Here is a 72,089-nt window from a genome sequence, read left to right as displayed (position 1 = left end):
TGGCTAAATGGAAAAATAGTAGATTCGTTTGCGACCTAAAACAAAAACAAAAAAAAAAAAAAACAAGTAAGAAAATTAATTTCAGTCGGAACCGAATCTTTTATACCCATCATCGTTTATCCTCAAAAAAAACAAAAAAGTAATAGAATAAAATTCTCATGCTCTACAATATGGAGCGGGCGCAGTTGATTTTTCTTATTCTCAAAATAAAATTTTTGCCGTAGAGGCATGTGAGCTTTTGTAGGCATGTGCTTTGAAAAGTTTAGATCAATTCCAAATTCTTTTGCAAATTTTGGATGGACAGACGAACAGGCGGACATGTTTAGGCGCATTCAAGAGTTATAACTGGCCAAAGAATTTGTATAATTTTTGGGGTTTTTTGAAGCTTATATCTTCTTGTTATAAAGGTATTGAAAAAATAATTAAATATTAATACACTATAATATTGGCTAGGTGTGGTCAATTCTTTCCATTTCTCTGCATAGATGCTACCGCATCGCCCATACAATATGGTTTCAAATTTTATATTTATTTGCTGTAGTTTATAAGTAAAGAGCAAAAAACCAAGTTTTTCATTCCTTTTGAAAAACGGAGGTATTCTCAGTTTACGTGGGCGTGTCCTTTGACCGATCTACGCCATTTGCAATACCACCCTGTGTGCGTGAACTTTCACTACTGCTAGCAAATTTGAAGTCGATAGTTAATTTTTGCGGCCAGGAGAATGTTTACAATAGACATTACGTATACCGACAGACTGACATGCTTGAATCGATTCAAAATTTGGTGCTCATTAATAATATATATATTTTGTGGGTTCCTTGGGGGTGAGCTTCTTCCGGGCGTAGCATACGTTTTGACACCTTATCCGTCCGTGATGAATATAAAAATAAATTGTGTTTTGAAAAATCAAACTAAATTACACCAAAACTACACCAAATCTTGCCCCTATGGCTAATTGGGGAAGTGCCACTCATATACGTATACAATCGACATAACATAACTAAATTGTGACAAATATAACGCAAAGTTACAATGCGTACGTGTGAGGAGTGGGATTGAAAAAATTCATAAAACGTTCAAAGAAACAAAAATGCATAGAATATTGAAAATTGTGTTAAAGCAAAATAATTCGTGTTAAAAGAGAATTTTCCCGGTATAAATCGTGTTAAACAAATTCGTTTAAAAAGAGAATTTTCCCGGTATAATTCGTGTTAAAAATATTCGTGTAAAACGAGAATTAGGTGTATATAGATATATTTAATTAAAAAGGAAATGCATACGCGAAAAAGCAATTATGCCTGGAGATCATTAAATGTCAGAATGTTATGTTCTATTCCCACGGTTTTGCATTTCGGCAAGAAGTTTCAAATTATTAAATATTTTTTATTGCTTTAATTAATAGTAGATGTGTAGATGTGTTCGTGGAACACCTTTCTTCGTTGTGTAGAACTGGGTTTCTTACCATTACCTTTGATAGCGCAATGCAATCACATATTCTTTAAATACCTTTGGCTTTCTCTTTCAAAATTCAAATTTAAACTATAGGGTGATATAAGGTGATATTATAAAAATTAAAGAATACTTGAAATGATCTTAATTGCATCGTATAATTAGGAAAAATCACAATGACATTGCCTGCTTGTGCTTGTATATGTATGGGAATGTTTTCAGTGTGTTAGTTTGCACGCCTTCCGACAATCTTAGGCCATGCTATTTTATAGACATATTTGAAATTGTTGTTCTTTTTTTTTTCTTTTTCTTTTTCTGTTGGTCGTTGAAATGTGAAATGTAGAAGTATTTGGCTATGGTACTTACTGCGCTTTAATTTATACCAATTTGAACGGGCCCATGTTTTCGCAGGACAAATTTAAGCTATTACTTTGTAGGCTTAATGGTAAACGGAAAAATTGTTATTGCTTTCGGTATCTCATTGCGGAAAATACCGTCTTTTCGAATACAACTTTAATTAGTTATTAGGGCTCATGGTTTTATTTATTTCTTCAAACGTCCTTCATAACTTTGTGCCGTTCAAGTTATTCGAACCGTTTCGCGATTAAGCCGATACAAGTTGCCGTTACAACTTAACGGCTGTGGTAAGTAATAAATTAGTTCGTTGGTGTAATGAGCATATACTAAAGGTTTTTTAGCGCGAAAACGAGGTACATCTCACTTGGCCGTGAACTGAAGTTGTCTCACGGCTGATCATGGTCAAGTGAGTAGTCGTCTTCATGGACTTGCTAAGAAACTGCTCTAACTATCTTACAGTGAGCTGGTTCTCTGGCAAGCATCTGTCTTAGTAAAGTCTTTTTTTTCAATGAAGCGCTAGTTTGGCTTAGTTTCCTTGTTATCTTTACCATTCTGAGCGTTCTGATTCGCCTATCATCCGTTTTGCTTTCAAATTTTCATCGTAAAAATTTTATAGTAAAAATCTTAATATAAAATGTAAAATGAAAACAAAAACAAATTCCTATCATATAGCAGATAGATCTAATTAATATATACTTGTGCTGTCTTGTGAGGATGTCGATAGTTGGTTTTTATCTCAGCCTTTATCTGAGTTAGTCTAGATTTGCTGGTGCACACGAATCGTTGTGGCAGCAGCTATTACTTAAGTCTCATTGCGTAAGCATTTTACGATTACGAGTAACGTTTGATGTGTTAGGTCAAGTTTGTGTGGATTTGTGTGTGCGTGCGTCTATGATTATGGTTTGGGTATGCTTCATTTATTGCTGGGGCACATTTAAATGCCAGCAGTAATTGCTGCACCTATCATGTTACAGTCGCAGAATCATTCATAGAATTCGTTTCCATTGCATGATGCGTCTACAGTACTTGGTGTTTAGAATCCACAAATCAAGTAATAAAAAATCGTCTCGAATTTTTCGAACAGAATAAATTTAACTTTATTTGAACAAGAGTACGTACGAACTAAAAATGCAAATTATATGAAGAACAAGTTCACAAAATCATTAGTAATTTGACTTTTGCTAGAGCTGAACGGCATAAGCTTTCATCGATCCGCACTGACGTTTCTCAAGAGTAAAAAATAAGAGCTACTTGTCTGATATAACTGCAAAAGGTTTACAATAAGGTAAATATAAGACGTTAGAATGAGAAGTATTCGTAATATTTTTGTATATAAAAAGAAAGAGAGAACTTCGAACATCATATCACAAGACACATATACACTTCGGGTTTGTGATGACGAAGAGACGGACGGGTGGACTAAATTGCCTAAACCCTCACAATGATTAAATATTCTATAAGTCTATACTTTTTTAGAGGTCTCTTCTCTATATGTGCCGCAATGCGGGCTTTTCTCGGTAATAGATAAAAGAAGAAGAAGATCATCTCTATATAGATAATGTCGATTTTTCTTTTTTTTTTGGCAAAGCACTTTAATGCACTTTAGATGAAGATAAATATCCACAGTGGTGATTAGATTTTGAAGTGACTGTATACTGACTTATTATTCATTCAATTTGTAGCGTACACTACACACTCTTGGCGGTTTTGTTTTCAATAAAAGCTTGATCTTAAAGCATTCATATCTTTCATTTATATGTTCGTTCTATCAAGAGAAATTGGCAGTGCGCCGTTGCCGTTGTTTTTATATCCTAGCCGATGACCGCGTAAAAGACTCTTTCCGTGCATTTCTCTGCTTTACCGAATGAACATTATTCAGTCTTAGTGTCATGCGGATATAAGAAAAGCAAGGCGAGGATAATTTTGAAACTGCTTAGAAATTTTGAATACACTTCTATGCATTTACCTTCCTTTGTAACGGAAGCTAGTATTAAATTATCAAAAAAAATTTTTTTTCAGACTTACTGCGCTATGCCTGCTCTAACCTATTGTTTGTGTCAAATACTCTATGTTTAAGGGACAAATTCTTTTCTTTGTGTAAAATTATTTCAAAGTTGTCCTCCATCCTCATCTTCAATAGCACAAAATATGCAAAACTCTAATATATATAAAAATATTGTTAAACCTGATATAAGGAAAATCTTTTCGTTAATATAAAGTTATATAAGTGTTTTTAATAAGGTGAATAAGGTTATACTGTATTTCATGGAAATGTATCCGCTCCACGTCAAAGTGGTAGCTTTACACTTTGTGTCACAGGCTGTATGATCAGGTGTATACAAAATTGGTTTTTTAAGCTTCGAGTACGACGAGTTTTATGCCAAAAATTATGGAAAAAAAAACTCGATCAAAAAATCAGTAGTGATTCTTTTATTAAATCGAAGAGAATTGCGGCTGAGCCTTGAAGAGTAAAAAAAATTAAAATACAAACCAGAGCAACTATTACCATTGACCCATTCTATCCATCCTACCCATCCATCCAACCCATATTATATTTGAGAGGATCGTCCCGGCGTTGACACAAGCCGTAAAAGGTGATAAATCACCAGTGCAATTAGTGTTGTTAGCTGTTGTAATAGAAAGATCCCACGGTCGTCGGACGCGGTGGTCATTTAGCCAGCGTTTCCGAAATAAAAGTTCATTTTTCTCTTGGTGCTAACAAGAATCATTCATACGGACTTCCAACTCAACGAAAATATTAATGAGTAACATTATCATCACCAACTGAGCCCGTAATTAACGGCAAAATGTCTACAATATGTCAAAAGTTATGACAAAACTTGTTCCTTACCACGATCAAACACGATATGATATCGTAAGACTCGGTATACGCTACTCTTTCCGATCGTAGTCACCAGGCATTTCCCCTTTTGATTGAATGTTTTAACGATAGACTCTCTAAGCAGGTCGTCCACTCTTACGAATATCTTGTGGAAAAATGGATCTTTGTAATGAAAAAAACGGCTTCAAAGGACAGAATTCTAATGCAATTAAAAAATATGTTAAAATTTTGACTAACGATCGATATTACTTTGAATAAGATAGATATTGCCATTTTGTTATAATTAAATTTCGATTTTACCAAAAACGCTTTACTTAATCACTGGTTACTCAGTGCTTAGTGGGTAATAATTTAAAATACTTCACACACTGTTCACTGATTCAGCATTCTCTTTTAAACTAATACTTGTTCTATCCCATTAAAAGAGAGACGATGTTATACACAACAAGTAACGGTTCTTTAACTCTCAGTTTAAGACTTTGTTGTAAGTTAATATAAAAATGATAACTGAGTATTGAATAAATTGCGAAGCGTAAAAACCGACGACCGAAGTTAAACGAGTTAATTAAAGAATATCAAATATATGTTCTAACATAAAGGGCTTAGAGTTTGGCTCTTATCATTGAAATTCAAATACATCTCGCTATCTGTACTTCTCTGCCCTATAAAAACTAAGAGATCTAATGGATTCTTATACGATATCGACACTTTAGTCGGAAATAAATATTTTTTGTGTGCAGAGGACGTATCGCATTCATAATTTTGTGGAGCTAGTTTGTAGTGTATAAGGCCGTAACTAAAAAAATAAATTACGTTTGCTTTTCTCAAATGCGGGTTAGGAGACTTGATGTAATACCTTTGTTTACTTACCGTTAACATGGTCATCAGAGACATTGTACTAAAGCCCGACATTTTCATGTAAAGAGCTCGATTAGTTCTTAAGATCATCATTCGTATCAAAAATTTTAATTCCGCCGATTCATTATACCAACAGCAACTATACCAAGCTGTAGGTAATAAATTGCTTTGCGTAATCAATTTTTCCCCATTATAACAATACATAATATTTTGGAAACTAATAGCCATTAAATATAAAAACATTTTTACAACCAGACTTGCTTCAGCTTCCAAACCTATACTAGCCTGAAATATGATCATGCATAATATAATTGCATTTATACAATATTGGGTTAAGTTCACGGTGCGAAACAAGCCGTCGATCGACGAATAGAATCTAAAAGTAGAAAGTACAATCATATAAATGCATCCTACAAATGATCGATCAGGTCCGATCGTTTATTACCCTACACCACTGAAAAATTATGAATTTTGCAAAGTACTTAAACGGACAAGTTGCCGGAAATTTTTGAGAAAATCATCTTTTAGTTTTTTGATGGCTTAATAGATCTTTTGAATCTTCTCGAATATGTGGAAGAAAATTGCTTGCTTGAAAGAAAGGTTTTTCTCTTGAAATTTCGATTTTTTGCACGCAACGCTTCAAGAAAAGACAAGAAGGACAAAGCTCCAAAAGCAACTCGGTTACAATGACTTGTCTTCTTAAGTAAATCGTCATATGAGTCAGCATTTATCGCATTAAATATAAATCGAAAGTTATTGACTCCGAAATTGATATAATCACTGCTTTCACGGATATTTCTTTAATTGAAGACATATTTGAAAGAGAAGACAAGTGGAGGATGGAGGTTTTCCTCACGGACATAAAACGTATCCGAGAGTAGCCGCATTGTATAACAAAATCCTTCATCCAATTATTGAGTATATAAAATGTATATAGATAGCCCTTTCTGAGGGTAAAAATACCCCTAACAAGTGGCTGCTCTGCTGCGGCTCTATCTCATTTCAATAGTTTTGAACGCTTTAAAACATACAAAATTCGTTCATATTTGATTATCAAGTTCTTGATGTGGCGTAGTATACATGATAAATAAGCTATATATATATATACATATACATATACATATATATTTACTCAAATATTTTTTGATAGAATTTGATGCAACCCAATATATATTGAACTCTTCTCGCTTGTGGAACTTCATTTGTGGTAGAATGTTCAACCAATGCTCTTAAAAGGTGTACCAAGGCTGCACAATGTACCACCAGAACTACGTATATACCATCATAGCAAACGGCCCCTAACAAACGGGTAGAGGAAAAGTTTTATTGTAACATTATTTCAATTCAATCAATTGTTATAAAATCAAATCTTACCGAAACCTGATATGTGATTGCATGCCGCACTATTTATGTATTGCACGGGATGAATAATGAACATAGGACCTTTACTAATCCAATGTGGATATTTTACAGGAAATGCTTCAAAATGAATTTAATGTATTTGTTATATAATGTGTTTTATAAAATGTTCTCTTATCATTATACCCATTATCCAATAGGTAGTAGAATGAAGTTACTCTACTTATTATATCTACTATCAAGCGTATTAATTTCGTTAATCTGTTTGGAACACTTCGAACTTAATATTAGCCATCCTGTAAAGTTTATATATTCGACTGCAGAGCGAGATCCCCTTTCGTGTCACTTTGTAATCACCCATCAGATTTGTATTTGCTGGTCTTTGGAAGCCACTATATAAAAGTTTCTTATTATTCCCACACCTATAAGATGGGATTACACTCATTTTGTTTCTTTTCGTAATGCATATCTATCCATCTGTCCGTCTATGTGTTTGTGTGGTGTTTGTTGTTGTTACTCTTCTTGTCGCATACATGAAAATATCGACTTCAAATTTGATAAAAAATATTGGAAGCTTTTGCACGTAGGATGATATTGGAATTGGTTAGAGCAGAAGGCCGCAGGGCAGAATAAGCTGAACACATCTCCATTTTTCTTAACAAAAATTTGTGGGTTTTTCGCTCGTTATTCAGAGATTATAAAAGTTAAAAGGCTGACATTGTCCACGTTAACTTTGCGAAATACTCTACTCTTTACAAAAGTGTAAAAGTGGAAAAAAACCGGCCATGCCTACACAAAGTTATAAGCGATTGAAGTACTTTTTTTCACATTTTTTAAGGTTTTATGCTTATACGCAAGCAAGACAATATGTTTAAAATTATTTTGTACATTCTTCAAAAATGGAGATATACTATCTGCCTGAAAATGGGTCCATTTTTTTTTTTATCAGCGACATCGAATAAAAGAACTTAGAGAGTAGAATGCGAAGAACATAGTGGTTGGTATACGAGATTCGGTCACCGCCGAATCCAACTATCGTATTTGTTTTTTGTAAACTTACTTGTAGTTACAGTAAAATATTCTGGACGTTTATAAAGATCATGGATGTTTTGAGCCAAAGCAACCAACCAATACCAGCCAACGATAGCACAGCAACTGTAAATAAAAAACCTTAATTGTCGGTGAATATCTTGCCATGAATCCTTAAGGATGTCCTTGATATTTTGCATTAACTTTTTCTGCCCATTTGTAGCTAAAGAAATAAGGAGAAGAGAAAAATATTATACAAGTCTTTAGCCGTATTGTTTCTAACCGATTATGGATGTGTATTGAAATATTTATGTATGTGATTGAAATGCCACTGTGTACCGATTTGCGGCTAACAGTTCTTAGGAGAAAATTAAAATTTTTCTTGAAAAATATCGGATGTTTCTAAACATAGATAATGAGCCCAAGGCAATACCCGGATGATCGGATCGTTCACGGCGTGGGATCATCCTAATCAAGATCGGATTGCACGACTAAATGCTTTGCCTCTGCTCCATTTTATCTACCACGATTTTTAATTGCATTGGTTTTTTAAACTATTTTTTCCCAGTGACATAAAGAAGATCAGCAAATTCTTTAAGAAATTTAGGTGAATTAAAATATATCGACGCAGCACAATGTTCTCATTGTCGGGCTTCAATTACTCCAACGCTTGAGTAAAATCGTTTTGCGAACGGTTTGTTGCAGTAAGCCTGATTGCCCACTCTCTTAGGGTTCCATCTAAATGAGCGGAAGCCAATCGATATATGTGTAATATTATGTATACAGGCAAACCTGTTTTTGTGCGGTTGATAGGGACCGCAGGAAAAAAACCGCACAAAAAAAAAATATTCAAAAACTTCATAAATAGCTATAAGAAATAATTTTTCACAGCATATTAAAGAAAATATTTTTTATGCGGTAGAGAGGGACCGCATAAAAAAAGTCTCACTTAGAAAATATGTCAAAGGCTTACGAAATAGCAAGAAAGTGCTTTCCAAAAAAAATAAATAATTAAATTACACATTGAAACATTTAAAAAAATTTTAATTTCTAATTTTAAACAAGGAGAAATTTTCAAAATGTACATAATTCAATATGTACTACTCGTCGTAGTTCAAAACGCGCATATTTTTGCGATGAACTGGTTCGTAATCGCTTTCGTCACTTGAAAATACTACAGTTGATTTATTTTTTGTTAACATGTAGTATGTATTGAAATTGGCTGCTGCAATATATGCATAAGAACATTGAGCATGCCTCATGAAATAGGCTGATGCAATAGGTATGAAAATGGCTGTTGCAATGTGTACATACACACTGATAGCAAAAAAAGTGATGCCAACACAGTTCAGATAGACCTAACCTCTCGGCGAAATTCAATGTGTCGATATTCATATACCGCACAAAAAAAAAAATCGCACAAAAAGAATCGCACAAAAAAAGATTCGCACAAAAAGAATCGCACAAAAAAAAGCGCATAAAAAAAACCGCACAAAAACAGGTTTGACTGTATTTTTTCTCTCCTTCTGCAATATATCTATGAATACCCTTATCTATCAAAATGTCAGAAGCTACGTCATTTAGGATAACATCATCAATTATACATATATAAAGTAGTAGAAGAAGAAGAATTTATTTTGAATACGGGCATTTGCAGTTTTAGGCGATTATGTAGGTTATGTTGCCGAGTAATGGGACTTTTCATAACTCGAGTTTTATCACAAAAAAGGCTAAGCGCGAGAAATGCTACCTTTTCATTTGCATTTATAGAAGAGCACGATAACGGTTCCAGGCAGACGATGGAAACTAGATATAATTTATTTTATAATATTGACGAAAACGAAACCGCTACAGATAAGAGAGTTCGTTGGTGGTATCGCTGGTCATGCCGAATATTCTCCGCATTCTCATTGAACGCGATTATCTGGTGTGTTCGTAAATAACGAACTCTCCCTCATTGGCGAGAGTTACCAACTGCAAATGATGAAACTGAATCGATTATTAAGCGGAAAACGATCGCAATGTATGGGGAGATATTAAGCTTTGGCTTTTTCGCATGACAATGTTCACCTTTCCCGCGAGAACACTGGCAGCAATGAATTGAAATGCCCTATCACCTTTGATACCTTTTCCAGTCGATAGCTTTTGGTTTGTCTGCGTATCCGTACGACCGAACTCGAAAGATTGGTACCTACGTAGACGGTCTCAAAAAGTCATTGGGTCTTTCGGCACGAAATTAGTATTTTGTCAGAAATACGGAACAATTGAGTAGCTAGCGATGGATAATGCTTTGAATAACTATTTTCGGTCACAGGAGAATGCAATTTCTGGTCTCAAATCCTTCGTAACAGATCAACGATTTATAATGATCGATGATATTCGCTCGGATAAAAACTTATTTCAAATAACTGGTAGCTTAAGATCACATTTCCTTTGGAATTCGGGGATGGAGAAAGAGGCAAATGTAGCGAAGTTGTAAAACATTATTTAATTATATCGTTCCGACTACATTTAATTCATTCTTTGATAATTGCTACTTAAATGTCTCTACACACGTATGTGTGTTAAAGAACGCTTGACATAAACTAACACTTACCTATTCCGAACTCATTTAGATTTAATATGATGTCAGAATTTTCAGCCTGCTTGATAACTTTGTAAAACTCATGCTGCATAAAGATTAAATGTATTAATTTTATATTCGATATAATGATCTGCATCGATATAAGAAGGGACTGAAAACAGAACAGAAAAACAGTCGAGTTAAGATAAATTAATTTTGAAAAATGTACTTACATCCGCATAAACGTTAATCGATTCATTTAAATTATTACGAATAAAATTGTAAACGGCTATGAGGCCTACAAAACCGCTCACAATCAAAGCTGTAGTCACTCTAAAATATAAATTTTAATAAATTGATATGGAAATTTTTCATAATGCGGGATAATTGAAAACTAAATCAGTGACACATTATTAATCCGCTTGAGTTACGAGCACTTGGCTTGGTGTATCATGTGTCTAGCACTCATAATGCCGGAGCATATTAATAGGCTTTATAAGCGCCTCTGATTACTTAGTTGTTTTTTTTCTTTTTTCCTTTAGCCCATATTGGTTTCAGTTCCTTGTGGCGCTTGAATTTCAAAGGTATCTACTCCCTAATCGTCGACAAAACATATCAGATGCTTCCATATATTTTGATACGCGACATGCATTGCTGAAAATGATGAAGTAATGCAAAATTTCAACGTAAATTCGATGATTTGGTCCATTTTTCCATTCAATATTGTTGTGTTGTTCAGCGTACACAGACGCTAATCATGGAACACTCAAAACTGATTTGTCGATATTCTTTGCTTGTTGTGGTTTGATTTGACCGGACCTTCCGTTGAAGCCTATCGACCACTTTTAATAAGTTATGGCGATGCTGCTCCATCTTATCTCAATTGTCAGTTTTCGTTTAACCAATTTTAAAGAGGTGCTTTCGATGTCAGTAAGAAAGAGCGGTCTGGGGAACCAAAAATCTTTGAAAACAATGAATTGCAAGACTTGTTGAATGAAAACCTAGCCAGAACTCTCAAAGAACTTTGAAGCAGCTTTTAGCAGTTGATGAAACACCTGTTTCTAAATGTTTACATGTGATTGGCAAGATCTAAAAGATGGGAAAGTGACGACTATACAAATTTATTGAAAACGCCATTTAGAATCGTTATGGCAGTTTCATTGCTTGCCAGGCAAAAAAAGGACAGTTTTGTGCAACTTTTGAACTGCAAGTTTTTGAACTCATGGGCGATTCCCGTTAGTTTTTGATCATGTAAGATTTCCGATAGTTTCCGATCATGCAAGATTTCCGCCGAAAAATGAACCTATTGACCTCTCACGACAACGCTCAGCACCACGTTGTAAGAGTTGCCGAGGGTACACTGTTGCAGGTCAAATAGGAAGTTTCGCCGTACCCAGTGCACTCATTACTCATAGCAGAACCAATATCGCTCATTTGATACAGTGTCGCCATGTTGTCAGAACGATGGTAAAAAGTTGTAGAAAATGATGCGAGATATTTTGATTAGTATATCAATTTTTCTCAACAAATGCCTTTTTCAAGTGAACAAATGATCAGAATACATGAAAGCACCTATTATTCCGCTTCAAAAGATTTAAATCACGCTTGATGTCAGAAACGAATGTCCTGGTCAAAAATTATACTCAAGTGGTCACCGAATTCGCGTAGCTCGGTCAATATACGAATTTATTACGAATGTTGTGTAAATTTCAGAATCAAGTTGATATACACTTTCGGTTGTCACTCTCTTTGAAGTAATAATAAGAACTTTTCTAGGAGTTAAGAACTTAATTTTCACTAGGGATTATTTTAGTTCGATTTTTTTTGTTGGTGACGACGTCAAACTTACATTTTGAGTGGATTCCAGAATCTGGTTGGTTGACGGATGTCCACACCCACGGTTAAAGAAATTATTCTTAAATGTTTTAAAATTTTTTGATGGGACAAGCTGGATTTATCCAATTCTTCTTTTAAGTTGTCCGTCATCGCACGAGACCTGATTGTACTGAAGTTTTAAAAACGGTTTAAAATCTATCTGCAAAAGACCAGTGATTTTATTTAGAATATTTTCAATGAAAAATTATTGCTGTTGCTGTTGTTGTCACCGTTGTTATTGTTATTGGTGTCGCTTATTTGATTATGAAAACCCTATAATTTTGTGGTTTCTCCGTAATCGTTTACTAATATGATAATTGATAGTATTTTCGTTAAAATAAATTTTTCGAATTTATTTATCATAAATATTTATGCCTCAATCCGCGATTTATATGTTTTTTTAAGGAGGTTCGTTGAAATACTTTGAACGCAAAGTAACCTTAACGTAAAATTATTAACGTTGGAATTGAAAATAAATATATTGCATTAACGTTCAACTAAATTGATTCGTATTTCTATGACTTTTTTTTTCAGATTTTTGTTTATTTTTTTCAACGTTAAGCTAAACAAGTAAGAAAATTAAATGCAGTTAGGACCGAATCTTTTATACCCATCACTGTTTACCGCAAAAACATGTAAAAGAACGAAATTTTCGTATTTTATACTGTGGAGCGGGCGCAGATGATTTTTTCCATTTTCAAAATAAAGTTTTTTGTCAAAGTGGCATGTGGGTGTTATGGGCGTGTCCTTTGAAAAGTTTACGTTAATTCCAAACGCCTTCGAAAATTTGTAGGCGATATCTTCATTCTCGCCGACGGAAGAGTGTTTATCACAAATATTACATAGTTTGTGGAAGCAATTGGATGGACAGACACACAGGCGGATATGTTTAGGTGTATTCCAAATCTGAAATTTGCATACTTTATGGAGTTTTTGAAGCTGGTTTTTACGAGTTATAAAGGTATTGAAAAAACAATTAAATTTTGATATACTATAATATTGGGTAGGCGTGGTCAATGAGTAATGAGCAAAAAAACAATTTCTTTTTATTTCTTTTGAAAAACAAAGGTGCTCTCAGTTGACTTGGTCTGGTGGGTTTTGACCCATTTTCAGCAAAAATCGACGTGCCAGAATTTCCAATGTTTCCGCCAAAGTTGAAGTCGATAGGTTAATTTTTGCGGCCAGGAGAATGTTTGTTTACAAGAGATATTACATAGACCGACAGACGGACAGACAGACATTGATTTAGGATTTGATGCTGATCAAGACTATATGTATTGTTTGTGGGTTGTCTGATGCTTGCTTCTGGGCGTCGCAAATATTTTGACAAAATGAATATACGCGTTATCCTTCGCATATTAAATATATAGGTTATCATGATTCGGTTTATTTGTTAACCACGATAATAAATAGTTTTGAAAACATAATTACACATTTATTTAAATATTGGCACATTGATGTACATTGCAATTATATATTTAATAAAAAATATTTGCTTAAGCTTATATTTGATCAAAGAAAAGAAGTCATAAAATTAAAACAAAAACACTAAAACTTAAAATTACGGAAAAGAAGAGAAATTTGCATTTATTCGATATATTGCAATTCATTAATACCTCGAGTTTTGTAATAATGCGAATGAAATTAAGATTAGGGAAGCTATAAAAACACTAAAACTTCTTGCTTTAAATAATAGGCACTTATACTCGAATTTACTAAGAATGAATAAAAAATAATTGTAGAATTTATTCGTGTGTTTCAAAGAGTAGGGAAATTATGTAGAGATTGCTTGAGTTGCTTGCATTAATAGGGTTCTAATCGATTTCGTTGAAAACAACCCATGGGCAGTGCTTCTGATATGAGACGTACATTAAGAACTTCCGCTTCAAGTTCCTGAACTTCTTTTTCATATTTATCGATCCATTTCTTTTGAGTATTACGCATCTCACGGAATTTATCTATGCGTTCATTTAAATTAGCCCGACTTAACTCAGCTTCCGCTATATTTAAACGATTTTCTATAAAGGGAAGAATAAATTTTTTTTTTTTTTGTAAATTCAAAAAAAACAAACTTTTTTTGAAAATAATTTTACCTAATTTATTCAAATCTTCGGTATTGATATCTTTTAGATTGGTAAGTTCTTCTTTAATGGCGTCTAATTCATTGACAGCCTTATCAATTTGTTTTTTAACTTCTTGGGAATCGGCCTTAGCTTGGCCGACCTAAAAAAAATCATCCATTAATTTATTTTATGAAAGATGAGAAGAGGAAAAGGAATCACCTTTCGTTTTGCGTCATCCACAAGATTATCGTCTTTACTAGACGAGTCCTCCAATTTACTTATATCGATTTCGGTTACCTTTACGCGATGATTCAATTGGTCTGCTTCATCCCTTAATTTACGAGCATTAACTTTAGTTTCATTCGCTCGTCTCCGTATATGTTCTGCATCCTAGAAAAAGCGAGAAGAAAAAAAGCAACATTTTAAATATCCTTTGCTGGCTTAAGACATGCTTACGGCAATAGCATGTGCGATTAACAGGAAGAAAAGATAGAAAGTTTGAAATTAAATTTACTTTAATGGATAAGATTTTTTGCAAATCATCGTTCTACGTTCTGTGCGCTTCCCATATTGTAATTGCGTCCTGCCTAACTGAACTGAGCTTGAAGTATTAGTGTATTACGGTATTAAATTATTTAAAATCAATAGGAAAATAACTGAGTTGAATGCTTCGAAAAGTGTTTTACAAAATGAACAGATGTAAGAGATAAAGGTGTGATGAGTTAAGAGAAAATAAATCAAATGGATCGACGAAATATCGAATCGGATACGAAGTCCATTGGTTAGTGTTACTAACGCAGATTGCCTTCGTTTGGATGAAAGTGACTTACAATTTGCGACAGATAATGGCTTAAGGAATCTCTTGTCTTGAGAGAAGCGGAAATTTTTGCTTACAAAAAGGATTCCCCAATTCTGGCATTTGTAACGCTCGATCATTCTCTTCTCCTAGTGCGAGTTAATATTTACCTTCGAGGCTTGTTCGGCATATTTTTGTTGAGCTTCTTGAGCATTTTGTTTAGCTTCATTGGCATTCTTATTGGCGCCCGCCAACGCTGTTTCCGCTTGTCTTATTAAAGTTTCAGCCTTTTCAATTTCTTCCTCGATGATTGGCACAGTTTTCAAAGCAAATTGCGCCCTTTCTGATGAAAGCTGAACGTCAGATTGAAAGCCTTTTCCGATGAAATTGGATTTTAAATGTTTTGCTTTGGTTTAACTTATTAATATGTTTAAAAGAAGAAAAGGCTTACCCGCTAAAGTATGATAAGTGTTGTTGGCTTCCTTCAGGGTATTATCACCTTGTTCTACGGCTTTGGTGGCTTTGTCGTAAGCGTCCTTGGCTCGCTCTAAAAGTTTTATATCATCCAGTTTTTGTTGATCGGCTCTTTAAATAAATATTTCTTTAAATTGTCGTTTGTGATTATCTTTGTGCTCACCTTTCTAAGATAACTTCGGCTAAACTATACTCATCTTCAAAATCGGCAAATAATTCACCATTATTATTTGAGATAGCATTGACTCGTTTCAGTAGTTCGTCGGCTTGTTCATTTGCTTCCAGTGCATCTTGTTTCAATTTCTTGATGTCAATATCCGGTGCAGTCAGACCATTCACATCAGCCAACAGCGTTAGGGCAGTATCGTAAACTTCATTCGCTTTACGTAAAGCTTCTTTAGTAGTTTGGGCGGTAGTCCCCAAAGACAACTTAACAGTATCCAATTCTAAGCGCACTTCAGTCCTCAGTTCATCGCTAACTTTTTGTTGTAGATTAATTGCACTTTTAGCTAATTCATAGGCTTTTTCGACGGCATCGTTCGCATCTTTCGCATTTTTCAAATCAAACTGTGCTTCCGATTCTAAACGGTCGGCCAATGCTCGAGCCTCTCGAGAGATTTCAGAGATTTGATTGGATTGTACACCAAATTCAACAGATTTGTTTCGAGCCTTTGCTAAGGCCAAGGCGCCTTCATCGTTAAGCATATTCATTGCGTTCTTAATTTCATTATTGGCAGCATCAATAATGTCCTGAGCCTTCGTATGATTCTGGCGCCCTTTTTCGATTTCCTCATTGGCGGTATCCTGCAATGAGTCAGCACTGTCCAAATGCGAACTTATACCTTCCAACCGCTTATGTAAATCATTTAAAACTTCTACATATGTTTGACCACCGTCGCCAGCTCCATACTTCGCATCGCTTAGCAAAATATCAACTTTTTCTTGCACTGACTTTAGCTTGGCTTCAAATTCTTCATCATTGGTTACTGGTGTCCGAGCAATTTCATCTAAAGTAGAGCTGAGACTTTTCAGTTTAGTCCTATGCTCATTAGCGGCATCTTGCACCAAGTTATAGCAGTCTGGGCAATCAATACATCCCATATGTCGATCGTATTTATTTTCTTTGCAACGGTCGCACCGTCGACCCTCTACGTTGTCATTACAGGGGCATTGGCCATTTTGATCGCATTGAAAGCCTTTAGAGCCGCTGTCGTCACATTCGCATGGTTTGCAACCTTCGGAAGAAAACCCGTAATGATAAACGGCACACTGATCGCAATGTTGGCCCACTACACCCGGTTTGCAGAAACATTGCCCAGTAAAACGGTCACAGGTAGAATTATAACTGCCTACGGGATCACACATACAGTTCTCACAGCCATTGCCAGACATAATGTTAAAATAGCCCGGCTGGCATTCACCGCAGTCACGGCCTATAACGTTGGGTTTGCAATGACATTGTCCCGTAATCTGATCGCACTGAGATACACCTTCTTCATTCTGTTCGGTACCGGGTGGGTAGCAACTGCACCGTTCGCAGTGGCCATGTGGAAGGGCTAAAGGATCACCAAAGTGACCGGGAAGGCATTCGTCACAATATTTGCCTGCACTATTGTGTATGCATTTCAAACATTCGCCGCTGGTACGATTGCAGTTCCCTACGGCGTTAGGATCGACGTTACCATTACAGTCGCATGATTTGCAAGTTTGAACTTCTCCATAAAGACCGGTCGGATCACCATAAAAGCCATCGGAGCATTGTTCACATCTGGCACCAAAGTACCCGACAGGACATTCCGTACAAATGACAGTGTCGCCATTAATTTGCATGCAGGCGCCATCGTTAGGACAAGGGCAGCGTTTGCAATCATAGGGTGTACCACCTAGGGCATTGCCGTAGTAACCTCTGGCACACTGATCACAATTATCTCCTGTAGTGTTATGTTGGCAAATGCAACGCCCAGTCTCAGAATCACAAATATCGGAATGCCCATTACAATCGCAAGGTATGCAAGGCATGAAAGGTCCACCTCTTGCCGGACTGTGCCGATAGCCTGGTGCACAGGACTCGCAAAACTGCCCCAAATAGCCTTCGGGGCAGGTGCACTGTTCTATCCAGGTTGCTGGATGACCAGCAGCACCCCGATGAGCTGTTTGCAATTCCACATCATCCAAAATAGCTTCACCTTGCACCGAATAAGTGGCTCTTATTTTTATGGCCGTTAGGTTGGAGAGAATGGAAAGAAAGCCTCTACCTGATTGACTTGGTTGCCACTGATAGTCTCGATGTTCGTGCAAACGAAAAGAATATTCTTTAAGATTTTGATCGGGCATTCCATTATTCTGGGCGAAGATAGGCAAAGAGATCTTTGTACCAGCACCTACCAAAATGACATCGTTAGCGCTCGTGCTAGGTCCCACTTGGCCCACTAACTGTAGCTTGAATTTCAAATCCCGATTGTAAGAAGCTCGTTGATCACCTAAGAAACGTTCTGGGGCTTGGAAGAATACGTACTCATTGCCTTGAGCGGTGGTGCCTATGCTTCGACTATACTGATTATATTTAATATCCATGTCGCGATTATATAAGTCCACGGCCCCCCAACGTTCTTTGTGCTTATTGAAATTGGAAGCAATTGAAACCACCGAATAACCAGGAGCTGTTTGGCATTCCGACGTATGACCATAACAAAAACACGGGGTGCAACCGAAGCGATTAGTTAAATCAAGATTAAAGAAACCCGGTTTACATCTGAAAACGCGCAAGGGTTAATTAATTTAATACTAAAGAACGATGGCAAACACTTACTCGTTACAACGTTTGCCTTCCACATTATCCTTACAACGGCAAATGCCAGTTTCGGTATCACAGGAGGGCACATTTTCAAATGAGCCTCTTGAATCACAACCGCAAGGTTGGCAGCCGTGTGGGCCAAACTGGTAGTAATTCATTTCACAACGATCACATTTGTCACCAGTGACACCTGGCTTACATTGACATTTGCCCTGACTGTTGCACTGGAGAGAACGTGAACCAACTGGGTCACAGCCACAGTGTATGCAATAATTATCCTCGCGCATGTAAAAATTTTCTTTGCATCGTTCACAATTTGGACCATCACGATTTTCGCGACAGTCTAAACAGTGACCACCGTGGCCCGTTAAATTGAAGAGATGAGCATCGAAAAAACACTTATCAGCGAAACCATTACAATTACACCCTGAAAGAGAAAGATTTCAAAGACAAATATAATAAAGTTGAGGAAATAATAGGACGGACTCTATACCGGATTTTTATCTATTTATCTTTAAAGCACTTACAATTCACTAAATACCATTGTGCGGGATATAGATCAATTTTATTTGTCTTTAGTTCATAGTCCCATTGACCTGAACTATAACAAACTCTTAGGAACATTAAAAATAGATTGACTTTCATCCTATCATTTATCACTACGACTACTTCTTACTGGTTTGTTGGTGTTTACCTAACTAGCTCATTTCGTTCTCCTAACGGTAGTTTAATCATCTTAAATAGTGGTAGCAGCAGCGCATCTCAGTCAAAAGTCATAGACACACTTGTTTTTGCCATTTAAGGCTTTTTATTTCATATGCTCACTTACGTTTGCATTCGTTGACTTCTGTTGAGGTGGCCCTTTTCCATTTGACGTCATTGTATAGTGGCAGACATTTCTCACAATCGGGGCCATCAGTATTGTGACGACACTCGCATACCAGTTTACGTTCACCATTCATGCCGGTGCTGGCCACACATTTACTAGCATGACCGTTACACTTGCAACGTGCTCCCACCGCAATATCGGAGATGGCATAAAAATATGATTTGAGTACTTGAGCGTCGCCAAAGAGCTCGTCACCGAACGTGTTCAAACGGTCGAGTGTAATTCGTATGTCAGTCGCAGTAACCCATTCCTTAAAAGAGTGTATACATGAATAAATGAAACATATTTTGTACTCAAGAGTGTAGTAGTGCATATTCTCTCATATTTACCTGTAACTCTGCACTTCGCTCAAAATGTATACCACTGGGACGTCCCTCCAAAGTTGAAAAAGCTATTTCACCATCTCTTAATGGTGAAATATCGCTATATTCACTGGTACATAAAGCATGAGCCTCTCCCTCGCCTTTGCGTATAGCTCTGGAATCTGGCAAAGCGTAAGTGTCTCTGCAAGTAGCACTGTAGTATTGGTACGGTATCCATAGATCAGTTTCGCTAGTGCGTTTGTAAATGGCAAACGATTCAGGTCTTGGTGAACGAAATAGAATGCGAACGTATGTGATATCAAATGACTTCCCTACAATTCGTAGTAAACGAATATAAATGAAAAATGAATAAAGCGAATTGCTTTTCATTGTTTGCTGCTTTCTTATATCTTACCCAAATGTAACGTTAGATTAACATGGTTCGGATGTTGTATGCCTTCGTACATCGTTTCTGATTGCCATGATGTTGGATTTTGCGGATCGTGTAAATCCGTTAGAAATGCTGGATTATGATCATCCCATCTATGTTTTTTATGTAGAAACAAAGACACAAACATCGTTTCAACTATTTATTCATTTGAATAAAATCTTAATTTAATATACCGGCAAAATTCACAATTCTTATGATTCGAATTCATTGTCTGCACACAGAAATGGTTATCGCCCTGTTCGCCGCATGTGTTCGTCGCTTCAATCTGTAGTTGATAGGCAGCATTTACGAATTCTGGCATACATTTCTGCAAATTAAAAACTCACGATTAAGGGATCGATGATTTGAGCAGAAACATCTTAAATCATTGTACGCTTCACTTTGTATAATTTTGCTTTCATTCAGAATACTTCAAAATAAAATTTAAACCATGCTCTGAACGTTATTTGCTAATTTCTGCCTCACATACTATCCTAGATCTTCAAATTTCAACGAAGGAAGAGTTATTTCGTCTTCGATATTCTCAATGCAATTTCTACTTTTGATCATTTTCTTATTAGACGAATAGACGGACATGTTTAGGTGCATTCCATATTTGAAAGTGGCCAAGAATTTATATACTTTATAGGGTTTTTAAAGCTTGTTTCTACGCGTTATAAAGGTAATGAAAAAACAACTAAATGTTGATGAGCTATAATATTCGGTAGGCGTAGTCAATTTTTTCCATTTTTGTGCTGCGAATATGCGTTCAAGTTTTTGTACATTTATTTGCTATAGTTTATGAGTAATAAACAATAAACCAATTTTTCATTCCCTTTGAAAAACAGAGTTATTCTTAGTTTGCATGATGCTGTTTGCGTGTCGCCCATTTTCAATACGAACCGGCGTGCAAGAATTTTCACTGTTTCTGCCAAATTTGAAGACGATAGCTTCATTTTTACGGCCACGACAGACATTACACAGACGGGCAGACTGTCAGATGACCAGACGGAAATGATTAAATCGATTTCGAATTTCATGCTGATCGAAAATACATATACTTTGTGGGGTCTTTGATGCTTCCTTCTGGGCGTTGCACATGTTTTGGCAAAATGAATACGCCCCTCAACCTTCGGTAATGGGTATAAAAAGAAAAGCTGTTCTTTCGCTTCAAAGATGACACAGGCGACGCGGCAGTTAAGCTTCGCCATTGCTAATACAGGCAATTAAGATCAAGGCCCGATATGCTCACAATTTATTTTGTTATTGGGTCGGAAAGAAGGAGATTTTAGTTTTTAATTTTTTTTTTCGAAAATCTTTTCACATCAATCTATTAAAATGATCTCGCTGCGATGGAAGATGAAAAATTGCTACAGTACGATAAAACTTTACTAAAATCCATTTCCATAAGCTCCTGAACATGTTAAAAATCCCGCGAAACTTGTAGAAGTTATCTCTGATATCGTAATGACTATCAAGTATTCGGTACTGCTTCGGTTTCTGCTTCACCTACCTCCCTTCATCTTTTCTTTTCACTTTATGTCACTGCCTCTCTTTTCTACTTTATTTTTCCACCGCTCTTTTTATCTCTCTCTCTCTCTCTCTCTCTCTCTTTGTTATTCTTTCTCTCCCTCTCTCTGTCTTTCTTTCTCTCCCTCTTTCAGTCGCCATACCGCTTACATTGCGCCAACTTTGGCAAAAAATTGTAGGGTATGGAAGGAGGGAGCTTAAAATACATCTACGAAATAGGTCGCTCCTGCTCGCACTTGACGATAGTATTTCTTCCTTCTTTCTTCAATGAAAATGTTTTATATATATATATATATGTATATGTATATATATGTAAATATATACGCTTTGTGCAAATTGTCCCAGCATTAGCAGTTTTATTAATGAAATGTGCATTCATCTTTTTTTTGTTTATGATAAATTCATTGGTATCTCATTTCAATTGAATTCAATTCATTACCACAATAGCATGTCCATAAGCTTATACGTGAATATAAAAGTAAACAATACATTGTATTTGTATGAGAATTGTCTCAGACATGAAATTATAATGTCAAGTAATTGATATTGGAAAACAAGCTTGTATATGAGGATATTAACTTGTTAACATATTTTCATTTGAATATATAAAAGATTTAAATATATATCTATATAATTATATTGAAAAGAAACCAGAATTTTTCAATTAAAGTTGGTTAAGTGAATCCAGTCTTAGTTATCATTTATATTTGGGTTGCTAGTGGAAAATTATTTCAGTGCAGTAACAGGACAATTTGAAATCGGAAATAGTACGTGAATGTAATGATTCATGTCAGATTTGAGGTAAATTTTCATAAAAAACACTTGGTCCATTTATTAATAAATGATTGATCCTCATTGCCTATAACTGTCTGCTAAAGTTTCCAAGAATTTTGAATTTATTTTTGTGGAAAAACGTGGCCAAGATAACTTTCCACTTCTCTCATTCATGTGTTCAGAATTATATTCCGTAAATATACTTCCGCTGCAGCACTTTAGCCATAAGAATAGAATTTTTGTGGGGAAAAAGTCCCGAAAAACAAAGTATGTCTGAAATGCAGCTATTTATTGTTTAAATGCATCGCGAATTGAATCTAGCAAACAAAGTTGGCACAAACATTAAAAAACAAAACCCTAAAATATCAAGCCTACGGAGATGTTTCAAAAGCTTGGAAGTATTCATGAAATTCTTTCGCGAAAAATAGATTTGTTTTGATATAATGGAATCATATAAATATTCCCGATACTTTCTGGACAATATTATATATAGATATATATATATATATATATATATATAAATAGCATTTACCTGTGGTTTGCTGTAACGATCATAACATTCTAAGGCTGGCATAAATGTGGCACCGCTATGACTGCTACCGATGGTGGTACCAAATCTCATAAATAATAACAAAGAGATCAGTAACCATGACAATAAATATGACGGTGGCTTGTGTGACGAACTGTTGTTTATGTGTTTCATTTTATTGCTTTTTTCTTAATGATTACGGGAATCTTAACAATTAGTTCTTAAAGAAAGATTTATTTAAAATATTCTTTAATTTAATTTTTTTTTCTTTTTTTTCTTTTTTTTTACTTTTAATTTTATTTATTTATTCAGTAAAATCATGCTGCAATAAGAACTTATTTTAATGTGTTCCATTTATTCGTCCAGATGAACGTCACATATAATAATTAACAGAGCGGAACTCTTTGTACTTTTTATATACTAATCCTTAACGGGTCAATGGCGTTATATAAAGTTTATGCCGTTTTTATTTACTTACTTGCATCCACCGATGCATATACGACGGCAAAAATCTTCGCATAAAAGACGTCTTGTATGCTCGTATGTGAAAACTTGAAAAATTTTCATTCCGTTAAGTATCAAGAATTTTGTAGGTTTTTCTATTTAATTCTAATTATGGAATGGACTTGTATTTATCGCCGATTTTCATTACGTTTCTTATCTGGCGCATAGTCAATGAAATTGGATTAATTTGCGAATTTTTTTGAATTTATTTATTCGACTTGTTTGAAAAAAATTTAATATGTTATAGTTAGCGACTGCTGGTAGGTAAATGCCGTATCCAACCATGTTCATTGCAAAATAGACCACATTACCCTATAAGAACTTACTATTTATTAGAACGTTTATATGAACGTTTCAAAAAATAGATCAATGCGGTCGAAATTTCACAGAGTAAACTCATTGTCAAGTCGCTATTCTGGAGCAATTTTCTAACTTTTCATTTCTAGAGTAGAAGTTAAACGTTGCTGCCATAAAAATATACATTTTGTGAAAGAACATTTATAGCGTGCAAGGAGTGGCCTTATGTCATCAAAATTTTCTGCATTCATTCAGTAGATTAAATTACTATCTTTTATCGATTTTTATCACGAAATAACGGAAAATGGAAGATCTTCTTCAAGAAAACAAGTATCATAGAAAGGGATCCTTAATCAGTGCGACATGTTTCGTTGAGCTCAAAATCACATGGACAAACATTAGATGAATATATCGCTTTAAATCACTTTAGAAAATGAGTCGGAATTAATTGACAGAACAAAAAGTGAATCTAGCTCGAGTCTGATTGGTTGTTGCAAACATCCATATGAACCTGATATCATTGAATCTTTGCACCGCAACCTGTGTAGGGTAGATAATTTATATTAATATCCTTCAAGAATAATATTAATGTCACATGCTTGAGATAACTAAACATACCATGTAAGCGAAAATATCATATTACCTATGAATATATGCCATATCGTTCATAGATAGATGTAGCATTGAAAAGCAAAGGCGAGAATATACAGCATAAAAAAGACGAAAGAGAAAATTTTGGTTTAAAGAGTTTAAGTAAGCAAAAATGAAAAACACGAACTTAAGATAAGAACTTCGTATTCTAGATGAAGTTTTGCTTACGTAATCGAGAATTGAAAAGGCTGACAGAAGTGCGGAGATAGCTAAAGTCCTTTTCTTTGGTTAAGAATGGCTCTGTAGTCGTTTTTCTCCAGCATTTATTTTAGGCAATTATGCCCTTCTACTCCTCAGTCTGTTTATTGTGTATGTAATCCAAAATTGAAACACGGCACATATAACCTCAATAAAGCTCCACAGAACAAGCTCGAAAATAAGTATAGTTCCTTCAAAGGCAGTGGTCTCACTCAAACTGAAGAACTTTAAGAACTTAAACACAAAGTTTATAATCTGTATATGTCCTTGATCAGTACGAGATATTAAGTACGCTTAATTTTCCTCTGTTGTAGGCGTACCCTCACAATCGTAAAAATTGAGAAACAAATGTTGACAGTTAAGATTTTTAATGGCTCTACTCTGGTCGATCAACCACTCCCAAAGTGACCGTAATCTTCAAAAAAAAAAAAAAAAAAAAAAAGAAAAGAAAACGCATTGCTAAGCAATTAAATATCAACCACTTGGTCAAGTTTTTCGTCGATAAGTCTTCGAAGGTCATGGGTATGTGATTAAGTAACATTCATTACAAATTAGAAAAACAATATATGATAAAAAAAGTGACAAGAATTCTCTCAATATTTTTTCCTTTTCTGAATAAAAAGATGCTCTTCAATTTCGAGTTCATATACTATGAACTCCGTGGATTAACTTAATATAAATTTGTTATGACACCATATTAAGAGCAAGCGAGAGAATTATGTTCGGCTTGCAATTCAATCGCCTGAACTAATTGCTGTATCAAAATTGTAAAGTGTTTTGATAAACGCGGACGTAAGGGTCGAACCTAGGAAATGCTAGCTGAATATTTCTTATAAGCTATAAGTTACACTGTCTGGGCGAACGTGTTTCTGAAGACAGACCATGTTTTTTTCTTTCTCTGAAATTTTAAATCGTGCTCACACATGGAATTATATCGCATTTTCGACGAATATCTAAATTGTAGTTATTTTGGTTGTTAGGTGGTTGTGGACGCAGTATGTCGTCATTTATACGTGACCTTCATTCATAATTGTCATAAATCGAACTGATCGAGAATATATATATATATATATATACATTTATATCCTTTCGTGGTGAGCATAAAAATCTTAAAACAAAAAAATTAATTCTGTTTCTTTTTTATATAATCGTCGTGCAACATGAAAAGTGAAAAAAGAAGAGAAGAAAATTGCAATTTTTACACTAAATATCTTTTAAAGTAAAGTAAGACTGTATTAAACTGTCGTTTTTTGTGAAATGATATCATCGGACGGCTTCAAACATTTTTTTAGACAATTTAACATTGAACATTGTCCCGCTTATGCATGACTCTGCCTGAATATTTGCCTGTGCGATGTTCATTAAGTAGTGGTTTTTCTTTCATTTTTATTTATTTATTTTTTTTTTTTTTAACGTTCTTTTAAATGTACACTCTTTAAGTAAATTTTTGTTTACTTTGTTTGTTATTGTTGTTCTCCAGAGATAATTATATATATTAAGATGAATTTAACATTAGTTTACGTAATAGATACTTGTATATGTGTGTATGTATGCATGTATGCATGTATGCATGTAATAAGCCTGAGTATATAAATAAGTGAATAGTGAGTTTAATAAATGAAAATATTCAGAATAATGGGTTAAAAAAAATTCCTTTTTTTTTTTTTTATATTTTAAGTGGCAGTAAAAAATATGATTTCACTTACATTAATTAGCTCGTATAATATAATTTAATAATATGTAATTGCAAAAGTTCGGCTCCTATTCAAAGTGAAATTGAACACAACACGTTTCCTAAACTTTATTAGCATTTTCCGAACTTTATGTACAACTGTCCATAAAAGCTCAGTTCAGCATTTCTAGATAACCTATCCAAAACTTGTGAATAGTGTTGTCTATATACAATTGTAAGAGAGAAGCTGACCTTTTATAATTAAAATAATCATAAATATATTGAAGCAATTTTGTTTACAGAGCTGCAGCTATGTGGCGGCAATAAAAAATCTTTAAGGTTTCATCAAAATGTTATCACCGAAGGATGAGGAGTATATTCATTTTGTCAAAACGTTTGCAACGCGCGCAAGAAAGCATCACAGATGCCACAAAGTATATATATTTTTGATTAACATCAAATTCCGAATTGGTTTAAGTATGTCCGTCTGTCCATCTGTTGTAAACATTCTCCTGGCCGCAAAAATTAAGCTATCGACTTCAAATTTGATAGCAACAGTGGACGCACTTGTGCTTGCACGCAGCTTGGTATTGAAAATGGGCGAAATCGATCGAGGGACACGCAAACAGCATCATGCAAACTGAAAACACCTCTGTTTTCCAAAGGGAATGAGAAATTGGTTTGTTGTTCGTTACTCAAAAACTGTAAAAAATAAATGTGCAAAAATTTGAACGCTTATTCAATGGGCGATGCTATAGTATTTGTGTACAAAAATGGAAAAAATTGGCACGCCTACCGAATGTTATAGTGTATCAAAATTTTATGTATTTTGTCAATAGGTTTATAACGCGCAGAAACATGGTTCAAAAATCTCGTAAAGTATACAAATCCTTGGCCAATTTCAAATACTGAATGCATTCAAACATGTCCGCCTGTTCGTCTGTGCATCTATCTGTGTGCGCAACTGTGTGCGTAGTATTTGTGCTAAATATTCTCCTATCAGCGAAAATGAAGATATCCGCTATAAATTTGCAAAAGAATTTGGAATTAATCTTAGCTTTTCAAAGGGCACGCCCACAAGGTCCACATGTCTCTACGACAAAAACTATTATGTTAAAAATAGAAGAAATCAACTAAGTCCACTCCACATTATAGGAGAATTTTGTTCTTTGCTTCTTTAGTCTTTTTTTTTTTGGGTAAACGGTGATGATACGAAAGATTCCGTCCCGTCGTTTTCGTCTGAAAACATTCGTTTCACGGGAACTCAAAACTAGACTTAGATTGTCTAAATTAGGTATAGTTAATTATACCTTACACCACATGTTATACAAAGGTATGTTAAGTTTGTACGGGTGAGTGTATAACACCCAGAAGAACTTGAATTAGGCCAACCCTTTATTACATGGGTCTGAATCACTTTTTAATTTTTGAGATATTTTGATGAATTTTGGCGCAATGACCCGTTCTAAGTGAGGAGCGAACAATCATTCAGTACAGACTTTTTTCGACCACTCCTCTCATTACGCCTGATTTTGAAACGTTGTTAATTAAAAAAAATTTTGTCATTTTTAGAATTTCCGTATCTGGTTTGAATAATTTGGAGCGGCTAAGGTAATTTTTTGAACATATAACCGTTCTGACATATTAATTTGACATAGGAGTTAACCATTTACCGAATTTAGACCTAGGTCTACTTTTTAAATCTCACCCCATATAAAGACTTTAACAAACAATAAGACTTTATATGGCAAACATGTCCAATTTTTCCTATTTTCTGATAAAAACTAATTCGTAAGTAATACAAAATTGAATAGTACCAAATTTGGATCAAGTAGATCTATTTTTTGGAGATTCAAGGATTGTCGTTAAAAATAAAGCTTTATTATGCCGAAAAAGTCTAATTTTTTATATTTTGTGATGAAAATTGATTGATAATAATATAACCGTAGGGCATTAAAATCACATAGGTCTCTTTTCTAGGACACATCCTATATGGGAGCTCTACGAAACGCAAGCCCTTCTCTAATTTGTAGTCCTCTATGGCGGAAGAATCTGAAAAGTAATATAATATTTGGCAAAATAGGTTTCTGGTCTTTTGGCGTTGGAAGTGTCCTCCAACGTAAGTGCTTTCATGAAAAGTATGATTACATAAAAATAACATTTAATATTTGGTGTGTTATCGCTACGTAACACATTTTGTTAGACTATCTTAAAAATTGTGACCCATAACTTAAGCCTAATAACAGATATACAGACAGAGATAGAAGGACGGGCGAGCCGTCAAGTTTAATGCAAGTTGAGTCTAGTCAAGTTGGTCTGAGTGTTACATACATCCGCATAAATTTGCCACACGCTGTACCACAAGCAGTGTAAGGTGGAAGGAGCAGACCTCCTTACCGATGCATTCTTCTACAATTTCGAGCAACAATCGTTCGAAGACCTAATTACGTAATAATGATATGTAAACATATATAACATATTATCTATATTTTTTTAATAATTGGAACAACATTTTGTTTTTCTTAAGTACCAAAGAAGTATTTATGATGACAGAAATACATTGAATAAGAGTTTTTTTTTTGACTTTAACGAACTTAGCGCACCCTTCATATCAATTCTATAAGGTATTGTAGCGTAAACTGGCCTTTTGCGATTTTACATTTTTATTCAACCCGTTTTGACACTAGGTTCGTATCACCGAATTGCGATTTTTAGCGAAGCATAGTTTTTATTTACAATTCTTAGGAATGCTTCTTTGCTATGGTCCGTTCGAACGTTACGATTCGAAACTTTACGCTTATGTACACTTTTACATGCAAGAAACCTTACTGTGACATTTTTGTGTCAATCCCTTTTCCGGCGAAATGTTCTGCGAATTATTGCTAACTTTTTCCACAATCACCAGCTGCATGAGCCAGGTACCATGCCATAAATGTATATTTGGCTTCACCCTTTTTTTTTTAGATTTCATGCAAATTGAAATCATCAAATATGTGTGATTTTTGCAACAGAATAGATAAAATGTGCGCAGATGTTAAATGGTGAGCAGCACATAAATATGTAGAGTAATATCACTGCAGTTTATCAAATGAAGACATGTTCATTGAAAGCCTTACAAACTGCATTAAGTTTTCAGCTAAAGAGATGCTTTGGTTACATTGAAACTTCACAACTCATACAAGAAGATTGGCGCAAGAGAACAAAGGATCGTTTATACTGAAATATTAATTAATCCCGAATGCACGACATATCTAAAAAATAATTGGATTCAAGCATTGTGTTTGCGATGACCGTTCAAAACGGCTACAACCTAATCGTAGCCTATCGAACATGTGTTCCCATCTGAATGCTAGTAAATATTCGAACAGGTCAGTGGTATACCAATTAACACTTACACAGAGAAAACCAAATTTGTGAAGTGATGCAAAAAAACCATAAAAAACTCAGTCGATGGTTCTCAAATTCTGTTTGCTACAATATTACTAAACGCGTAAGAAAATTATATTCGACGGCGGCCGAATCTCGCTTATCCGTCACTACGCCTTTCGCATTCTACTCTCCAAGTTGTTTTATTTGATACCCACATTGCTGGTATTATTAAGAAAAAATTAATCGCGTTATCTTCCATATTCGTTTTGAAGTGAATCCATTTTTAGGCAGATAATATATTTTCATTAAAGAGTAGAGTTTTTCGTAACATAAAAGTGGAAAATTTCAGCCTTCTAGCTTTAACAATTTCCGAGTAACAAAATTCAAAAATTTTTGTTAAAAAAGCAAAGTTACGTTCAGTTTACGCTATACTGCGGGCTTCTGCTCTGACCAATTTGGTCCATTTTCCGCGTACAGAAACTTTCAATTTTTCTACCAAATTTAAAGTCAACATCTTCACTTTTCCGACGACGAGAGTGTCAACAACACACATCACGTAGACACACGGACGGACAGACATCGTTAAACCAACTCGGAATTTCACGCTGATCAAGAATATATATAAACTTTATAGAGTCTCTAAAGCTTCCCTCTGGGTGTTACAAACGGTATAGGGGGAAAAAAAAGTGAGTATACCCCCATCTTACAGTGGTGGGTATAAAAAGACGAAAATATTGGGATTTCAAAGAAGTATCTCTAATAGAAATGTATGCAACAAAAGTAAGTGTACAAAGATATCTCATGCTTATCGTCCATTTTATTATCTGATCTAAGAGAAGCACATTTTGTGACCAGATGATGATAAGCGGCCACTACGTCCGACTTTGTGCAATTTATATAGAAAAGGAATTATACTCGGCTTGCACGAAATCTGCTTCATGTCGATTAAACACATCGCTCAGTACGCCGCACGACTAACGCATGGGTATAGTTAGCAATGGAAAAAAAAGTCAGGTTATCTTTAGAAATTGGCTGCCCTTGAACGACGCCTGTCCAAAAAAATTGTTTTTTTTTTTTTAATTAGTTCAGTAAACAATTTTCCGATGCAATGCTATATTTAATTACGAAGCAGTGTGAAGATCCATTAGATTACTATAAACGTGTACATAACACTTAAGGTCTACATATTTCAAAAAAACAAGTTAGACAAAACGGAGTTCTATTCGGTTTGGAACGAATTTTTATACCCACTCCAAAGGATATATTATGGTTGTCAAACGTTCATACCGCTTAGGAGTATGGATCGGAGGGAGAAGTGGAATTCATTCAGCCACATTCGTCTCTCCACGTCTCTCTGTCCGTTTCTTCAAGTCACGAAAATAGTTCAAAAAATCTGTTTGAAGGTTCAGATTAATATTGGAACGGTGCAAAGTTAGTTTCCGTTTTATCACTACAAATATAAAATTAAATGAACAATAAAATGACTTAAGGATTGTAGAGTTTTACGATGATAATTAATAAAACCCTTTATAGTATAATCGAAAACCTAAAATGCGTTATACTGTTCCAGAGCGATTTGCACCGTTCTATTGACAATTAACCAAAGAGTGACAATATCTGCCGTTCTACTTATTTATCAGCAATCGATTCGCCGACAATTACCTAAGCGTCTTATATAAACAAGGCGAAGTACGAAAATATGGCCGTCAGTATGTACCTTTACCTCGAAAGTGCTGCCAAATCGAACAAAAATATAAATTGATACACAATATGAATGATATGGTAATCGATAAATATATGAAGTGAGTAGATCTTGTCGTGCATTGCTCTTCTCAGAATTTATAGGCAAAAGCTTCAGAGATACTATAGATTAAATATATTCTTGATTAACATCAAATATTACAACAATTTAGAAAGGGTTCTTACATGAAAGTCTGCAGTGAAAATGGGCCGAATCGGTCAGAGGACATGCGCACAGTGCAAGATAAACTGTACGACGTTAAAAGCTCCTCTGCTTTGAAAGGCAAAAGAATATAAAAAATTGAGTTTCTTGTTCATTACTTAAAAAGTACAAGGCTCAAAATTGTGCATATATATTGTACGTATACAAAAAGGGAAAAGATTGGGAGTCTGACTATGTATTAAAATAAATTTGAAAAATAAAAAACTAAGAAAGCATTCACTTGGAAAAGTTCCTATTTTTTTTTTTTTATTTTAAGCTTATTAATTTTAATAAAATGGTAAATAAAGTAAGCAAATGAAACAAGTAAGAACATTACACTCGGGCAAGGTCGACCATTAAATACCCTACACCACATTGTCTGACACAATTCTTATTTTTATTATAGGATACAAAAATGATAACTTGTTTCAATATCAAGGCAAATCTTTCAAGTGCGGATTTATAGAGAAATGAGCTCAAATCTCAACCTAATGTAGTACGAGTTTAATCCTTACATAGGTCAAGAACCTAAAATAGGGGATAGATGGACCACATTTTATAAAAATCATTTTCAATTTTTTTATGAAAATTACTATAATATTATGAGTCAATTTCCATCACCACTGGCTCAAACTTAGACTTTTCTGGTTTGCAAACGATCAATTGTCGTGAAGATCCTTATTAGGGTGGGAACCAAAAAATAGACCGAGATGGTCCAAATTGGATAAAGTTAATTTTTTTATGCTAAATTACTATTATGTTTTATGTACTATATAATTTTCAACGTGAAGCATTGGAAATTATACTTTTTTATAGTACGAACATCAGTTTTCGTTATAGGAGACCATGTTCAAAAATTGCCCCAGCCGATGCAAAGTTTTCATACCATTTTTGCCGAGAAATTTTTGAAAATTACAATTTTTTTCTATATAATGACTTTTCAGAATAGGCAGTTATATGGGGAGTGGTTGAAAAAGTGAAACGATCTGAACCATTTTCAATAGTATTCGTTCTTGGGTCAAGACACGTCAATCTATCAAATTTCATTAATATATCTTGAATACAAACTTACATGGACAGACAGGCTTACATCAATTCAGATGATGATTTTGAATCGATCGGTATGATAAAAGTTGGGTCTATCTTAAGTCTTTCTGCGTGTTACATACGATCGTACTCGCTTAACATACCCTATACCACAAGTGATGTAGGGTATAAAAATAAAAGCAAAGAGATTTCGGCCGGCATAAGTTAGAAAATTGTGTCTTGTATAGGAAGGAGATAGTACTGAAATTCTCAATTGAACGGAAGAAATGCTTCCCTGGTCATGTAGTGTTTACTATGACAATGATTTTATAACTTTTATTAGGCAAAGAAGAGATCGAAATTCAACATAGACATAAATTCGATTTAAAAGGAAAAACGAAAAAGAAAGAAGGAGGAGTTAATCTTAAAACTATTGAAATAACTTTACATTCATATTTACAAAGTATACGGTCTTTTACTTTCTTTTAGTGTTTTTACTGATAAGAATGAATGGAAGCGAAGGAAATTATATGAAAATAGCAACAGCAATAATAATAATAATAATAATAACAACAGCAACAACGACAGTAAACTACATAAAAATTGTCAAAGAGTTCATTTATTCAAGTTTTTTTCAGCACTTGAAATATTATACATGGAAGTAAAACAGCAACAGCAACAGCAACAGCAACAACAACAACAGACAAAATGAAATGAATGTTGAAACTAAATACAAATGAATACAATACGATACGATTTCTATACACAACATCCGCTATAGATGTGATTTACAAACATGCCTGCGTAGGTTTAAAATGAAAAATTATTCTTTTTACCCTACACTAAGTACCTAAGTGAAATAAATTAAATTTATGTAAATATTTTTGAAAATACCAAGAAAGATCCGGCAGCAGTTACTCCTATACTATACAGTAATATTCAACTCTAGTTATAGAGAATGGCATTCTTAACAAAAATTAAGACTCGTGCGGTTTTTTTAAGAAATTTAACTAAACTTTAATATGAAAATGATTTATCACAAATTTGAACCCTTTATTTTTTTATTCGCTTAAATAACGAAAAAAAAAAAAATAAAAAAAAATAAAACAAAATATAAAAGAAAAATTAAAATATTGAGCAAAATTTCGATAAAGGCTTACATACCGTCGTCTTATAGAGTGTCAAGTAATAGGGCCGTTCAGGCTATAGCATTTACATTTGTTAAATTTTTTTGTTTCTTTTCTCTCACTTATAAAAAAAAAAGAAGAAAAAAAAAAAACATTCAGTTCCTTTTGAGATAAGAATTTGGGTCTAATGCGTGCTTGAGTTGTTAAAATATATAAAAGGGTCATAATTGATATAAATTTTTTTTTTTTTTTTTCATCTTTATATATATGCATATTCAATATTTTATTTATTTTTATATATATTTAATATTTTTTTATTGTTTTTTTAGAAATATCCGAAAGTTTGACATGCATTTACAAACGCAATCAAAGTTGACCTTCGATAGTTAAAAGACAATTTTTTTTTACAAAATTTGTTGTTTTATTAAAAATTTATTGCAAAATTTTTGCTATTTCTAAGTAGAGTGACGAAAACGTTCAATGCGTTCTAATTTGTATTAAAATTCTATAGGGAAATTTCGAGAAACTGCTTACTTGTTGCAATTGACCTAATATTTAAAGCCGCGTTTAATTGGCATTTATTGACTACAAACATAACATAATAACATAATCTCAACACTGATCGGTTTAAAGATGTTTATATCGCTTCTGAGATATTTTCGTTTCGTGAATTTCGAAATTTTTCAAAAGTTCGCTATGCAGTGAAACACTTACTGAGTCACCTATCAAGGAGCTCTAATAAAAAGAAAACAGATGTCTGCACTTATTTCAGTCAAATGGGCAAAATTTGCCATTACCTTTTATACGATAGTCGATCGTAAGACAAGTCGAATTTTTGATTGAAACGATATAGCGGATATCGTATATTGTAGTGTACATATCCTATATCGTTTCCAAAAATGTCGACACATGTCGATCGAATCATACTTTTACTTTAGTAGCGTCATCGTTAGCAATAAAATGGAGTTAATTGCATTTTTTGAAACAAGATATAGAATTAACGGTTTCTTAATTTTTTAAGCAAGACATGTAAGTGTAATACTTATTGGAAAGATTTTTTTTTTTGGCGTGTCTGCTAGACTCACTAAGCTGGGTGCAATCAGGTGTAATTGCATAAGCTTAGGAAATCTTCATACACTTCTCCAAAATCCAAAGATTCGCGATAGGAAAGAATAAAGAGAAATAATTAATTGAATCCGAATGTCGCAGTTAGTAGAAAGTGCAATTCGTGTATGCCTTACGCGGCTGAGTTTGATAAAAAGGTAGATGAACTGTCCGATGAATTAAGATCTTTTTCAACAGAGAGGACAGAAGTGAAGATTTGTGAAGAGGCACAGACACTGTCCTCGGTGAAATGTAATGCAAACTAGATTTAGCGCATTTTCTGATCCTAACCAAGCACTACCCTACGATACATATACTGTAGTTACAATACGAATGGTTGATGACACATCTATTTATTCAAAGATGTACCCGTATCCGATCCGTGATTTCATTACTGCTGAAATAAATCAACTCTTTGTGGATGGAATTAATCGAATTTCTACGTCATCCTACACTAGCCCTGTTTGCATTGTTGCCAAGAAAAATCTACTAATAGAGTTTCGCAAACTTAGTGACGACGAGTACCCTGTACCGAATATCATGATGACAGATACAGCACCATCTGAATTTCGGTCCAAAATAGGGAATCGAACTACTAACGCACAAATTAAATAACTGGGGTATTTTAATATGAACAGGCAGAACAGAGTTTTTGAGTAAGGAGAAGAAGCGTTTGCGAGAAATAACAAAAGACTGCGTAATAAATTGACCCCTTTATACGAGAAGTCGATAATAGCAGCAGATAAGGGGACAACCGTTCTGATTAAAGGGATAATGCCCTATAAGGACAATTTGAGATAATTTGCTTTGCGTTTATTGAAATCTTTTTGAGCTAAGATCGGCATTTGAAAGAACAATTTTTTTCTTTTGCTATCAAGTTAATGTTAGTATTTGTTCTGGCACGTCATTAGTATAAGCTAATAGGTGCCGATTTTGATGATATCGGGCTTAATTAGAAAATGACTCTGAATTCAAATAACAAATATTATTTTCATACACATAAGAGGGAAAAAACTTACTCACGCTACTTTTTTTTTGAAATGTTCACTAGTCATAAATGAATTGCATAATGTTATGCTGTCAGCAATTACGAGGTTGATTGTATTGTAGTCCAGCTAAATATATTAGATCTAAATTTCCAAAAATTGGAGTCTAACTAAGTGTCCAAGTTTCCAAAACCCCAGATAAAAACTTTGCTTCCGTCCCGTATTTCGGTAAAACAACGCAATTCACGGGCACCGACATCGCAATCGAAGGTAAAATTCGAAGAGAAAGGTAAACAACAGTCCAAGGAGGAATCTGATATCGCGTCTTTTTCTTTAATAAAGCTCGCAAGTCTTAAGGAAATATCCATGTCTATCATCGGTATATCGAATGAACAGGAAGAGTTTATGCCATATTGCAGAGTAGGAGTAACGAAGACCGAAGACGGCCTCCACTTAATTGAAAAAGGAGTTAACACGTTAAGAAGGCTGCCAGCAGCAGGGTGATAGTAGTAAGAGCCTAAAAACATGCGGTGCAGGCGTCTCTATCGCCTGATATGTTCAGGCAAATAAAAAGGGACGAGAACAACGGAAGCTGTAATATTGGCAGAGAAAAAAGCTGTACTCGCAAAACAGGAACACGTTTTTTGATTACTAAAACTGAATCTAAATAATATCTTTTGTAAATAAACTGGGAAACGGTTGGTTAGAGTTTATCGATGCTGGACATCATTGGTTTGTAATCAGGCAAAAATAGCTTTCGCGTTGTTTTGCTACAGATCACAAGAGAAATTTATTTAAAATTAAAAAAAAAAATATTATAAAGGAACTCAGAGAGAGACCTACACTAATGGGCCGATATAAAGTATTAAATGCTTTCGTACATAAAAATAGGAAAACGTCAATATTTACTTAGCCTTTACGCTTGACATGTTTGAGTTGATGTTGTGATCATAAAATGATTTGAAAATGTTGAAAGAATAAGTTGAGATTTTCTTCATTTTTGTATGCGATCTCCTTAGACTTAATTAACCGGTTAGCATATTTGCTGGAATGCCTTTAGCCCGAAAACCAAATGATCGTGGAAACTTCGTGGAAGAAATCGTGAAACAAGAACGTAAGCACTGTAAAAAGTACTCCTGTACCGAATTGGCGATGCAATAGCGCACTTAATTGATTTAAACGAGATCATATATGATTGAATAATTAACTAGAAAGATTTTGAAAGCTTTTCGAAACTTTTCGGTCATTAGGAGGCATTTAACGAAGCTAAGCATATATGGTGCTTCAATTAATGCTTTGAACATTTTAGCATGCATGAACTGCTTTAAATATGGAATATGTTTTAAAGCGAAGCCCATCAACTGCATTGTTTAAATAATAATTGTTTCCTTTTTGGTAAGGCCCGAGTTTTTCGGGAGTATATCGGGAGAAAATCGTGAATTCATTCAAATAATCCAAATTGACTGCAAGTTTGAGAACATGCTTCTCTCAGTAAAAACATGCTGATACCATGCTGATAAGTAATAGGGTGCTCGCAATAGTTGCGACCCTTCAATTGTTTATTCATTTATTATTAAAGACGAACCGAACTTTGTTTTCAAGAAACTTTTAATTACACTGAATAGATAGATGGTGAGAGTAGATAGGGTTCTATTCTTATTCGTTCTTCGATTATGGCCAAAGGTACATAAAAAAAAAAAATGGCTTTTCTTTGAAATGCAGGCGTCCCCTCGAATGCGTTTATCAGGCTTTTTTCAATTCAATTTTGTTTTCAGTTTTTTGTTTTTTGTTTTTTTCTAACTGATCTTTTTCAGTTGCGGACTATTTTTATATTAAAATATGTTTTTTGTTTTGTTATTAGTTTTCCATGAGCAGGTAACACACATTGCGCTTCCTCTTATGTTTGGGCCAATGTGATCTCTGTTATGATTTGGTATGGCGGTTTGTGTTTGGGTAGAGAGAGTTTCTCTAAAAGTGCTCTTTTCCTCTCTGCCTCTCATTGTTATAGGGATAAATACAAAAAAAAAAAACAAAAAAAAAAAAAACAATGTATTTTATTTTCCTTCTATAATTCTTGTAAATACTTTATGCAATCTTTGTTTCTTTTCTCTCCTTCTTTCACATTTTCAAGTTACAAGATACACAGTTTGCATGTGTTATACATTTAAATTAAAAAAAACAAAAAAAAAAAGAAATAAAAAATAAATAAAAAAAACTATTTCCTTTGATCTACATTTAAGCAAGCAAATGGATTATTTCATCTGTTCATCGTAAAAACAAATTTAACATAAATCTTTTTCCAAGTACTTAGCATAACTTTTGTTACTTGGCCGAGCTTTTCTCTTTTTAGTATTATTATTATTATTATTATTATTATATCAACAAATCACTTTTACGGGAATTGAAAAAAAAAGAAGACATTTTTGAACTTTTTTATCCACTTTACTGTATATATTTTTTATTTATTTAATTTTTTTTTTTTTACTTTTCTATTACTAACATATTTCCTCTTCGCCCGTTTCAATTTCGAAAATCAACCGCTAACGAGGACATCCAACACTCAACTAAAATTGTTACTCTTGTTTGCATTGTTATCGTTTATGTAAATTTTTTTTTTTTTTTTTTGTTTAATTTCTGATCACAAGTTTTTTCTTTTAGTTTTGTTCTTTTAACATTATTCTGTTTAGTATCGAGTATACTTGGGAGTTTTTTCTACATTGGTATTTGTGTAAAGAGATAAAATATGTTTTTTATGAGTTGATTTCAGAGTTTCAGAGTAGAGTGAGATACAGATGCCAGATACAATTGAATGACAAGATAGTCCAATATTTCATTCAATTTTCAAATTGGGAGATTATTACGGACTTTGTATCTGTTGTATCTGTCTTATCACTAGCAGGAGCAACGCTGTCAACTATCAACAATTTGACTGTTTGCTGTCTCATTGTCATTATTTTGGGCACAAAATGCGTATCTTTTCGTTAACCTAGCTCTTATTCGAAAGGCGTACCTTGAGAACCATTGGGCTTTCGCACACGAAATTTATATCGAAAAAATAATGGGAAAAGAGGGCGTAAATTTGATCGACAAAACTATAAAAACGTAAATAAAAATAAAACTATGCCAAACGAACAAAATCAAGTGAAATGCTAAGCACTTTTAACAAAACAAACCAAGAAAAAAAAAAAAATAAATAACGAAATTAAAAATTGCAAGTAATGCGAATACTTATACATATTATGCGACATGGCGTTTCTTATATTCGAATAAGTTGTGAACAATAAAGTGTAAATTTTGATCATAAATATATAGTATTTGCGGGCCTTAAACAAAATTTCTGGAAATTGCCCAGCAGTTAACATTCGTGATCGAAAAATGTCCACGATTATCTATGGAAGGACTGATGATACACCATTGATTATAAGCTTTGGCTAATTAAGAGGCAATTGACATAAAAAATGAAACAAAAAATAATTAATTTATATATGTTTCACAAATTTAAAATCGTCGTGTTTTGGTTCAGCTAAGTGAACAATTTTGTGTAAGTGAACAATTTTGTTCGCAATTTGTTTTGTGTATTCAACGTGCAACTGTTTTCTCTTATGAATGTAACTGTGAACAACCAATACTCAAGCAAAGTGCCAGCAATTTTGCTTAGGTCTGTTTTGATAATTCTGAGAGAGCGTTTCTCGCACCACATGTGCATACTTGTAGCTAAAAAGATCGAAGCTCGAATATGAAATCTAGTTAACATCATACATAATTAGTGCACTGTTAATAGTTTCTGGATATGACGTCATATTCTATCAAAAGTTTGCAAACCAGAACCATACATAATTTTGTGTTTTTAAGTGAATATGCGCTATGGTTTATGTATTTGTGTATGTACGAACAGTAGTTGGGTAGAAAATACGATTTGCTTTCTTTTGATCGTTTATTTGGCATTGAAGAATTTTGACTTTTACACCCACCAATGCTTCCTTCAATAAATTTCAATACAAATATAAAGAATTGTAGAAAAGTTACAGAAATATTCCAAGCAAGTGTAATCAAATATAAAGTTATAAATATTTAAATAATAAATAAATTAGATAAATTATTCCTATAGCATCACTCTTTTTAATAATAAACAATTTTTTCATATTTCCATTGAAATTTGTGGGAACATCAAATTTAAAGTTCTTCGATATGAAATGAACAATGAATAGGAATTATATCTGAAGAGGAATTATATCTGCTACTGTTTGGTTTTTTTTCATACTTACACACTTTTATGCATGCCATAGTGCACGTTCACGTAAAACTACGCAATCGTACACGTTTATGCTTTGCAAATATTTGAGAGAATGTGACGTTATGTCATGAAACTATTAGCAGAATCTTTGCCCACATACAAATGATGAGAATGAGAGAGCAAGCAGTGTAATTGCTGGTAATTTACAGGTTTAATGCCGTTATTGATGACAGGAACACAAAAAGGGCGTAATAATGTCTTAGTTTGAAATTTGAACAGCGTGTGGGACCATCTTGTCATTTAGTTGCCTCTGTACGCACGCTCTCTGATGTACATACAATATTATCATAAAAGAGTAACCATACTATACTATACTAAGGCAACTTTGACTTTAAATTTGGTTTCAGCGATTTTTAAAAATAACGCGCTTTTTACCTTTTCATAACATTCAGATGAGATGTACATCAAAGTTTTTACAGAGTACATTGGTTAAATCGTGTCATTTACACCAATTCCTTTTGATCTTTCAATTTATCAAAATTTCCCAATCAAACTTCGGAAGCTATACATGCATTAGCATCAATTGACATAGTAAATGTAATTACTCAACTAACTAAATAATTTAATGATTTGAATCCTCGTATAGCGTTAATACTGTTTTTGCTCCGATATGAATATGTATTCAGTAACAGGAATGGGAAGTGGAGACAATTTTGCATCTGTACGCGGAAAATTTGGTGAGTCGATTTAGTCGTTTATAGCTTCTCAAAAACAGTTTTCCTTCTCGAAGGTCAAATAGGTTTAAAATAGATTGGAGAGCAATCGATTATCCGTGATTCGGTTTTAAAAAGATACGAATTATTGAAAACGTACGAAGGCAAAGCTGTACAACAAGTTCTTATGTTACGTGTAGATAAAGCAAGATAAAGCGAAAGCCAATTCGTTCCATATATCATGTAAATGGCATCACTTATGTCAGTCGCTTACGTAACTTGCTATTCGCGTCCAGCTGGCGAACACATATCCAATTTAACACTCGTCACTTTGTCTTTAAAAACTTTACTTGATTTTATAGAAAGATCTTCATGTTTTTGAAAATAAACGAACTAACTTGTTGTCCACAGTGATGTTTGTCTGTTTTTCTTTGAGAGAGAGCGAAAAAGAGAGAGAGAGAGAGAGAGAAACTTTGTCCCTCATCTTTTGCAAGGAACATAAAGCCCGAATCAATTCAATCTTTGATACAACACTTCATATATCGAACATCACACACATTTCCTATTATATATAGTTATACTATTTGACAGTATCGCATTGATAATTGTAACTGTAAAAACAATTAATTGGTCTGTGCTGAAAAATCCAAAAAAATGTATTAAAATCTCAAGGACGCTCAAAAATCTAAATTCAATCAATTTTTTTTTTTTTTCGGCTTAAATTATTTATTAAATTTTACATATATTCTAAGTACATGCAACTCACGTTGTAGCCCTAATAGTTCAGTAATCACATCAATTAGTGAAACTTTACCCAAATTTGCGTATGTGTAGCAGTGAACGTATGAGCACTTGACATCAAGTGAAAAAGTCTTTATAATTTATTCTTTATGCATTTCATTATTATTCATATCGCCTAGAACAATTCGCAGAATGTAGGCGTAAATGTAACTTGCAAAGGTGTTAATAAAAAAATTTCGATGTTGTGTTAAAAAAAAAAGGCTCTCTTAGAAAACGTGGTTCGTTTTCCTTAATTCGCGGAAAAGTACTATCGAATCGTAATGTACGACGAAAAGTGCATACGCTACAATATTCTGTGCAACCATGAAGACAAAGAAAAGAAAAGAGTTAACTGACGCCTGAGACAAAGATGCGCGGACCTTTTATATGGCACACGAGTGACTACAAGACGAATCTTTACTCTCTTTTTGTTCAATGTTTGCCAAAACTATTTTTATTTATTTATTCATTTTTTTTTTTCTTATCACTTAATTGAAATTATATTTTTCAAGAACTTTGCTTATCATCCTTTAAGCATGTTTGAAGTCAAAATTTAGAGGGTAATCGCGTAGCCGACACTTAGGCTTCGTTTTCGCACTCAGCTGTTTAACAATAACAGCTGAAAACGAAAGCAAATGCTAAATTTTTCATAAGTGATTACCCTTCGAACTCATTAAAATATTACCTTTAGATTGGCAACTCTGCAATCGCATAAATGGAAAACATGTTTGATCTTATATTGCTAAACGATCTTTTACTTCTCACATATAAGATTATTGAGTGTTTAGCATTTGTTGAGCGAAATTTCAGAAACAAAAAATGAAATTGAAAAAAAATATCCATTAATACGCACTAATTGGCCTGAGAGAATTATGTTAGATAAATAAATGCAAATGTTTTTAGAATTAAAGTTTAAAATAAATAAAAAAATAAGTTTTAAAGGCTTTGTTAAAATTCTCGTTAATGTTCAGTTTGTTATTAATGCAAACAGAGATACCCGGTGTACGAATTGAAATGAAACGAAATTTTTGAGTTTACTTTGATGATCTTTCTTAGATTTTAGTTGGGACCTAGTTTTGCGCCAGTCATGGGTATCAAAGCCGCATGGCTTTTTTAAAGATCTTATAACTTAAATAATTAAGGATTTTTATCCCGATCACATTATTGCATTTGATTATGTGAGATTTTTTCAAGGAATGGATCGGTGCGAAAGTACTGACTTAAGTTCTCCGAGTTTTACAGCAAGGTTGTGCAAGAATTTGTTTCACAATTTTAACGGTTATCTATAAAATTAGCCTTGAGTGACTGCGATCATTATTTCGACCCAGAGAAAACAGACCTGCCGATATAGTTTGAGACCGCTAATTGATAGTCAAAGCTATTTTTCGCAGTTAAGAAATATATATCAGGCGTGTAAACAAGTTCTTATCGATTTCTCTAAATGAATGAGAATGTTACTTTATCCATGAGCATCTAACCGAGACTTCTCTATCTGAAAGCACTGTCTTTGTATTTTGAGCAACGACATACTTTATGTAACCAAAGTGTTCACAATACAGTCTTCAAGAGTCTTTTATATATCGACTTTTTTTTTGGCAAAAAAGGCAAACATGAGAAGCGTTGAAGCAGGGTTGAATCGTGGCGTGTAGTGAAAAGTGGACGCGATAAAATATCACCAAAAGAAGAAAACCAAGCTTTTTGCCACTCTCGCTCGGTGCGATGAGACGGGCTGTTTAGACGTTACGACGAAACCATCATAACCGAACATTACCAACAGCAGCCTTTGACTAAACATTTTTCCATATTTTCCTTATTTTTAAATTTTCAAACAAAAATTCATAAAAGATCAGGACATTTCTACTTTAACTTGACAAATTAATCCAATATATTTTTCAATATTAAGTTAAATCTAGTGTGTTGTTTTCGCCGCTTGAGCTTACCCCTCGAGGAGTTTACATTTCATCTCTATGGCTATGAGGATTTACATGGTTGCGTAAAAAGTTTCCGTCTTAAGCCTTTTCTTACAAAATTGAATTTTGCTCATCAACGCAGGGTCCTTCAAAGATTTAAGTAATCAGTTCAACGGTCCTCTAACATTTCAGTATATCCTTTTGTTAAAACCACCAAAATACGCTTTGAGTCAAGTCTTTTTCGTACCACTATTTAGCGAAATTGATTGCAGTTTATCGCCATCACTGCTGGTACGGCTACGTTTCAATTCGGTGCAAATTGAGCAAATCGTAAGTCCAAAATTCAGCAAAACCCCCGGCCGCAGCGTTCAATATGTCATTAAGTTTTTATGTGTCTTGCCTCTCAAAAATAACTAGTTAACGACAGCCCGATATTCAGTCTCACTCATATCGACTCACATAAACGGTTGTCAAAGAACAATTGCGCATTGAGAATGGCTGAAATTTCGCTATATACTTGTCACCGCCATAATCTCTTTTTGGATCGGCATAGTTTTTGCAACGATTTGCGATAGCTCCGATATTGTGGTTGCTGAGAGTTTTTATGCTCACTAAAATAGTGATCACTCGTTGACCTTATCTCTTTTCCACTGAGTAATTAGTTTAAGTTTGAAAAGGGAACAAAAACCAAGGTGGATCAATCTGGCGAATAGAACGGATGAGTAAGTGATTCACGCAGTAACTTAGACTTGGTTTTGGCAACCGTAAACACGAAAGTGCGAAGTCGTACATTATTTACAGGTCTGTCCTCGCCGCTAGCATGGTGTCATTTGAATTTTACTACGCATTATTTTTGGTTGGTCTTCATATTCATCGCGTGGAATGAGACGTTTTAAATGGAAGTCTTGTATCTCATAACACTGGCAAATTTCTTAAAATTTCGCGTTTGTATTCTCGAAGGCGGGATGGTAATAACGCGAACCAGGTACATATGATTTCTGATGCTCTGGAAGTTATTAGACTGCATAAAAATAAAATATGAAAGATTTATATTACGGTCGGGGAAATGCAATCACACGCACAATCGCACTTGTTGTAAATAATGCACTTTTTCAAGGGGCTACGCCACTTGGAACGAATAGGTATACATGAAGTGCAGTGCGTTTAGTGATAGTACAGCATCTGCTCGTAAGAGTAGAAAAAGTCGAAGCATGAACTAACTTTTGACTCATAAAAATGCAAATTAAGGGAAGAAAATGAGATGAGGTTATCTCCCGTTAACATAAATAAAAAGTCCTAATATGAGATTCTTTCTGTGGGAAGTTTTACTGCTGTATTCATAATAAATTCATTGCGTCTTCTTGATTTGGTTTGACCAAGAGTGACATAAGGATTATAGGATCGCATTTCAAGTTAAGTAGTTTTGGAAGGTAAAGATAACACCTTAGCAGGCAGAAAAACTGTATTCGGTTGCGACTGAATTTTTATGCGCATTACCCTTCTATTGGAATAGAATATGCAAATATTTTTTATTGGAATTTTTGATCGACGAGCAAAATATCCACTTTCCGTTTTGGAAAACAGAAGTGTTCTCACTTTACGTTTACGTGCCTATTGCCGATTTTTCCCATCTTCAATATCAGTTTGTATGTAAGACCTTCTAGTGTTTTTGCAAAATTTGAAGCATAATTTTTGCGACGAGGAGAAGGTTTCCCAAAGACATTAAAAGGGTATGACAGACGGACAGACGAACAGACGGGCATGATTAGTTTCATCCTTCGATGGTAAGTATAAAAATTAAACTTTAATGTCATATCAAATGCTTTACATGGAGTATGGTCGAAAAAATAGACCTACGAGGTCCATATTTAGTATTGCTAATTTCCATGCCAACTTACTACTATGGACCAACTTTCATTAGAAAACTAGGCTTTTTAGCGAGATAAAGGCTTACTTTTCGGAGAAACGAGAGGGGCTCATAAATGTGCGCACTCCCAAATCTATAAAATCATAGAGAATACTATTATTTAGCTATTTTTGAGGAGAAATTTTGAAAATTGTAAATTTTTACTGATGAAAACTTGTTTTAAATGTGACATTACATGATGAGTATTTCTAAATATGGTCAGATCCAATCCATTTTCAATACGGATAGTCCTTAAGCGAAAACACGTTCAATTATTGACTTTACCAGCCAACGTGACTTTTAGGATGACCACTCGGACAGTAAAATAAGTTAACATAGGTTCAGACAATGATTAGGAAAGAAGACGGGTATGTCTTAACTCATTCTGAGTGCTGCCTATATTTTATTCTATTGCACCATAACAAATAGTACATCTTAACCAGGCTAAACCACTTACCGCATTGTGGTGGGATTACGTGGGCGCATTAGATACAGTGGACGGACCGATCGGTTCCGGTGACCCCACATCGGCGTCAATATTTTGGTATACTTTGTAGTTGTTTTTAATCCATTAACTGAAAGGTTGCATGATATATCATTATGCATTCTCTAATTTTAAAATTCAAAGTATGAAACGATGTCACTATCAAATAAACTAAAATGTTTCTTCAATACTTCTATAAGGCACAAAAACAAGCCTTAAAGTGAATAGAGTTTCCTGATCGGTAAACATTTTCCCGTTAGCGAAAATGAAGATATCGCTTACAAATTTGCAAAAAAAGAATTTGGAATTGACCTAAACTTTTCAAAGGACACGGCTACAGGGCCCACATGCCTATACGAAAAAACCCTGTATTTTCAAAATAAAAGAAATCAGATGCGCCCAGTTCATATTATAGAGCACAAAAATGTACTTTGTCTACTTTTTCTGTTTTTCTTTTTTAAGATCATGGGGCGATTCGGTCCCGATTGAATTTAATTTTCTCACTTTTCTTAATTTTCAAACCTTTTCAATTAAAAATTGTTCGTTTTATAAACCGCTTGAGAATTATTTTATTTAATGTTTAGCTTACAATTATTATTATATATTTTTTTTTTGTAATTTTTCTCATAAAACTTATGACAATCGTGCAAAAGAAGAAAATTGCAGTTATCTACTGAGTTCATTTAAATATCAAATGCCAACAATTACTAATTAAATGCTACAAAAATGGTAAAAATACTTATGAGGCACTTTTGTTTTAATGAAATTATTACTCATTTATTTACTTATTGGATTCGTCGTCTTGTGGAGTTATTGTTGGTCCGAGTGCTAAATACTCACATTGTTGTTCTGTATTAGTGTCGGAAGCTTTCTCTACTAAATCACCGGTTGGGCTGATCGTGATTGTCGGTATATTATCCGACCAATTGGAGATTTGGGAATCTGGACAGGTAGCTGAATACAAGGGGCTTTCATAAGTACGATTACGATTGGAATATACACTCTCACGATTTGTTAAAATGGGATTAAAAGTGTGCGGTTCCAAATCCTCTGGACTCTCTAAAGGAGCTCTGGCCATAAGATGAATTTCGTTAGTACTATTTGTTGCACTGGGCAAAGTCCTAATTGGCGTTACACTAATGACGGATTTATCAGGAAAATTTGTTCTCTTTAATCCCGGAGATGCAGGTATTTCAATGGCAGTTTCTGCTTGAGTTGGAATATTTTCGATTTTTTTGTTATTATTTACCGTTTCTCTTACTAAGGTTAGCAGAGATCCAAATCTTTTACGTCCCTGTCTTGAGAAATTGGCCAGCATATCGCTGCCATAATTTCTGTGATTATTTTGGGCGCACGCACTCGTAGTTTCAGTACGATTTTGACATATCTTGCCACGATGGAGCGGTTCCAGCATATTGGAAGACCTAAGTTGTTGAATTTTATCTGTCTCGAAATTGAAGATTTCCGGTTCTAAGGTTGGTTTGCTTTTGTTACGTTTAAATTTTAATTTATCGCCCAAGTTCATCAGTTGCCCTAAAGGGGGCGATGAGTTCTTTCCCTCATTTAGCGATGTTGGCTTTTCATCAACAATCTTATAGGATTCCTTTGATCCCATTTGATTACTTTGCCTTAAGAAAGAATTTGAATTTTGTTGTTGCTTTAAATTAGGAGCATCAACATTTAATATATTTTGGTCGTCATTGTTTGTTATCGTTAATACATTTTCTCTCATTTCGCTCATCATTTCATCATTTTGTTTAGTTTGCGCTCTGCTTGATGCGTTGTTATTGTTTAAAGAATTTTGTATTGTTGAAGAATCGTTTTCTCCTGTTCCCAAATTCTCTACTACCACCTCTTTTAATTCAATTGTCATTCCTTGCTTGCAGCTTAAACTGTTTTGTTTTTTTAGTCGCTCACTTGAACCTTGCTTCTCTTCCTCTCGGCGACGGCACATTAAACTTGCTCTTCTTTCATTTATTATTCTCATATTTAAATCGGGATCGTTAGTATTGTCTTGTATTGTTTGTTGTTTCGCCTTTTTTTCATATTTCTCTACATTGAATCTACTTTTTGGGTGGAGCTCTTTTGCTAAACCTCTTTCACGCTCCCGTTCAACACTTTTGGCAATTTGCACGATATCTACCAAAGAGGGTTTACGTGTTTTACGAATTTGCTGTAATTTATTAACAACAACAACAACAGCAGCATTAGCAGCAGGCTTATCCTTAGTTTCCTCATCGCGTGGCAGGGAGTCATGATGTTCGGTATCTGTATCGTCATCGTCCCGATACGGCTTTACAAAGGAATCTTCATCCGAAGTCGCAGATCCTTTGCGTAAAGCTTTTTTCATTATACGCGTAATTAATTCTTTAGGAGAATGAAAAATAAATGAAAAGGAAAACTCGAGCATAGGCAATATGATGATCGTAAATTTTTTTACCTTTACGTGCTTGAGATTTGTACTCTTCGCTTTCGAAATCTATCGGCTGTGTGGGAGTGAGGGGAGATGAGGCCTCCAAAACTTTCCGCCAACGGTTTGTTAAGTTAATCGTCGTTTGCTCAGCCGGTTTATTTTCCGTTACTTTGAAAATTTTCTTCCGTTCTTCTTCGCGTTCTTTTTGCAATTGAGTGCGTAAGTCTTGATTGGCTTCACGTAGGGCTCCCGTTAATGAGACCAAATAATAAATAATCAGAATGAGCAATAGCAGCAATGGTATCACAGTACTAGAGGAAGTCAAGTAATTTAATGGGTCATGAAGTTGTCTTAAATAAGATCAAAAATCAAAAAAATATATATATATATTAGTTTTCTATTTCGGCAATATATTCTTTCCCCATACTTACTTGGGTAAAGCAGTCCTGGTAGCATTTGTAATGAATTCCGATATACGATTATAGTCAGAGAATGGTCCACAATGCCATGATGGGCGTAGCCAAACAATAGCGTAACCTACCGGAAGCACGCACAGAAACAGCATTGTCAACAGCAGAGTCAGATAAAAATTATTCGATTTTGACGCCCTGTTTGAAAGGTAACATGAAATGATTTCAATTTGAGGACTACATTGCTTAATATATATTATATATGTCTCACTTGAATACAACTTCATGCGGTACATTACAAGTGAGAACAATCCACGAGCGGAAATACATCATAATAACCAGTTTGCCTAGATTGATAAGCACCAGGCCCGGTGAAAAGAATATACCCATCCATACTTGTCCTTGATTGTTAATTAAGGTCAAAATATTTTCAGCTATCTTGAAATCACCATACTACAGACAATAGGCGGTCGCATCGATGCCAGTGGTTCCAATTAATTCTTTTGGTACAAAGGCATATATTAAAACAACTTTTATTTACCTGAGGGAACGTTTTTTCCATATCCCAGCACCAATTGCGATTTACATAACGAACAAATAAAGCGCGCAGAAAATCAATGCACAGTGGCGCTACTATTGACATTAACTTTGAAAAAACAAAAACAACAAAAAAAGCACTTATAAATTCACAGGATTTCAAAAAGTACATGTAAAAAGTAAAGCTTAACTTCACTTAAAATTACGCGCTTTTCTTCTTCTATCGCACCAGCAGACGATGACGAAAGACACAGCGCAAAAAGATAAAAGTTAAACGATAAGAATGTAGATCGAGAGAACTTTGTTTCAAAGTTTAAATTTTTGTTTTTTTTTGCATTTTTGTATCTTTACTGAGGAAAATTAGTCTTTTCGTAAGCACAATTTTACGCTAGATATCTGTCTTGAAACTAGATATCGGCACTGAGCGTCTCTCTCTTTATTCTAGGCATCCACAGGTATTTTGTATCCGTAGTGACATCGCAACAGTGTTCGTTCGAATTTCTATGAGCTGCTGTAGCAAAATGTTTACCGAACGATTCGTTGCCTAATTCCTAACAGGTGACTTTAGTGTCTTCGATAACATTAGACTCTATTTAGACACACTACACAGCGCCTGTGATAGTTGAAATTTTTTTTTTTTATAATTGAAAAAAAACCACATTCCGATGTTTTTTAATGCAGTTAAAATGCTGAAGAATGGTAAAAATTCTGAAAAATTCGCTATCAAGGTGATGGTGCTACGTAGGCCTACGCAAAAATTACAAAGCTTAAGATGTGCCGCGCTGTGGTTCACTGATCGCAACCAGATAAATTCGATGAAATTTTTCAACAAATTGAGATAATCGTCAAAACAACTTTAAACATGCGAACATAAATATTGACCCAGAACTATTTGCTTGAGGTTGGGCAAGAAAAAGCAAGCGTAATATTTAGCTATCATATGTATTAACAATGGATGAAAAGAGAGGAAATTCAGGCATTTTCGAAGAGATGTTTAGCCCACAAAGAGGCTGTGCGACGTGAACGGCAAACTGTAAACGACTGTAAATTAAAGTGTTTGTTAAAAGCAATCTGCACAACTTTGATCTTTAAAATCGTTATCGGTCTTACTTTACATACTTCTATAGGCCATAAACCGACGAGTCTTTCAGTTGATTATAGGGACTGAATTTAATCTCGTCTTTGACTATTTCGAAACCTTTAAAGACATTTTGCATTTAAAATTGATTCACATTTCGCTATGAATGGAGCTATGACCTATGGAGTATGCAAATAGTTCTGTTCTTTAGGAATTAACATAATCCCTGACACGCTTGAAACTTTTCCAATTAATTTTTTCCATTTACTAAATATTTATTACATAAAAAAGTATATTTGATAGCGAAAAAGTTACATCTTTTGAGGTTTTGAGCATTAGTGCATAAAACGAAAAAAATGTTGAAGTTCATCATCTCAGTTTACATTATTTGTCCAGACGAATTGAAAGTTAATTCTTTTCTGGTTTACAGGAATCACAAGACGTACTTACTTACACACAAATCTATATATAATTCAAAACGTCATTACATTACGGGAAAAAAAGACTCTTTGTTGCTATTTTGGTATATACGAGCATTTATAACTCGATTCGATGTTTATTATTATTGTGTGTCTCACAAAAAAAAAAAAAAAAAAAAACAAAATAAATAAAAAGTACTCAGAGATATGAATAAGCAACTTTTTACATAAATTCATGCCATTATAGATAGTGGCGAGAAAGAGGAAAGCAAAAAGATGAACAAAGCCGACAAGTAGATAGATCGGTAACGAGGGTAAATATAGTAAAAGCAATAAAAGTTTACAACAATTTCAGAGTGTAAACACACTGGTTATCCTATCCTTTAGTCATATAATATAACTACAAAAATTTGCACAAATATATGAGAGAGAAAAGCAAAAAATCAAAAATGTGCATAAAAAAAAAAAATGACAAATAAATTTATTTCTTAAAGCATATGCAACAACGTAACTACATATATCAAAATTCCATTTATTCCTCTTTCGAAGCCATCAACAAGGCGGAAAGCCAAAAGTTGTTACGTGCTCGTGCGTAAATTAACATCACACTCTAAGCACTTGAAGAATAGTTAAAGTATTTCGATTAGAAATATTTTTTCCTTAATCACAGTTCTGCGCTTGCAGCTGCTGGTTGCTGCGCTATATGGATAAGTGAGAAAGAAGCTTTCTGGGTAAGTAGATGCTTAAGCGCGTATTTCATGTACATCTAATGCATCGAACGTAATGAGAGACTATGATAATTGGCCTAATAAAAGTGATGGTGAGGTATGCGAAATCATGTTTACATATTTAAGGGGGAATTAAGGCGCACGGTAGACGGTAGACGCTTACATATACGTGACTAACACTAACGTGTTTTGCACATTAAATTACGAAACATTATTTAGAAAAATATTTTATGTAACTATGCAGCTAATACGCAAAACGGAAGAGAATGAATAGCTCGAAAAAGACTTAAAACTTTTTATGTTTGAACACGTAGTCTAAGTTTCTCTCTCTCTCTCTCTCTCTCTCTCTCGCTCTTTGTCTTTACATTAATTATTACGGAATTAAGCCTTTAGAAGCATGAGAGCTTAAATTTGTCAAATTTTCTTTATAGTGAACAACAAGCAATAGAACGCTTACTGATTAAATGTTTAAGATTTACTTGTTTAAGATTTACTTGGTTCCCGACACCTATCGTGGACATTCAATTTTTCTTCAACATTTCGATCAGAGTGCTTCTCTACACTACATCCAAATTTTGTACTTCATCGGGTTCAGCCTTATCTAGCGAACCGCCATACGAAAGATTTTATTTAGTAGACTGCCAACCGAACCTTACAATGTAAAAGACGCACCTCACCGAGTCGTCTCATTATCCGCGTCGGACATTTTGTCTTGTGTTACCTCGCTGATCTTTTTTCATTGTAATTTGCCCCAATTGAGTTCGACATGTTCACCATATTCCCAGAAATAGCCGCGGCCGAAAAACTGTGAAGTGTCGCTAATTCAAATCTATCATCCCGGTCTACTGGCGATACATACTTTGATTTCTCTGCATTTCTGTAAACATTACTGTCTACGTAATTTGTTACGAATTTTTCGATTGGCCATCAACCATTCCGTTATCGTGGTGGTTATAAAGTGTCGTTAGAGCACGCGACGTTCGCGTGAATAAATGCGAGCTCAGTCGTAAACTGTGCTGTTAAACAACCAACCTTCCTCAGTTAAAGCGTTAAATGACACGGGAACGAATGCTATGACATAAAGTCAAAAACATGAAACATCGTTCGGAAACACGGCCAGCAAAATTTAGTTTTTTATGTTTCTAATCTTTCTAAACTAAGGTTTTATATGTAAACAAGGAAGAAAAAGCATGCAAATGTACCAAATTTAATTAAAGTATCTGGAAGATTGCCGCCCATAGCTTGCACGCTACAATGCCAGACGGACAGACGAGCAGAGAAGCTTAGATCGACTCAGAGAGTGATTCTCAATTGATCGATATAATCAAATGTGAGTACATCTCATGCCCTTCAGGTAGCTAATACAAACTCACACAGACTTAACACACGTCGATAGTATTACAATAGTGGTGAGTAAGGAAGTGGTTGGAATAGAGACGATACGGAGGCATCAGTGTATCGAAACATAAAACTTGTAAACTAAAACAGTGAATGAATTTTGCGGAGACGACAAAATCCTGCGAAAGATAAACCACACCCACAACAGAGGAAAACAAAGCTATGGTCATTTTGCAGTGAAAAGGCCTTACAATAATCACGGATGGAACACAATCTGAAAGTACTTGGCACACCATCTCATAAATCAAATTATTCGACATAAGAAGTGAGAATACATTATTTCATTTTTTCTCAATTGCCAACGAATACGATTATTGGTAGAAAAAGGCGCAAAGCTATTAAGCCTAGCGATAAATAACTGAAGCTAACTTTTCAATATGTAAAAAAATTCAATAAAAATAGGCAAGTAAGAAAGTTATATTCGGCTCTGACCGAATCTCTTATACCCGCACCAGCCACTTTTATCCTAAGGAAAACTATAGCAATCTGCGAGGGAGGACTTCCTATGTTTTTACGTAATTTAATGGTGATATCTTCATCTTTTCGGCCCGGGGAATGCTTACTACAGAGATTACAAAGACGGACAGGCGGACAGGCGGATTTAAATCAATTCAGAGTTTGATACTCTGAAGATCAAGAATATGTATGGGATCTTTGAAGTTTCCTTCTGGATATTGCAAACGTTTTGATAAAAAGATCAAAAAATACCGCCATTCTCCGGGGCTGAGTAGAGAGGAAAGCTATTACGATTACTATTAATATGAGTAGTAATTAATAAACACTCTTACTTTAAACGGCGGTAGCGACGGATGCTGGCAGCAGCAACAAAGCTTTGTTGTTGTAAAGTTTTCCATAATATTGTCAACATTTTCAATGAATAGTAAAATTCTTGCTGCGGAAACGTATCGTAAATTGAGGAATTCTTTAGCGTTTATTGGTAGGGCTAAACTCATTTAAAGTCCTACGTAATTCAATGAATATGCTTCTTCGATAGATAAGAAAAATGGTTGACACAAAATTCACCAAGCTAACGTTACGTCCGTTTCCTTTTTCAAGAAAAGCAACTACAACGACAATAACAGACAATAAAGTGACGTCGCCTTTAGTACGTGACAGCAGAAAACTTGTATTGAAATTCATAAGACAATCCAGGCAATGCGGACGAGAGTGGGAGAAAATGGGGCAAAAAAAAAAAAAAAAAAAAACGGCAAATAGACCGCAAAAATGCGAGACAGCTTAGCCTTTAATGTGTGTGATAGAGAAGGATTCTCTTCTCCCTATTTTGCGAATAATTTATTACAAAAATAAAGATTAAATTGGTTAGAGCGGAAATTTTAAATTTAAAGAAAAATTTCGTTAACTTATTATTACTATATAGATGCACACATACCCCGTCGAAAACAATAACTTTGGATAGCTCTTGGCCTAGCGAGGTTTCCCAACACATGCTGGTTAAATTTCTTTCAATTTCCTTAAAGGTTTTTTTTAACCGCGTTAAATTTTGATGATATTGCTGTATTAGCGTCAGTTGCGTAGTGGTGGTTGCTGCCGTCACCGTCGTCGTTTCCATTTCGGTAGTTGTTGAATATAAATCTCCAGGTACTTTAACGCATACTGTACGTATACATAAACCGAAATTCGCCTCATCAATTTCACTCCAGTCAAAGTAGTCAGTCTGGCCTCCAATGGCTACATCATCTTGTTCATCTATAAAATATGGTGTGGTGGACGACAATATTTCCGACACTACATTGTCATTTGTTAAATCGTCCTCCTGCTGGCTCGATTGTGGTTTACGTAATGGTGTGGTTAACAATGTAAGAATTCCCTGATGATGGCTACTGTTGGTTTCAGTCACGGTAGTGGTTGTCATTTTCGTAGTAGGAGCGGCGGTGCTTGCGCTGGTGTTGGTGGTGGTGTTGGTGTTGTTGACGATATTAGTTATATTATCAGTTAAGGTAGCTGTTGTGGCTATTGTGGTTGTATCATCGACATTATCGTTAACATTATCATGGAAGTTTTTGTATACCGCGGTTGTAAAGAATTCAGCCACTTTCTGCAAACGCTTATTGGATTCCCATAAATATTCATGTTTTGTTGTATGGTCAGTAGTTGACATATCAAGTGCGGTAGTGGACGATAACGTATTACCCCGATTTGCTAAATCTTTAATTATGATCAATGATATCGAAAAAAATAAATTACAATTATTTAACCAAAGCCTGCTATAAAATATATATGAACCTTTTTTAGAACATAAAATGTAAATATTGCAACACAACGAGCACTAAATATAAAATAAAAGAAACCTTTTCAATGAATTTCGTGAATGGAAAATCATTATTGTAATTGACTCGAAAAGCAGGGTCGCAAGATAACTGACTATTCTTGTTATTGCGCATTGCGTTTGCGTTCTTATCTCTTTCTCTCTCTTTACTCGAATTAAGGTTAGAATAAGTGAAATAATTTCCTTTGGTAATATTCCAGAAATTAACATCTCACAGCAAATCGTGAAAGTAGACGAAAGTGACAAAAATTAAATGCGAAAAATAAAGCGCGATTCTGGAGTCAAGAGTCCAGTTTGCCTACATGTGTGGGTAGGGAAAAGACACGCTAATAAAGGAATTTATTTAACACATGACACGTGTTTCACGAGATTTTCGCGAGTTAAGGATTAAAGAAGTCCCCTTCATATTTTGAAAATCGCATGGCATTCGATAATTCTGGAAACGATCGCTTCTCTTAGCTTTATATTCAATTTTACCTTGATTTTCTTCTTTCCTGCGTCGGCTATATTTCGATTTGTGTAAATTTTGCAGCGTTTGCACGGGCGCCTTGACATTTTGGAAATTATCTCGATTTTTGCTGAATTTGCTGAATGATAATTCTTTAGGCGGCTGAGTAGTCTTTAAGACCCCGTTTTCGAAGCTTTCATGAACCTTAGCTTGTTCTCGTGGAAGTTCTCTTTTAGTTTTATTAGCATAAACTGTCTGCTTGTCAGATGCTAGCGAGACATCATCTTCCTGGCCGTATGGTAAAGCAACCAAATAATCATAATAGTAGTCGAAGAATGTATCATTTACAGGGGATACTGTGGTCGTACTGGCTAACTGTGAAAATGTGGAAAATGAATCGTCATCATCTGTTGTGTATGAGGAGAAGTCCTCATATTCATAGGATGATAATGTATAGTCCGCGGTTGTGGTCTTCAGTAATGGGGTATAGTCGGTTGTGTTTAAAGGAATTAAGGTAGAAAATGGAGAATCTGGATTTATCATTGTCGTTGTTAAATTTAATAGTAATAGTGTTGTGGCTGCTGTTGTCGCTTTCGATGTGCTGGCGGTTGTTTTAACCTTCCAAGGCCTTGAGCATCTTACAGTTATATTATAACATTTCACTTTATTGATTGTTGTTAGCAAGGCAGCAGTTGTCGTACTTTCGAACGCTTCACTTGTACTATCAGTTGTTGTTGTCGTTGTTGTTGTTGTTGTCGTTGTTATCAAGGGACTATAAGTCGTTGTATAATCCTCAGTGTAATCTGTTAATTCGTTTGTATCTATTGTCGTTGTCGCGGAATCTAAAAGTTTCCAAAATTCTGTTAGGTCCGCTAATTCATTGGCTGCCGTATCATTTTTGATTTTTAAATCACTTAAAGGTGTCTCTTTGCTGTTGATTTTATAAATGAACGAGAACATAAGCGAATATAAGTTCAATAAATTCAAAATCATAATTCTGAAAATTAGACGAGACACATGAAAAAGCTTTTTTTCTTCAAGTAAGTAAGAAAATTATAGTGTTCTCAGTTACCTGGCCAATTGTAAGCGCAATTGCTGACGCGGATGCCAGTTCTCAAATAAACCCAAAGCTTCAAATATCATCGGCAGAAAAAATGACAATAAAGTCATCGTAACGTTAACCGCATTTCTACTCAACCAATTGTCGTGACGAGCTAATTCCTCCGATCTTATAAAAATAAAGGGATAACAAAAATTTCATTCTATTTACACTAATTAAATTTTAGATCAGCTTATCAAAAAAAAAAAAAAAAAGACTAATAGGTTTGATAAGGCTATCGAAAGCGTTTGAATATTCACTCATTACATTATTTCTTCAAATGTCTGATCTAACATCTAGTACAAGTCGAGTTCAGTTTCGTTACCCGGGCTAGTACTTGTGTTACCTGCATTTGAACTTAATGGCGGTCATAGGAAATATTGGCCAAAGGTCGTTTTGTAATTCATTGCAATGAGTATAATATTTTTAAAGTACTTGTAAGATATTTCGTAGAAGACATTTTTGTGTTTTTCATTTACATTCATTCACTTACTTGTTAACCAGAACTACGACAGTATAACCAGATGCTGCCAACAGTATCATCACTAATAGATTTACTAAAATTCTTTGCAAAATTATACGCCAGCTGTATAAACACAAGACACAGGCAATAAACGGACGTATTGTAGCATGAATGAAAGTAGATGAGAAGCAGAAGACAATAAATCAAAACAAAGCGTTTCCTTAAAATGATATACTGAACGCATAATAGATCATTTCAATATGCAACTTACTTGCGGTTATCCTTTTTCTTTTCGGCTTCTTCAAGCAGTGCTTCTTTGAAACCAACAACAACGGATGCAATTCTATTATGTGCTGTTTCTGCATGGCCTGTCATCCAATAATAAAATAACGATTGTGATATCAAGGCAACATAAAAATCGCTAAGTTGTAGTAATTATTTGGCAACTGAAACACACATACACGCACAACAACACACACACACATATACATAAAAAGTAAGACCAATTTTTAAATCTTCAAAGTAATCCTCAAATGCAAATGATATTCCTTGCTTAACAGTTTGGCCTCGCACAAGGCATTCATTGTGCACAACACCACGATAAGTGAAAGAAACTCTCAGCATCCTCTTGATTTTTGGGCGACTTTGGCGAGGGTTTTCCAGTCTTGGATCTGCTTTTACATCATATTCGCTCCATTGATCGGTTGTCTACGGTTTGTATGCGTAGATGTAAGCCTCACGCAAAATTTAATGCAACGCCTTTTCTACTGAAGATGAGATGCTCAACAGATGCGCTAGCTGAGCAAGAATTTTTTCTCTTTGGCCTTCACTGAAACTTGGTTAAAGCATGATTTACACTCGTCGGAACTTTTTCACAATTCTCTCTAGGTTTTCAGAAAGGATCGATTGGATTGCATTGGTGATGCTGTTTTAATTGCCATGCCTGCTGCAGTCCCGTCCTATTCAATTGAATTTCCTACTCTTCCCGAGGTTGAATTTACCGCCATTCGGGCGAAAGTTGCCAATAAACAGGTATACGTAACTTGCTTCCATATCCCCCTAAATGCGTACATCACTATTTATAAGAAACATGCTGGCCCCATTTGTGATGTGGCTGAAAAGTCTATATCTAATGATATAGTCATAGCGTTGGTAGCCTTCAATTCGCCACAATTTACTTGACGTTATAGTGATAATTCGGACCGTACGGTTCCCACTTCAACATCTGACAGAGCTATTATGCTTTTCAATGAATTATTTGATCGTAATTTACTTCAGTAGAACCGTGCTAAAGCACTGTCCACCTTTTAGTTAACGTGAGTATCCGTATCATCCAGCAATTTGTATTTTCTTTTATTGCAGAGATGAGGGTTCCTTGAAATACCCTCGAACCAGATTCTTGCCATGGTTTAGCAAGACAGTTAAATATTACAAAAATAGGAAAAATAAACTTTTCAAAAAATTTATGTAAAATGGTTCTGGTTACTACTATGCTGCTATTTGCTTATTCTGCGTCAAGGCATAAATTTAGTTATCTCTACCACTTTCAGTTGCTTGTCAATCCTAGGTATTTTTTCAAGTTTGTCAACTCCAAAATAAAAATCTCTCGCATCTCGCATCTCGCATATTTCTTTCCATGGCTCTGAGTCCTGATATGATAATATTGAAACCTCGAAACTCTCGAATACTTTCGAAGAAATTGTTGAGCGGCTAATTCCGACTTAACTGTCAACTATCCGTATCCGACAGTTTGCTCGAAAGTGATGTTTTGGAGGGTTTAAGGTCGCTAAAATATATATCTGCGCCCAGATCCCATCATGTACACTTAAAACATGCTCTCTGGAGCTATGTGGTATTATTTCAATGAATTTTAATCAGTCCTTGAAAACCCTTTTTTTTCCCTTTCTGTTGGAGGAGTAGTTTCCTTATTCCAATTCACAAATGTGAAAATAGAAATCACGTTGAGAACTCTAGGGGCATAGTCAAGTTGTGTGTCTTACTCAAATGCTTTGAGCGAATTGGTAGTCAGCATATAGTTTTTGCTATTAAATCTTATATTTCTCCATTCCAGCATGGTTTTCGGAAACTAAGATCTACTGTCACGGATCTCTTACAGTTTACTTGCCACGTTTCCAAAGCTTTTTCTAGTGGCTCTCGCACGGATGTCGTATATACTTAATTTAGCAAAGCATTTGACTTAGTTAACCATAATTTATTGATCTTCAAACTCCAGGCTTCTGGTTTTCCTTTTTACTTAGTGAAATGAATTAGCTCGTATCGGCATAACAGATCATTCACGGTTATGTTTAACGTTATCATCTCGGATAAATTTCCCCCGACGTCTGGCAACTCTCAAGGCAGCCACTTAGGAACCCTTTCATTTAATTTATACTTTAATGATCTCCTCCCGGTGTTTGAATCCAGTCAGATTTTAATGTACGCTGACGACGTTAAACTGTTCTCTTCTTTCTCCTTGGAATCGCAATCGTAACAACTTCAAACTAACTTAAGTAATTTGGTAACATGTGCTCGAACGTGGTCGTTAAATTTCATGAAATTAAATCTAAAAAAATGCAAGAACCTTTCTTTCTTAAGAAGAAATTCATTCAATACTGAGTTTTTCATTGATTGATACAAGTTGGAAAACGTTGATGCGTTCATCGATTTAGAGGTACCATTCGACAAAAGATTACATTTTAAGTTGCACATTGCGCTCTCTTTGAGTAAAGCTTGGTAAGCGCTTGAGTTCATTAAGAGGCGGTCCAAACAGCTGAAGGATCCTTACATTAGAAAAAAACTATAAATGTGCTTAGTTAGACCCATACTTGAGTGTGCCTCGGTTGTGTGGTCTGCCTCCTATAGATGTTATGTAGATTCAATTAAATCAGTTCAAAAGCAATTCTTGCTGTTTGTCCTTAGGAATTTGGGTTGCGACCCGATTGCCTCTCTTCCACCTTGTGAAAATAGATTGCTTCTATTATCCTTACCGTCGCTTGAGAAACGTAGGTTTATTTTTGATGTCTCCTTCTTAATTAAATTAATTAATGGTTCTATCGATTAGTCCATAGTACTTGATGTGATAAGCTTTACTGTCCCTAACCGTGATTTGGCAGGATTAAACTCTTTAAATTCATCGCTTCGTTGCTGAAAGATGTGATTTGTGTGATGAAATACTCCTATTGCGTCGTTGTGATTGCCGCTCGGAACAGCTATCCAAACAACGTGACATTCATCCACTTGAGATTCATATAACATCCTGTGCATATCAAGCACATATTGATTATCTGCATGTGCATCTCTTTTATTTATTAAAAGCGTAGTTGATTGCTATCAGAAAAACGACAACAAACGATAATTTTTTTATGACCATTCGTGACAGCTACCTTTACAACATGCCTGATGACAAGCAATTCAATGGAAGTCGTGAGAGAGTTCTGCCATGACTCTGACCATATGTGCTGTTTTAGACAAATACTTACTTCACTGTCGAATCATCAGTGGTCCTCACACAAGAAATATTGACAATTCAGGGATGTTCATGAAGACTCTACGTTTATTGGTAACGAAATTTCAGAGAGGCATTACACTTATCTTATGAAAAATATGACGGAGTTTTTGATAACAAAATGGATACCAGCATGAGACAATATCACTGAGAGATATAACTATCTGGAATAGGGAAGGATTGATTGAATTAACCTTAATTACTTTCTTAGCTTTCACTAGAAATTACATTGAGTAAAAGTGTTTGCATATTTTGGGAAAACTCCAAGAACTAGTATGTGTACACTCGATCTTAGACAGGATTAATGCTTTGTACACTGTCAGAGGTTTTTTGGGTAGCAATTCTGACCGATTGTCAGACATGGGTTTGATGATATTGCATCCAGTTTGTATATCGAATCTTTCCGTATAGGATCTTGATATATATGCTTTGAGATTCCTTTGCTTAAAGTCATTATTTTTAATGAAAGAGTTGGCATGGAGGGCAGGCTTTGCCTTTGCTAATCGTTTTAAGCTCTCTCTGAAAGCTTTTAAGGTATTTAAGGTATGAGGTACGGCCATCTTCGATCTCTTATTGTTTCCAGTAATAGTCAAATAATTATTTTCAAAGGCATTTTCATCTGCAATAACGGGAGAAGATCCTGTTTCCATTGGGAAACAAATTGATATTGTTTTAGCTGTTATGGATAGTAGCACGGAGAACATTTACTAAAAATCAAAAAGTAAAAAAAACGAAAACCATTTATTTATATATATACATATATTATACATATATGTATACATTTTTCCTTTTAAAGGAGCTTAACAGATTGTAAATGAAAACAATAGTAAGATTTTTCACTTGAAAGTGAAATCATTAGAGATTTTTTAATTTTAGTCTATTTGCCTTTAAATTGAAAGAAAGAAATCACTTCACTAACACAAAACCGACACATCGGAGAAACTTTCATTTGCCGTTTGCTTAAAAATGTAGTGTTCGCTTCGAGTGTTGGTTGTTGATTTTGAAATGCAACTTCTTTACTCACAACAAAATCACGCATTGTAACAATTGAAAAAAAAAAACTTTTTGTGTCTTGCAAACCCATGCGTAGCTGAAACACTAATGATGTTTGTGATATGAAATTTGACACAGATATTTATCACAGTGCTATCTATATAGCACTATATATATATATATATTTCTGATATTCGATATACCTGCGCAGTTTAACTTAATTATTGGTCTCACTTTTTTTGCCCAGCGTATGTTTATATATGTAAACATGTATATTAGTTACACTTACCAATCATGAAATCCCAACCAGTAAACAGTTTCCATGAGAAAGTACACTCGTCGTCTTTAGATGATAGCTTCGAATTGCGTGAATTTTCTGCCATTCTTAAGAAATTAAAAATATAGAAAAGTAGACGAAAAAAATTATATGCAATGAACTCGCCAGAGATCCTAACCTAAATTGATAAGAAAAAGCTCTATAAACAAATCACAGTCGATTGTTATTCTCCTTCTCTTTTATTTTCTTTTGCTTTACTTACATAAACAAGAGTTCGAGAATTCGTTGGGGAAAAGTTTCTGAAAAAAATAAAAAACTATTGCAAACGTCGGCCTAGGTCAACAGTTAAATGCGTGTCATCAGTTTTCTTGCTATAAAATACTAACAATTGAATATGTTTGCCCCGTGAAAGGTTACCTAATTTGTGAGAGGCTTTATTTATATAAAGGGATGTGGCTGAGAAATAGGGTACATGTGGTCCAAATTTATATATCGAACCGTCATTTTGGATTAACTTTTATTAAATAAAGGCCTATTTTTTTGTAAGAAGGTGCTTAGGAGAGGGAGAGGATTCGAAAAATGATCCCTTCCAACGCAAATTTTCTAGAAATATTCAAAATTTCACAATGTCACTATAAAAAGTGATCCGGTTCAATCGACATGCAATATGATTCCGGATTCTTAGAAAGTTGATCAAACCACGTAGATTGAACGCGATAATCAATATAGACAGACACCAGGCAAGCATCAAAAGCTAAAATTTTAATTGCGTCACAAGCGTTGTGAGGCGTAAAACTGCTTTAAAATAATATCAAAGGAAATGGACTCAATAAATAAATTGGCAGGAAAGCTTTCGGAACGCAATAGGAACGGTTCTTATGGTTTCATGGATGAGAAAATAAATTCTGGGCATTTCGAACGGGAGAAAGACGTTTACGAATGATGTCGCCATGGAATATATATTGACGCAATGGAAAATATTTTCAGTTACCCAATAGATTGGACTAACGCTTAATTTCTCACTCTAGAGTCGACCGATCTAAAAGGCAAACACTTTTCGAAGCATTTGAAATTAACCAACGTTGTGGCTATCCCCGAACTTTGTAGTCGTCAGAGAGAATACGCAAAGTTTTCGCAATTAGAAATTTGCGTACTGAACGCTCCCACTTTCGGCTACGTCTTCGTATGTAAAGTGAAGCGTTTCCCATGCTTGAGGTATGCAAGTTTCATCAAAAAGTAATAAGACGGAAATTTTCAATTGCCACGGTGTGGATACGACAACTTTAGGGTTTCACACAAAGATAATGCATTTTCTGAGACTATACGCGTTCTTGGAGACTTCTTTATTGGAAATTCACCTCAAATGGTTAGATAACTACCATAATTGTTTGCTATCGAGTACTTGCGAAACTCAAGAAATCTTATCTGCCTTAACTGAATAACGACGAATAGGGGATACATTTCACTTCGGTATGGAGATGTAATGGACAACTTGAACTCTTAACGCACAATTTGTTTATTATATAAATATTATTATGCAATGTTAAAAACAAAGCTTGTTTCCGTTTAAGCTTGACAAGAAAGTAATAAAAATAAAAAGTTTTTCAAGACGATACTTAATAGAAAACGAAATAAACGCAAACATTTTCTCAAAAAGAGAGAGAAAAAGATTGATTTTTATTGTTTATGGTATCGTTATTGTAACTTTGTTTATTTAATGTTTCACATTTGAGATTCATTTTTTCATAGCAATTATCATTAAAAAGATACTTCAGTTATACTCGTCGTGTATTCTTCATATCCTTCGTTAAGTCTATTTACTAGCGTCTTCATTGTGTTCAACATTAAACATTTCTTGAATCTTTAATAGCTGACAATCTGCGTATACACGAGCCGAGTTTATCTCGTATTTTATATAATTTCTCTTCTTCACGCTTTCCTTCCCATCCTAAGCCTTATCAATGCCAACAAGTGTATAACTGTCAATGGAATCTCATAGATTTTCGTACGTGCTCAGCATAAATATAATAAAATTGCACCTTGCTGTGCTTTTAGCTTTAGCGTTATGCTTTTCAACAAAATCCGTCTCTAGGGTGTACTTTATTTATTAAAAAGTTAACTGTTTTTTCTTTCATTCCTTGGGTTGCTCTGTCTTGCGCACGCGGTTCATGCGGTAAATGTAAAATATATGTTCACGCTAGGTATACACTTTATAAAGGAGCTCTTAATCAAATTTGTTTTCAATAAACTGATCTATTTCACGATTGCGGTAATAGAAAAGATCAGTTATAATAATCACTGTTACCACAGTCCCATATGTACGACATTATGTATAGTTACGTGAATGATGCGCGAACATTTTGAACAGTAGAAGTCGATTCTACACTTTTTAAAAGATAAACGGATAAACGTTGTTTAAGGGTATCGAACGAGCTGAAGAGACGTCGCGACTTAACCTCAAAAAGAAGCGAAAGAATGTATTCTGTATTCTGTATATTAGATCACGACACATATGCGGGAGGCGCAAGTAAATGTCAAGAGAGTTGGGAAATCATTGCCTTATATATTAAATATTTTCATGTTATATATACAAACATGTATTGTATATTGTATATTGTATATTATATACGATATAATATATTATATTATTATATTATATATGATATATTTGTGCAAAACCATTATTAAATCATGGACCACCAAACTAAAATAGAAAGAGGAATAAAATTTCGAAATAATCGTTCGATTTGTCCATAAATGTTCTACGGTCTCCTCCATTGGAGGACATTCGACGAAAGATTTTTCAAACTTTCAAAACATGCTCGGCCCATAAGTATTTGTCATTTTGTTTCCAGATTAGTTCAGAAAATAACCAGAAATATCCTTCTACATGGTATGTAGTGTATATTAAATCTAGGAAATAATGTTAATCAAAAGATCTGTCCGTGATTTTTCAATTTAATAGCTATGGCTCTACATGAAAGACAGCGCCTAGGATATTTTACCATGACTCGACTGGAATGTTTTTTCCTCTTTTGTCTATTCACTAAGCATCACTACATTACTGATTTAGGTCTATTTCAACCGTTCACTTTATGGTTTGTCTGAGTGGCGATTTCATTTCTATGACAATGCCCAAGAACAGTTGTACTTTGGGCCCTGAACTCGTATACCGTTAGAAAGATAAGAAGAATGCTGCCAATGGACAATAATCGATTTTTTCACAAAAAAAAAAAAAAAAAAAAAAAAAAAAAAACGGTCAAGATTAATTTTCGCTCTGCGTATGGCGACAAAGTTAGTTCACGGGCAGGGATTTACATAATGTATTGAAACTATTCATGATTTAAGGATATCGTGAGTGCAAATCGTTCGTTCGGATATAAAAAGAAAAATTTTATATTATTGATGGCTTCTTCGATTTATACTCACTTTCTTAACGTGGCCACAAAACTGTAAATATAAACCGCTACCGCTGTAAGAAAATAAGCTAATGGCAATTTATATCCTAAAGAGCTCGCTCCCGAATAATTTGAATAATACCTAGAAGAAAATAAGTTTTAAAACAGTGTTTTAATAATTCATGTTAAACAAGCAAGCAATAAAGCGATATTTGCCGGTATGTGAATGCCTAACAACAAGAACAACAATTTAGAATTTGACCTTAAGTTCTGAGGCTAAAAACGTATGTGTCTTGTTTCCAGTGGCAATTTTCTATTCGAATTTTTGCAAGCGCGCAGTGATTGCAGAAATATGTAAAGGGCGGTAGAGTTTCAGTTATTATCCTTAATTCTTGCGGCTGGACACATTTTAATAACAGACAACGGATAGATGAATATCTAATCATAGTTGAACAAATATGAATATATTTTATGGGACTTGTAACAGATATTTGCAGATAGGCGTTACACGTGAAAGTGTAAATTTAATATACGCTCATCTTTGGATGACGATGCTCTAATCGTACGTAATACCATTGAGTATTGAATTTGAAATTGAAATCATCTTTTGAAAGTGATTACAATATAGAAATTGATACGTTACGGTCGATATACCATAAGCAGTACATCATCGTCAGATATAGAAAAATAAATAAAGGTAGAAGTGCGTAATTATTAACTTAGAAGGCTTGCACCGATCTGTAAGCCTTCTTCGGTCGAATTCTATTATTGTTTACTTTTTAAATTAATTATGATTTACCCGTAAAATAGCGGTGAATACTTGAGGTAACCCTCAAATTCCCAGATTGTAAATAAATTTCCTGCTACGTAGTTTTCATCGTCCGTCATTTTTTTGCGTGGATCCACTTCATCGTGCTTAGTGGCAAAATACTGTAATAATTTATTTAGTTGTTATTTTTTCATTTTTATTTTCATTTTCACTTATATTACATTATACTTTACGGTTGTGTACAAACCTCTGGTCCAATGACGAATGCAACCAATGGTAAAGCAATTATAACATTCACCCACATCAACCAACGTAAAAATGTAAAATATGATGCTACACCTGAACCGAAATGTGATTCAATCTCTTTGATGCGTAATTCCCATGGTATGAGCACAGTAAGAAAGCTGGCTGTTTCACGTTTCCAATGACGCCAACGCTATTCACGAAAAAATTTCAATGAAAATAATGTTAAGTAATATTTTTTCTTTCCTCTCCGCTTTGTCATTGTGGCTATGTTCTCGTGAATGAGAAGACGCCTACTGATTATTTCTTACAGTTGAGATGTTTAAATCGTTTTTAAGAAGAAAAAGCAAAGAAAGCAGATAAGAGAATTAAATACAGTCGGGACCGAACCTTTTCTATCCATCACCGTTTACTTCCCAAAAAAAAGATAAAAGAAACAAAAGAAGAAAATTATCATGGTCTGTAATGTGAAGTGGGTGCAGTTGATTTCTTCTGGTTTCAAAACAAAACTTTTTATTGTAGAGGTATATGGGCGTTGTTCCAAACTCCTTTGCAAATTTATAGGCGATATGTTCATTTTCGCTAATGCGAGAATGTTTACCATAATAGACGAATAGACGGAGATGTTCGGATGTATTCCAAATTTGAAACTGGCCAAGAATTTATATATACTTTATAGGATTTTTGAATCTTGTTTCTGCATGTTATGAAGATATTGAAAAGAAAGTAAGACTTTTATGCCTTATAACATTTGGTAGGCCAGGCTGATTTTTTCCATTTTTGTATGCAAATGCTACAGCACTGCCCATAGAATGTGCGTTCAAATTTTTGTACACTTATTTGCTATAATTTAAAAGTAATGAGCAAAAAAAACAATTTCTCATTCTCCTGGAAGAAAAGTGGTATTCTCAGTTTATGTGATGCTGCTTGCGTGTTCTTCTACCGATTTGGTCCATTTTCAATATCAACCTTTGTTCAAGAACTTTCAATGTTTCTGCCAAATTTGAAGTCAATAATTTCATTTTTGGCGGACAGTCGGACAGACGAACACGGTTGAATCGATTTAGAATTTGATGCTGACCAAGAATATGTACACTTTATGAGATCTCTTATGCTTCTTTCTGGGCGTTACAAACGTTTTGACAAAATGAATATACCTCTCATGCTTCGGTGATAGGTATAAAAGCACATGGAAAACAATTCCCTTAAATTGAACGCGACTATAATATCATATATATATATACCCTTGGAGTCCTTGGAATGCAGTATTTCTAAAAAATGTGAGCATCTTTTAAACAAATAAGAAAAAAAAATTACAATCGCCTTAAAAAGGTCTTAGATAATTTCAATATTTCGTAATCCATTGATATAGTATGTAGTTCCTTATGATTGGATGTACGTATGCCGAGTAAGGCTTAAGACAAGTACAATGTTCTTGCTTGCGATGCTTGCTGCGCAATTTGAGCCTCTTTTGACTCTAGTGAAAACTATGGAAAGATACTGACTAAGAGGGATTGAAACTTGAATCAAACATGTCAAATTGTTTTCTTTCTTTCCTTTTTGTGAAAAAAAGGAGGTTTTTTTTTCTTCCTGACTAAGTATCGAGTGTAGCGAAGTATTGCGATCAAAGCTATTTAAAAGACAAATTGATTTTTAAGTGCATCAGCGAAAAGTTTTCTTAAAAGTAAAAATCACCAACCAACACACTTCAGCAGACAAGCAAGTATTTGAAGAAATAAGTGAGAGTTTACAAGAAAAAAAAAAAAAAAAAAAAAAAAGAAAAGAGAAGAGAAGAGAAGAAAAAAGAAGCAAAACAAAGTTAAACAAAACAAAAATGCGCAAACAACGTGAGAAGTTTTCCAAACAAAGCTAAACTGCTTACACGGCCTTTCGACGCCATAAAATGGCAAATTACGGAAGTGGCATACTTACGGCTGCCATTAAAATCTTGAAGCGCGCCCACAAATCTCTTGTACTGCGTGACATAGCAAAACGTTCCTGCAATGCACCCTCATGACGTGCTACGTACGTTTTTGCCTAAGACAAGAAGTAAACAAAATTAGCCGATTGGTAATTATTTAGTGTTTAGTGTTTACAGAGTAAAGTGAAAATTCACGTCATTTCACTTTTGCTATGTATGTTCGTTCGATTTTCGTTTTTATATCATTTTTTCAAGCTTTCACAACGACTTACCTGCCGGACAAGTTTTAGTTTTTTGCGTATAGGCCACGGTTGCAATTTAACTGATTGTATTACCTCCTTATGTAAACGTATATTCTCGAATATTTGCTCTTGTGTGGACTCTTGATTTGTGCCTTCTTCTAATAAATATAGTAAAACGGAAAGTTAACGGATACGTTGTGACTTGATATACGTTTACCTGAACTTGTGGTATAAACACTTGAGCGTCTATGCTCAACATGATCGACCACGTGGTCCATTGGACTCGATGTTCGCCTGTTAGCGCGTCGATTAGTTTTTTTTCGATATCCTCGTACACTGGCACGACGTTGCATTATTGCCGATACCGACAACGAGTAATCTTCATCATCATCATCGCCATCATCGTCATCATTTTTATTATCGAGATCGTTCTCGTCATTGTTAATACTACTAAAACCGGGACTGCAATCGTCTGTCGAATAAAAAAGAAAGAAGAAGTTATTATCCCAGCTTCCGGCCACTCCCTAATTGCTATCTCTCTTTCACTCTCCACAGTTGTTTGTGATCATCACCGTATTATCTATATAGAGGATATCCTCTCACTGATTTTTCATATAAAAATAAATACTTAGATATATAAAAATCTATACTGAATGATAAGTTTTACTATATTTATAAAGGGGTTTGGGATATTTTTGGTTCACGATTTACATACTCGTTTTTAATATAAATCTTGCTTTGAAGACGAATGATTCATTTTTACGGCCAGGAGAATGTTTACTCCAGACGGACAGAAGGAAATATTTAAATCGATTTGGAATTTGATAATGCTTCCTTCTGCTTATTGCAAACGTTTTGACAAAATGAATATACCTCTCATGCTTCGATGACGGTTACAATAATGATGCGTTGTTTTGTTAACATTAACCCCTGCTTTGCTTACTGCAAATTGATGAGATGGGCTTGAGTGGTTAAACTTGGTCTAATTCCTTGTGTTTTTTTTTTTTTTTAATAATGTGAACACACATAACTAACGTTTAGTCATTAACTACGATTTTCTCATCGCCCGTACAAATCGTTGAATGGAAATTTATATGGAGAAAATTGAGCTCATTCAAAACGGTACATTTTGCACGCTTAAATCAATTAATGAAAATGTCACAAGCAATGGAAACCAGTATGTCATTGCATATTCTAGCCTCGACTTCCCTCTTAAATGATCATATTTGTTTTGATGTTATACCTGTTTCGTAGCAATATAGTCCTGACTGTAAAAACCTGTTTCAAATACATTATTATATAGATTATTATATATATAAAAGTCTTATACGTCTTCTTCGAGTACTATCACTAATACGGATTGGAAGCTTCCTTTCGAAGCCCACATTCTTTTTTTTAGCTTAGATTATATAGTAAACAAACAAGAAAGTTACGTTCGCCTGAGACGGAATTTTTGATAATCATTATCCCCATGAAGCGAATGATTGCGCTTAGCTAAATGACATACATTACTTTACAAAGTAATAACAAAATTTGATCTCCTTCATTGTCGACTACGCTTGTTCTTTTTAGTCAAGTGCGTTTTATTATGCCAAATATCAATAAAAGTAAATAAGTGGATTTGTGACATACATTATATAATAACATCTTGAATTTCCTTCGCGCTAAAAAGAGGTCAAGACCAAAGGGGGCTCGGCATTTGCCTATTTGATTGCCGTTTGCGAATGATTTGCATCACGTAAATGCCCATATTTCCAATATATTGCTTGAGGGTTCTTTTCTACTTTTACGGCCCTTAGTTAATTCCTTAATGAAATGCCATAAAAAAGTAGAGGAAAATTTTTTGTTCTGTATATATATATATATATTATTATCCGTAGATTAGCAGCCTAGAGTAAATCTAAAATGGCAAACTATAATTCGAGGACAACTATAACAAATTATGCAAGTTCTTAGACAGTTTCAAATTTGGAATGCACGTAATCATGTCCGTCCATTCATGTGCCCATCTGTCCGTTTGCAACAGAATTTGAAAACGACTCAAAACTTTTCAAAGAACACATGTCTATGTAAGAAAAACTGAGAACACCTTTGTCCTCCGTGTTTTTTGCTTATTGCGGTATCAGTTTCCGCTTTTATTCTAAAAATGGAAAGAAATCAACCGCGTTCAACCAAAATTATTGAGTATGGAAATTTGGTAGTTTTTTTTTTTTTTTTTTTTTTTGGATCACGACGATGGGTAGGTGGTATAACAGATTCGATCAACATCGAATATAATTTTCTTACATACTTTGAATTATTTTTGTCGATTTCCATTAAGAAGGACAATTTCCGTTAATTTGTTGTCAAATCGGGCATTGCCAGCAATTTTAATATTTATGTTAAGATGTGTACATAACGAAAGTCCATTGAACAATACCTGCAATCCTGTACTATTGTAAAAGTACTTGAAGTAAATATTATTTCGTTCATTATTCCTTGTGCCCCTTATCTCTTTTTGTTTATTTATTTATCGTTCATTAATTTACTTTCATTTACTTAAACTTGGTTTTCTTTCATTTTTAAAATGTAATTAGTATTATATCGCTTATAAAATATTTATAATTATATGCATGTGTTTGTAAACGTCTATTATCCTTTACAGTATTGACAAACCAATGTAAGTGCTTTTTTCCTTTCTACGATTTTTGTTCTCTCAACTTTGTTTTAATTAAATTTACATAACAATTTCTCGCTCATTAATATCAATGATATTTACATAAGAACTCACCTGTTTGGCTTACTAATACCGGACTTGAACTTGGACGATTGTCATCAGCATAATGCAATAAAAAATCATGTGATTTCTCTTCTAAAAAACTGTATTGCAAAGAAAGATTACAAATAAAGAGAGAGAGAGAAAGAGAGAAAGAGAGGGAGAGAGATTAATTTTACATGTATTTAATTCTTGAATTTATATTCAATATGTGTTGTAAAAAAAAAGTATAGCATTTAAATGGCAACACCACTGTAAATAATCTATGAAAGAATTTTTTTTTTTTTTTGTGTTTATAGGCGCCTCAAACTCTTTAGAATATGTGAACAAATATTCATTAACTAGAAGAAATTTTGAACTGTTCAAGACTTTCTGGATTAAATGAATTTCAGTCCTAAGGTTGCAACTTAATGTGTTCACTGCTGATTTCTAGCTACTTTGAATTACTAACAGATGCCTTTCGAAAAGTATTTACGTTCATTTGAGAGAATTTCCAAACTAAAATATTGTGCGGCGGAAATAGAAAGTTTAAAATGAACTTTTCGGAGTTAATTATGAACACGATTGGAGGATTATAAATTTTCTTGTTGTTTCACCTGCCATTTCGTAAGACGTAAAGTGTTTGACATTCGACTCTTTCTTTGATAGTTATAACAAACTTAAACTACAATTTCTAGTTAAAAAATTTCAAGAAAGGAGATTCAAAAAGAATATTTGAATGTGTAAGGGCATTTTTATGGTCATGGGATTGTAAACTAATTGAAAAGATAAACAAGTGAAAGCATTATAATGGTCCACGGCCCACCATTGAAGATGTACATAGATGCAACAGCCATTGCTCACATAGCGACTGCTTCAAGTAGAATGTTATATAGGAAATGGCCGAAGAA

The 72,089-nt window shown here is 34.4% G+C and overlaps 4 protein-coding genes across 6 annotated transcripts in view; all 4 read right to left on the bottom strand.

The window, feature by feature from the left end:
- The window catches only part of LOC119644939 (odorant receptor 63a-like), a 9,408-nt gene extending 7,202 nt beyond the window's left edge, over positions 1–2,206 (bottom strand). The window contains exon 1 of the mRNA XM_038044683.1: positions 2,171–2,206. Coding sequence (XP_037900611.1) covers positions 2,171–2,206 — 36 coding nt within the window. The remainder of the gene's footprint in view (positions 1–2,170) is intronic.
- An 804-nt stretch (positions 2,207–3,010) lies between these two features.
- Positions 3,011–11,909, bottom strand: LOC119644938 (odorant receptor 63a-like). The gene is made up of 8 exons (XM_038044682.1): positions 11,851–11,909; positions 10,691–10,790; positions 10,491–10,629; positions 7,926–8,117; positions 6,881–6,985; positions 6,639–6,804; positions 5,519–5,882; positions 3,011–3,070 (listed from the first exon to the last, which is right to left on the bottom strand). Exons 1-8 carry the CDS (start codon positions 11,907–11,909, stop codon positions 3,011–3,013), a joined length of 1,185 nt encoding a protein of 394 aa, XP_037900610.1.
- A 2,025-nt stretch (positions 11,910–13,934) lies between these two features.
- On the bottom strand, positions 13,935–38,308 carry LOC119645183 (laminin subunit gamma-1). 3 transcript variants are annotated; one of them, XM_038045167.1, is made up of 13 exons: positions 38,290–38,308; positions 22,917–23,133; positions 20,275–20,408; positions 20,066–20,193; positions 19,678–19,982; positions 19,289–19,598; positions 18,475–18,886; positions 15,829–18,417; positions 15,643–15,776; positions 15,362–15,564; positions 14,615–14,785; positions 14,426–14,555; positions 13,935–14,350 (listed from the first exon to the last, which is right to left on the bottom strand). In XM_038045167.1, the coding sequence occupies exons 2-13, from the start codon at positions 23,085–23,087 to the stop codon at positions 14,136–14,138; spliced, it is 4,902 nt and encodes a 1,633-aa protein (XP_037901095.1). In that variant the 5' UTR covers positions 23,088–23,133; positions 38,290–38,308; the 3' UTR covers positions 13,935–14,135. The 3 variants fall into 3 exon arrangements, with proteins under 3 accessions (XP_037901095.1, XP_037901094.1, XP_037901093.1); XM_038045166.1 differs by lacking the exon at positions 38,290–38,308 and adding an exon at positions 38,023–38,085; XM_038045165.1 differs by lacking the exon at positions 38,290–38,308 and adding an exon at positions 23,392–23,759 and having other exon boundaries at positions 22,917–23,235.
- Positions 38,309–46,597: 8,289 nt separating this feature from the next.
- LOC119644937 lies at positions 46,598–68,905 on the bottom strand. Its single transcript, XM_038044681.1, has 17 exons — positions 68,662–68,905; positions 68,475–68,602; positions 68,214–68,318; positions 66,286–66,474; positions 66,069–66,199; positions 65,301–65,411; positions 61,884–61,978; positions 57,368–57,464; positions 57,127–57,219; positions 56,607–56,762; positions 55,564–56,531; positions 54,190–54,965; positions 49,181–49,285; positions 48,911–49,092; positions 48,661–48,837; positions 48,257–48,579; positions 46,598–48,183 (listed from the first exon to the last, which is right to left on the bottom strand). Exons 1-17 carry the CDS (start codon positions 68,795–68,797, stop codon positions 46,598–46,600), a joined length of 5,358 nt encoding a protein of 1,785 aa, XP_037900609.1. The 5' UTR covers positions 68,798–68,905.
- Positions 68,906–72,089: the final 3,184 nt, after the last annotated feature.

Source organism: Glossina fuscipes, unplaced genomic scaffold, assembly GCF_014805625.2.
Source record: "Glossina fuscipes isolate IAEA_lab_2018 unplaced genomic scaffold, Yale_Gfus_2 1, whole genome shotgun sequence".
Lineage (NCBI taxonomy): Eukaryota > Metazoa > Arthropoda > Insecta > Diptera > Glossinidae > Glossina > Glossina fuscipes.
Note: the sequence above shows the minus strand (reverse complement) of the source record. Positions and strands in the feature narration are given on the sequence as shown.

Coding starts and splice junctions, on each gene's coding strand:
- LOC119644938 (XM_038044682.1), bottom strand. CDS start 11,909: ATGGCGACACTGTATCAAATGAGCGATATTGGTTCTGCTATGAGTAAT. Junction 10,630..10,690: donor CGATTAACGTTTATGCGGAT/GTAAGTACATTT, acceptor TTCTGTTTTCAG/TCCCTTCTTATATCGATGCA. Junction 6,805..6,880: donor CAATCACATATCAGGTTTCG/GTAAGATTTGAT, acceptor CCCGTTTGTTAG/GGGCCGTTTGCTATGATGGT.
- LOC119645183 (XM_038045167.1), bottom strand. CDS start 23,087: ATGAAACACATAAACAACAGTTCGTCACACAAGCCACCGTCATATTTA. Junction 20,409..22,916: donor ATCGTTACAGCAAACCACAG/GTAAATGCTATT, acceptor TTTAATTTGCAG/AAATGTATGCCAGAATTCGT. Junction 20,194..20,274: donor AAGAATTGTGAATTTTGCCG/GTATATTAAATT, acceptor TAAAAAACATAG/ATGGGATGATCATAATCCAG.
- LOC119644937 (XM_038044681.1), bottom strand. CDS start 68,797: ATGCAACGTCGTGCCAGTGTACGAGGATATCGAAAAAAAACTAATCGA. Junction 68,319..68,474: donor AACTAAAACTTGTCCGGCAG/GTAAGTCGTTGT, acceptor TTCTTGTCTTAG/GCAAAAACGTACGTAGCACG. Junction 57,220..57,367: donor AAGAAAAAGGATAACCGCAA/GTAAGTTGCATA, acceptor GTGTTTATACAG/CTGGCGTATAATTTTGCAAA.